The sequence below is a fragment of the Schistocerca piceifrons genome, chromosome 1, assembly GCF_021461385.2.
Source record: "Schistocerca piceifrons isolate TAMUIC-IGC-003096 chromosome 1, iqSchPice1.1, whole genome shotgun sequence".
Classification (NCBI taxonomy): domain Eukaryota; kingdom Metazoa; phylum Arthropoda; class Insecta; order Orthoptera; family Acrididae; genus Schistocerca; species Schistocerca piceifrons.
This window is the reverse complement of record NC_060138.1, coordinates 127460275-127532363: the sequence shown is the minus strand read 5'-3', so window position 1 is coordinate 127532363 and position 72089 is coordinate 127460275. Positions and strand designations below refer to the sequence as shown.

At 40.2% G+C, this 72089-nt stretch overlaps 1 protein-coding gene and 1 pseudogene across 1 annotated transcript; one reads left to right on the top strand and one right to left on the bottom strand.

Annotated features, from left to right (window-relative positions):
- Positions 1-4004: 4004 nt before the first annotated feature.
- On the top strand, positions 4005-4121 carry LOC124729019 (annotated as a pseudogene).
- A 10653-nt stretch (positions 4122-14774) lies between these two features.
- On the bottom strand, positions 14775-58130 carry LOC124789375 (protein deltex). The gene is made up of 8 exons (XM_047256712.1): positions 57721-58130; positions 54539-54687; positions 49105-49279; positions 35932-36126; positions 34526-34737; positions 24916-25227; positions 19039-19181; positions 14775-15191 (listed from the first exon to the last, which is right to left on the bottom strand). Exons 1-8 carry the CDS (start codon positions 57917-57919, stop codon positions 14852-14854), a joined length of 1725 nt encoding a protein of 574 aa, XP_047112668.1. The 5' UTR covers positions 57920-58130; the 3' UTR covers positions 14775-14851.
- Positions 58131-72089: the final 13959 nt, after the last annotated feature.

Here is a 72089-nt window from a genome sequence, read left to right as displayed (position 1 = left end):
AAGTGAGACTTAACATAATGAACCAAATGAAATGCATTATCAAGTACAGCATTTCTCTGGTTTTCTGTAATCCTTATAAGTTACCACTTTCGCTGTGGCTGGTTCCTATTAACATCAACAGGAGCCACTAGTCCTATCTGGCTAACATTTTTAAGCATTTGACAATATTATGAAAAGGATAGGTAGCTGCTCAGCATATAGTGGAGATGCTGAGTCGCAGACAGGCACAACAAATAGACTCATAAAAACATAAGCTTCTGGCCAGAAGGTCTCTCTCTCTCTCTCTCTCTCTCTCTCTCTCTCTCTCTCTCTCTCTCTCTCACACACACACACACACACACACACACACACACGAGACCCCTGCCTGTGGCTGCCAGACTGTGCAGTCTGGTCTCAGCAGCAGAGACAGTTGCAGTGAGTGTGTATGATTTGTCTATTTCAGAAGGCGGCCTTGTGGCCAGCATCATACATGTTTAGTAGTGTTTTTGTTGTGTCTGTCTGCAACTCAACACCTCTGTTATATACTTAAAGAATGCGAAAATGAGTTAATTGAGGTCATTGTTCGGACGGACCCTGGGCCTGATGGTATGGTACGAGTTGTTTCAGCGTGCACAGCAATGGGAACTTATAAACGACCACTGTCGAAGATCTGTGTTGTTCCACAGAAAACATAGACTCTAGTGCACGTAACTACCAAATTACTAACTGAAGTGCTTCTTTTGTTTACACTGGTCGCAATTTCTTCAATCATTTTATTTCCCTGTTTGTTTGGTGTAACTTGTGCTGCATATGATTATTTGTATTTGCGTAATTTATATAAATTAGGTGGGCAGAATGTTCTGTATTGGTGTAATGTGCCACAGTGGCGCAGCAGCGACCGGATGCCTGCTGCAAGTAAGAATTTTTTTCTGCCCGCCCGTCCACACAATGCACAGCAGAACTCGCCGAGGCCCAAGAGATGGGCCGTGACCGCCAAGCAGCGCACACGCATACGTAACTGTGTCCTGCAATGTAATGTCCAAATACAGTCCACTTTTATCACTCATGTACTTTCAGTTTCAACCGTCTTTCTTTTGCAACGAGTGATATGCATTCGTTAGGACTGTGGAAAGAGCGAGGCAGTGCAGAATTTACTGCGCATTTTGTGGCTGCCTACACTGTGAATATATTCGTAAGCAAAAATATAAGGGATGGGGGATGCTGTAAATGTAGAAAAAATTCTTGTCTTCTTTACAATGTCATTAAATATAGATAATGGGAAATCCTTCTGATTCCATCACTACTTGGAGAAAGGACCACTGTTTGAAAATAGAGAATCAGCAGAGTCAGATTTATGATCATCTTTGGCTCATTATATTTTTATAAAAATCCACAGACACAACATCTGAAACCAGATGAGCAATTGTACAGTTTAGTTTAGTTTAGTTTAGTTATGTCATGTTCCATAGATCATTTTTATGATTCTTTTATCGATATGATGTCGAACAAGTCAGATTACAAGATAGAATAGTGCTAATATTAATATTACTGAAATTTTTAGTTCTACACATGCAACTACATTTAGAGGTACAAATTTTCTTTTTCTTTTCTTTCTTTTACCAGTTCTGAAACAGAAACTCGTCCATAGAATAGGAGGAGTTGGTCATCCAAAAGAAATGATTTTAAGCTAGATTTAAAACTTAATCTGCTACCTGCCATACACTTTTTGTTGTTGGGCAAATGATCAAATATTTTTTGTTGCTGAATAATGTACTCCTTTTTGAGCAACCGACAGCTTCAATAATGGATAAGAAAGGTCATTTTTTTTCCTCTAGTGTCGTACGTATGAACATCACTGTTCTTCACAAATTGAGATGGATTATTTATACTGAATTTCATTAGCGAATATATGTACTCTGATGGTGCAGTTAAAATACCTAACTCCTTAAATAGATGCCTACATGATGTCCTTGGATGACCACCACTAATTATTCTCACTGCTCTCTTTTGCACAATCAATACTTTATGTCTAAGTGGTGAGTTACCCCAGAAAACTATTCCATAAGACATTATTGAGTGGAAATATGCAATGTACATTAGGAGGCTGATCTGTTTATTACGAAGACTAGCGATTATACGAACAGCAAAAGAAGCTGAACTTAATTGTTTGAGAAGCTCAGTCATATGCTTCTTCCAGTTCAAGTTGTCATCAATGTCAACACCCAAAAATTTGGAGAAATCTACCCTGTTAACTGAGCCCTGTTCATATGCCACATCAATTGTTGGTATGACACTATTCACTGTACAGAACTGGATACAGTGATTTTTTTTTTTTAAATTAAGGGAGAGTCCATTTTCTGAGAACCACTTAATAATTCTTTGAAAGACATCCTTAACAATATCTTCAGCTGCTTTTTCTGGAATGGGATTTATTATAACACTTGTGTCATCTGCAAAAAGTACTAGTTCTGCTTGCTGAACATTAAGTGAGAGGTCATTCACATGAATAAGGAACAGCAGAGGACCCAAAATTGAACCCTGTGGGACTCCCTTTGTGACAACACCCCATTCACTAGAATTTACCACCTTTCCAACATTATTTGTGTTATTCAGCACAACTTTTTGCTTTCTGTTGGTTAAGTGTGTGTATAGCCTTCAATTCCATAAAACCCGAGTTTTTCTAAGTGTGTGACCTGATCCACAAAATCAAATGCCTTGGAAAGATCACAAAAGAATACCAACTGGCAATAATTTGTAATTTAGGGCTTGTGCTATTTGATGGGTCAATGTGTAGATAGCATTCTCAGTCAAGTAATCCTTCTGGACTCCGAACTGTGACGTGCTGAGTAAATTATTTTCACTTAAATGTGAGACTACTCTTGAATACATAACTTTCTCAAACATTTTAGAAAATTAAGTCAGCAATGAGATTGGTCTATAATTATTTAAGTCACTCTTGTCCCCTTTCTTATGAAGATGTTTGACAACTGTGCATTTCAATCTGTCTGGAAAACTTCCCTGTGCCAGTGAAGCAATACATATATCACTAAGGACTCCCCTTACTGAATTAGAACTACACTTCAAAATTCTGCTATTACATTTATCACTAAGGACTCCGCTTACTGAATTAGAACAACACTTCAAAATTCTGTTAGAGACTCCATCAACACCACATGAGCTCTTGTTTTTCAGTATATTTATAATTCCCTTAATTTCAGTTATTTCTTAAGGCCTTAAGTCCTGGGGAATGACATTTTTAACAATTTTTATGCTTCTTCAACTGAACCCTTTAACCCTATTTTTGCTGCTACATTCAGAAAGCGATTGTTAAAAATACTTGCAACTTGTGAATTATCACTCACAACATCATCATTTAGCTTTATTGCTGTGGTATGCTGTGCACTTTCGGGCTGCTCGTCTCCCATTCGACAATATTCCATATAGGTTTAATCTTATTGTCCGCATTATTAATTTTTGTCAGAACACATAAGCTTCTCGACTTCTTAATGACTCTCCTTAAAATATTACAGTATCTTTTGTAGTAAGCAAATAACGTTGGATCCCGACTTATTCTGGCTTGTCCATATATTTCCCTCTTCCTCTTACATGATATCTTAATTCCCTTAGTAATCAATGGCTTACTTGACTTTGTAACGGCTTTTTTGAAAAACGTTTCAGGAGAGATACTCTCAAATATTGAGACAAATTTATGGTGGAATAAATTGAATTTAGCATCAGCATCATTTTCTGTGTACACTTCATTCCATTCTGCCTCTTCCAGGCTGCTCTTAAAACTGTTCGCATCAATAAGCCTCCCTGTCTTGTATGAACCTGCCTGAAACCTCTAAGGTGCTATATGTGTTATTTCCATTAACTGTGTATCATGATCAGATAGCCCATTAGCAGCTGGGTACACAATAATTGTTTCTGTGTGAGCACTGTCTATGAAAAAGTTATCGATAAGTGACCTACTATCCTGCTGCACACGAAGTGGAAAATTTACAACAGATACTAGATTGAAACAAGGCAACGGCCTTGCCGCAGTGGATACACCGGTTCCCGTGAGATCACTGAAGTTAAGCGCTGTTGGGCATGGCCAGCACTTGGATGGGTGACCATCCAGCCGCCATGAGCTGTTGCCATTTTTCTGGGTGCACTCAGCCTCGTGATGCCAATTGAGGAGCTACTCGACCGAATAGTAGCGGCTTCGGTCAAGAATATCATCATAACGACCGGGGGAGCAGTGTACTGACCCCATGCCCCTCCCATCCGCGCATCCTCCTCTGAGGATGAGCCGGTGGTCGGATGGTCCCGGTAGGCCACTCATGGCCTAAGACACAGTGCTTTACTAGATTGAAACAACCAAACAAAGATCCTAGCTCATTTTTCCTATCTGTGTCTTTTAAGAAATCTACATTAAAATCACCACAAACCACTGACTGCTTCTTTTTGTCTGACAGGTGGCTCAATAATTCCTCTAATTTTTCATGAATAGCTGAAAGTACCATGAGGGGATCTGTAGATTGTTACAATTACAATAGAAGTATATTTCAGTAGCAACTCACAAGCACATGCTTCAAGGATCTGATCTACACAAAAACTATTTGTTTCAATATTTTTGACTTTGAGTCCAGTTTTTATATAAGTAGCAACTCCTTTTTCCATGTTGACTCTACATGAATAAAATGCTAATCTGTAATCTCTTAAATTTAACTTCTCCAATCCCTGTGGTTACATGGTGTTCAGAGAGACACAAAACATATATACCTTCAGGCATACAAGAAGCTCATCTATCTTGTTTTTCAGATCTCTAATGTTCTGATGAAACACACAAATTTTGTTTCTTTGGATACTGCTACAGACATTATGGCACTGTTCTGTTTTAATCTCTTTCAATAATCTTTGTCTGTAACCTGGTACGTATTTACTACATAATTTTAACTGCAGGTTGTATCAAGTGTTTTACCCAGGAAGAGACTATCTTTTGATGAATTAGTGATTTTAGGAAGGGGGAGATTGTCATTTAGACAATATTTACAAAGCAAAAAACAAATATGGCAGCAAGATGTACATGCTAAACAATGTGGATAATTTTATGAATAAGTGGGCTGTGTGTATGGGAATGCTTGACAATAAGGATAGAAAAACCATGCTGAAAAGGTCACTTTACAGTTGTTGGAGGAGAAATTGTTTGTTTGCCAGCATATTTGTGTGGACAATTCTATTACAATAGCTCTATGTTAGCTATAAGCTCTTTGAATCTGAAAAGTAATTGTACTTGGATATTAAGGGGCGCAGGGCCAGATGTTAACATATTACTTATGCGAATAGGAAACGATCTATTTGCCTAAAAAGCTATATTTCATGTACCTGACATGCTACTTTTTAATTTGCATTACTTGTATGGCAAATTCTCATGGAAGCCTGTTGACAGCATATGTAGAAACTGTTTCAGCGGTCCTGGAGTCCGTACAATTAAACACAATTAGCAAACATTTTGTATAAAAATGACAATGGTCAGTATTTCTGAATCTCTTCTTTCATGTGTATGATATTTGAATGTTATTTTCTAAATGTGAGGGGTGTTCACAATAAGTAATGCAACACATTCTTTTTCTGAAATCAGGTTTGTTTTATTCAGGGTTCAATACACAACATTATTCCCCACTAGTTTTGCTACAAAACCATATTTTTCAATGTAATATTCATTCAATGCAATGGCCCTATGCCACCTTACCGGGATGGCCAGTATGCCTGCGAGGTACCACTTTACTGGTTGAAGTCAAGAGTCAACATCTTGCTGCATCAATAATCTGCCCGTCATCATCATACTGCTTCCTGTGGACTGAATCCTTCACTGGATCAGGCAGATGGAAGTCAGAAGGTGCGAGATCTGGGCTGTAGGGTGGATAAAGAAGAAAAGTCCAATGGCGTTTTGTGAGCTCCTCTTGGGTGCAGTGAGGAAATTGTGATCTGTCGCTCACCTCTGATGAATGTGTTCACATGTTCCAACATTGCAGGAGGCATAACTGTGTGGGTCCGTCACATGGGAGGTGGGACAGGTTTGTACGGCCTTGTAGAGACGATGACAGATGCCTCAAACAATGACTTCTTATGCTTTTGTTCACTGGCACCTATGAATATCTGTGATGCTCTGGTTTTCTGCAGAAAGAAACCTGACAGTTCTCTGCTTGGAATGCCCCTCCATAGCAGATGCCATTTTGAAGACTACGTACAGCACCACCACCTATTAGGACTTCATGAAACTATAAGGGCTGAAGGGGCAATATTCCACAATATCCCACAACAAATTCTGCATTTTTTAAACCAAAATTGGCCAAGGAAAAAAAAATTATTTTGCATTACTTATTGAATACCCCTCATATTTCACAGCTGTTCTGTGACACACACACTAACACGCAACAGAATACTATATTTACACTAGCTCTTGCTCTTTTGTCTTTCAAAAGTTCACACCTTCACATAAACACAAAACCACACAGATAACTAAACACTCACAAATGCAGGTGCATTAAGACTGTATACCAATTATTGATTATCGGGGCAGCTGCCTGGGTAGATAGAGGTGGCGAGGGTTATGGAAGGATGCACGAGGGGATAGTGAGGTAGGTCTTCAGAGAGATGTATCAGTGACTGCACAAGATGACGAAAGGGGTTCAGAGGTTAGATCATATAAGAGGTAGATGGGGGAGGAAAGGAAATGGCTTGTGAGGCCTACAGCAGTGATTATTTGAAGCCTCTGTCATTAATTATAGTGCCATTAGGTTCTTAGATTAATGCCCTACTTAGTATGTTCAGTGATGTGTTTGGAGACTTTCAGCTAAACAGTGTATTTAAACAATGACACATATGATCTGCCGGGCTAAACATCTGACCACTATTGCTAAAATCATGTAGCATGGACCAACGAACATGGGAAAATCGTCTTTGTCCATATTCACCTTGGTTTATATCAGGTAGATAGTAAAGATAAAGCAGAAAAGTGATGATGATGAGATAGTAAACAAAGCTTAAGAGCTACTTTGTCTGCTTCTCATTGTTCAGCATACAGATGGCTTTGTAATGGTTGCTGTTGTTGTTGTGGTCTTCAGTCCTGAGACTGGTTTGATGCAGCTCCCCATGCTACTCTATCCTGTGCAAGCTTCTTCATCTCCCAGTACCTACAGCAGCCTACATCTTTCTGAATCTGCTTAGTGTATTCATCTCTTGGTTTCCCTCTACGATTTTTACCCTCCATGCTGCCCTCCAGTACCAAATTGGTGATCCCTTGATGCCTCAGAATATGTCCTACCAACCGATCCCTTCTTCTAGTCAAGTTGTGCCACAAACTCCTCTTCTCCCCAATTCTATTCAATACTTCCTCATTAGTTATGTGATCTACCCATCTAATCTTCAGCATTCTTCTGTAGCACCACATTTCAAAAGCTTCTATTCTCTTCTTGTCTAAACTATTTATCGTCCATGTTTCACTTCCATACATGGCTACACTCCATACAAATACTTTCAGAAACGTCTTCCTGACACTTAAATCCATACTCGATGTTAAACAAATTTCTCTTCTTCAGAAAGGCTTTCCTTGCGATTGCCAGTCTACATTTTATATCCTCTCTACTTCGACCATCATCAGTTATTTTGCTCCCCAAATAGCAAAACTCGTTTACTACTTTAAGTGTCTCATTTCCTAACCTAATTCCCTCAGCATCACCCGATTTAATTCGACTACATTCCATTATCCTCGTTTTGCTTTTGTTGATTTTCGTCTTATACCCTCCTTTCAAGACACTTTCCATTCCGTTCAACTGCTCTTCCAAGTCCTTTGCTGTCTCTGACAGAATTACAATGTCATCGGCAAACGTCAAAGTTTTTATTTCTTCTCCATGGATTTTAATACCTACTCCGAATTTTTCTTTTGTTTCCTTTACTGTTTGCTCAATATACAGATTGTAATGGTGAGAGGGATAATTTCATGGTAGTCTGTCTGTCTCGTATTACCACCTACAGGTTAATAACAACCAAGAATTATATGGACGTTGAAGGTGAATAAGTATATCCTAACAAAGATGCAGTCTCCTGCCCGTACTGCTTGCTATTGAGGCATGGTTTGATTGACATACAGGTGAACATCTGCACAAGCTAGCCTAGTTATCTAACTCTTAACATTCTGAGCATTTTGATCTGTTTTAAATTATGGAAAACTGCTGCAGACTGCTGATAGAATTAATGCAGAAGTGTATGAAAAAATACAAACTTCCTGCAGAAGCAATTGACAAGTTTTCACTGATTATGATAATGGCCTGCACCGACCATTTAAAAAAAAAGCACCAAGATTCCTCACGCTCATGCATTTACCACTATCGAACACTACCTCTCTCAGCGCCCTTCAGGTGCCAAACCCACTACCTCATTCTTCACACACCTCAACTTACCAACTATATATTGGCACACAACCACTTTTCCTTTGAGTGGACGGTATACAGGGTGATTCTTATTAATGTTTAAAAATTCCATAGCAACGTAGATGGTGCTAATACGAATAATTTAATATAAGACACATGGGGCCACAAATGTCAGGAAACAGCCCAAAAGTTGATGACAAATGCTGAACATGTGACATCACAATCAAAATATGGAGGGTATTCCTGAGTGTGTGCATGAAGGGACGACTGGGCAAAGCAATACTTGCATTCAAACAGATGGTGGAAATTTCAAACACCTTTTGTAAATGTGATCTGTTGTAAATGTAAAGTTACAAAACTATTTCTCTCACTGTAACCAAGCAAAAGCTGTTCTTATTTTGTGTTTCTTTTTCTTTTCCTAGTTTTTTTTTTCTTTACAGACATTATATGGTAAAGAAAACATAGGTCATTTACTGGTAATGATGCAATTTGGAAGCTTATACTCGTTTACTTGTGATGCAGTATGGGAGGTTTTTGTTGTACTGTACTTTTACAATAAACCAGTGGAGACTGCAAAATCTGTAAATAAATTAATACCTCAATGTAAATATATAATTGCCTCATGCAATGAAGAAGAAAAATAAATAAATAAACCTGCTTGTTAGATGCATGACTTGAAATCTGAGCCCCATGAGCTATTCACCAACGTGAATACTTGAGTTAGGTGGGGATGTATCAGGTGCAACAAACCGATAGGCTCAACTGCTGCACATGCGACAAAGTATGTCATCTCATGACGTCACACATTCAACATTTGTCATCCACTTTTGGGATATTTCCGCATGTGTCTTGCGAGATCTGTTCAAAAAATTCCGGGACTTTGTCTATAAAATTTTTCTGCACTTACCTTTTACTTAGTGTGCACTGTCTCCGAAATGCTCTTCTCCACAATTGATACACCGTTCCCAATGCCATTCCACATCCTCTAGCAGTCTTGGTATGCCTCTTGCTGGATTGTGTGAAGTGTCATCTGTGAATTTTCTTTTATCTCTTCTATCATTGCAAATCTTCATCTTTTCGACTTTGAAAAAGCCCGCAGGGGCCAGGGATGGAGAGTACGGAGGATGAGGCAGCACAGTGATTTCATTTTCTGTCCAATAGCCACACACCAACGGGCACGAAAGTGCAAGTGTGTTATTGTGATGCAAGAGCCATGAATTGTCTCGCCACATTTCAGGCTGTTTCCTTCTCACATTTTCTTGCAGGTATTGCAACACATTCTGACAGTACCACCAATTAACATTTTGTCACTGTGGCATGAATTCATGATGAATTAATCCTTCAAAGTTAAAGAAAACTACCAGCATGACTTTGACATTTGACCTGAAGAATCTTTCCCGATCCATTGTGAAGACTGAACCTTGGTCTCATAACTACAGACCCATGTCTCACCACTAGTTATGATTCTTCTAAGGAACATTTCATTCTCATCTGCGTATCCCAAAAGCTCTTCACAGATTGCAAGCGAAATGTCTTTTTCTGAAATCTCAAAATTCGCAAACTGTGCGACACAATGTTCTTATCAATAGAGTGCTGAACAATAACTAACATACATCCAACAATTAAACTTCAGGCAATTACACATTAAACACAGGCATGTGCAGGGATGCCAACCACATTTTGCTCCATCACACCATTGGCAGAAATTACGAAAGTTACAGAATTTTTTTTTAATATACCTCGTACATTAAATTACTTCTCTCAGCGTCATCTACTCCACCTCAGAGGTTTTTAAATGTTGATAAAAATCACCCTGTATAAACAAATCTGCAGCACAGCCATGGGCACACACATGGCATGCTTCTATGCCAACCTCCTTAGAGGGCATACAGAGGAAACCTTCCTAGTCTCCCAAAACCTCAAACCCCTTGTCTGGTTCAGGATCAATGATGATGATGATGATGATGATGATGATGATGATGATGATCTGGACTCTGGGCCAAGACACCCTACCCTTATTCCTCCACAACCTCAACACCTTCTTTGCCATCTGCATGACCCAGTCCTCCTCAACCCAATGTGTCACATACCTCAACGTTCATCATCGCCTTTCTGATGGCTTCCTCCACACCTCTGTCCATCTTAAATAGACTAACCACTAACAGTGCCCGCATTTCAACAGCTGTCACCCTTTCTACACCATAAGGTCACTCCCATATAGCCTAGCCACTGATGGACAATATATCTGCAGTGATGAGAACTCCTTTGCCCACTCATTATGCTGAATGTCTCACTAAGGTGTTTACCGACAGGCACTAACCCCTAAACCTAGTACACAACAGACTTCCTGTGCCATATTCTCTCTCAAATCCTTAATTCCCCCACCATCCACAAAAATCAGCTACAAAAGAGCATCCCCCCCCCCCCCTCCCCCAATATCACTCTGGCCTGGAACAACTGAACAATATCCTTCACCAGGGCTCTGACTACCTATCTAGCCTCGAAATGAAGAACATGCTTACCCAAGATCTTTCCCACTCCCTCCTATAGTGGTCTTCCGTCCCCCACCCAACCTACACAACATTCCAGCTCAACCACTTGCCACAGGGATGACATGAATGGCCTCCTTTACTCCTAAATTATTTATATTCTACCAGAACCATCCACTATATTTCTTCAAAAAACAATGTAAGATTGATGTGTTGTTACCATCAAAAATATTCCTTCATCATAGTCAATGGTCTTAGAAAAAATTTACTTCCAAAGACTGGCCAATTCTCTCACCAGTACAGCCTGACATTAGCAAAATGATGTGGTACTAAGACATGAATAAAGTATCTCAGTACCATACTCCACTAGAATCTAGTAATCAGGTGATATACTGATGGCGTAATTCCTTCAGTCATATCCTGAAATACGATAATATTACAGGAAAAAAAAAATTGTTGAAACTACTATGATATCCTTCTTCCACCCAAAAAAGTTGTTTTATATTTTTGTCCAATCCTATAAAAGTCTTATTCATGATTGCTTACACATACATCCTGAAAATGTAGTACATCTCATCCATATTACTGGTTACACACACAAAATGGATGGAAATGTGAACTATGAGAGCAGATTATGATCAGTTATTTGACCTGCAAGTTATGTCTATTTGCTATCAATATAGAATCAACAGGCCTAGGTAAAATATCTACTCCAACAATGCCTGTTGTTCTGTTGCTACACATACTACGGAACATCATGAACATTGCTTTTTAGCACCTGGGTCAGTTGTTTCCCCCTTAAAACAACACTGCTTCGTAATTCCAGATAAGGAAACTAACTGACACATATTTGACTCACATCATCCACCTATTCTTAATTTATGTTCTCACCTCTCCAGCGAATTATTCTCCCATTTCCAGTTTGAACTTTCTAGTTACCTTCATCTATATTTTATTTCAAATGGTACCCAGTAAATACTTCAGCATGTAGCTATTATTTTTGAACCAACAATGACAACTCATTATTATTAACTGGTTTTAGTACCTGAATGTTGGCTATTCCATTGTCACTTCCAAATCCAATCCTGCATCATACATCTCACCAGATTCAGTTTTTAAAACAAAGTTCCCATTCCTCCAATAATTGCAAATATTACTTACATTCTCTCTCTCTCTCTCTCTCTCTCTCTCTCTCTCTCTCTCTCTTTTTTTTTTTTTTTTTTTTTTTTTTAATGAATGAGTTTTTAAAAGTTATAAAAGCAAGACAAGCAACCATATAACTTGAGTCAGTGAACTGCCGACAAACTGTTCCTGTATTAGTTGATGGTAAAAAGCTGTTTCTCTCCTGTATTAAATATTGAAAAAAATTTTGGTTTAGCTTTTCTTATCCTAGAAAATGGGCAGTAAAGAAAGAGTATGTCACTAGACGAAAATGAAATGAGCTCCAGCTGATTGTTTATCCAGGATAAAGAGAACTGTGAATAATCATTAGTGAAATTACATTAGTTCAACCAATGAATATGAAATATTATAAAATGTAAACAATTTATTATATTCAATAAAATATAAATTCTACACAACAGCATGATAATTTTAGTGTAAATTTTTGTATCTAATTTTGTTTTCTATTTCACAATAAAATTTGTACATCTCAAAATATATGGCAATTCTCCATTAATCTCATTCTGCAACCATAAATGTCACAGAAAACTTAGGTAAATATATAGTAATACACTGATACATAGAATCTTATTAAAAAAAAAAGTGCAAGCACACATACATGCACACTCTCTCTCTCTCTCTCTCTCTCTCTCTCACACACACACACACACACACACACACGCACACACACCTTCACAGGATACATGTTTGTTTTTAATGCAGACACACACACAATATATTACACAAGTAATATGAACTAGTTAAAATGCTTACAAAGGATTAATGAGGTAGTCTGCAGGCATAATACTATTATTCATTGCAATATAAAGGCCACAAAACACTTATATAAACTTATTTGAATGATCAGCACAGTAGTTTAATTACCTGCATAAATATCACAGATACAAGGGGGGGAAACTGAAACTGTATGCTACATGTTTCACACTAATATTTTTAGTTTTTGTTCATTATATTTAATTTGTTACAACAGGACAGTTGCAAGGGAGGATAAGCTGTAAATCAGATTCAATATCTATTTCAGAGATGAATGGTTATTTTCTTTGTCTTTTTTTGTAACACTAATACTTTCATATCATGAGAGCAGTAAATATTTAAAGATTAAGATTTTTTCTAAAAAATGTGTCATTCTTATAATCTGATCCTTCAGATATCTAATTTGAACATTATCATTTATGGAAATGAATATTACAAAAGGAAACTATATTCCATAATACTGTACAACACAAAATACAAACAATGTACATACACAGACAGCTGCCACAGAATAATTTGAACTGCATTAATACTACTTGTGATGAAACTAAAGACAACAAGCTTCAAGGTTTGAGAACTTCCGATAGACACTTTTTTTTCCATTTCTTTTTATATAGGTGCCATGAATTAAGTTTGAACAGAGTGACAGTTGCAGAACTGATGAACCTGTAATTTTAAATCTGACCAAAGCACTAAAGCAGTGTAATGATGAGAAGGTTTAACTGAAAAGTATTCACACTGTGCTGAGAGTTACATAAAAGACATAACCGTAATCAACTTTAATTTGTTTCTAATTAACCATTGGCTGTCTGAACAATAGCCTACTACTCAGAAGAGGGGTCTGATTTGAAATGGAATTAAACCATTTAAAATATTTTTGTAAATAACCTATTTTATGACTTGCAGAAAAATAGTAAACAATACTGGTTTCAAGATTAGTGTACCACAAGATAATATAAGGTCAAGTGGTAAGAAACCGGCACACAAATATATTTTTGCTTTGTGCTTAAAATGTATATGACTTAGGCCAATTTTTGACCAATGTGCCTACTTACTTCACTTACTAAATGGAACAACATCCTACAATACTGAGGGCTAGTTAACTTGAGAACCTCTACACCAGTATTTTATTCATTTTCTCAATCACAACTGTTACTCTTAGTCATATTTTGAAGCACTATTCACAAGCCAAACTTTTGGTAACATACATCTGGCTCCATGATAGTCAGGGACTTCATAGCTACTGAAGAAAATTATTACAATATGTCTTTTGACACTCATACAAAACTCTTAAGAATCTTACTGTATAGACAATTAAAAGCATAATCCAAAAATTGTTCTGGCAGTTTACTTGTTATACAGACAGAGAGATGTGCTTCACAGACCCTATGTAAGTTTTCAGGAATCTAATTAAGAGAAGTCCTTATCTGCCAAATAAACACTGTTCAACCTTTCTGCAGCTTCTCCATTAACTTTTAAATAAGTATTTTTTTATTTTGTTTCTACTTCATATTGCACACTTCTTCTATAGTATTGTCTTAATCTCAGTTCCATGTTCTATGAAAGTCTTAAGATACATCCACATATACTTCAGAATTATGAAAGATCTTATAACCATCTGTTGAAGCTATCGGCAGCTTTTAGAGCCACAGAAAATATTATACGGTATGACAAATACTTAACTTTGTTTCAAAAACACAATAAGCACATTACTTCTACAAACAAAAAGTGAATTTTTTTTAAAGAGCATACTCCATTAAACAATGCTTCAAAAATTGTGAGACAGAGCTACTACCACAACTTGGAGAATTTACAAGGAAACAGTATTTCTCATTTCATTAAATGAAATGATTTTACATACATAAAAATCTTTTACTCAATGTCCAATGTATTATACATATTAACTTGCAATTTGGCACTTAAGATATTTGCATAAAATTTTAAATGAGACGAGTTTTTGAAAAAATGATCACAGAGCACACAATGCACTGTTATATTTACATCAGACAGAGAACACATTACAGGAACATTTTACAGTTCTTGATACAAACTCTCATCTGTAACTCCATGAGCAGCCAGTTCTCTTAAACAGTTGTCCAGATACCCTGGATCTGGATAACCATGTCCCATATTTGATAATCCTGGCTCAGTCTTATGATGTATCTCATTCCACGTTACCACATCTTCCCTGCCAGTAGTAACTGATCGCCCTATTGTAAATATAAGTCTCCGTTCAAATGCAACTGACAACAGTTTCAGCACTTTCCTCCCTTTCTCGCAATCAGGAAGATAGCATATTCTTGGAAATCCAACAGCATAGTACGGTCGTCCTGGGTTTGGATGCTCTGGGCCCTGGATTCCAGAAGCTATACTGAATTGGAAAAAAAGAAAAGATTGGTGCTTTGTCAAATACCAAGTGCAGAATGCGTTAGATATAACATTCAATAGGTCTATAATTGCTTAGTCGTCTTTTTTTAAAGTTGTATACAGGACTCATTAAGTTTTTGGAAGTATTACTTTTTAACTGCATAAATTCACTGCATAGACATGAAGTTCTTAGTAAAAAAATTCTATCTAGTCACTTGTTCCTCTTTAGACTTCTGCAGGCAGCATATATCAAATAATCAGTTTGCCTTCTAAAGATTCAGGATTCCTTCTACATCCATTTTATTTCTTTAAGACAACGAGGTTTTGAATGCAAACTAAATTCAGCTTACGTAATATCTTTGACAGTTTGCTGCATATAAAAATCTTACAGCGTCAAAGAAGATTATGATATATCGGAAGTTATAACAACACCACCTTGTGTACATCACTTTCAGCATGATACATTCATAACTTTTTTAAAAATGACATGTTTCTAAATTATGTTAGAAGTAAGCCATTTCTTACTAAGTATATAATTTGACCATTTTATATTAATTTACATGATTTTACTCTTATTAGGTAAAGCTTTTATAAACGCTTATAAATCAATAAGAGATTAGTAGGAGAAAAACTTGTCTCTATATTGAAATGCTGACTGAAAGCTGTCCATTCTTAATTATCAGAGTTGCAAAGTCAGTAATACCAATTTTCCAAATTATTTTAGTGCTATATAAAATACAAACTGTGCTCACCAAATTTTACATTCAGTTGTAGTCTAAGAGAAAATATATAAATCAACAGGCTTCCAAAAAGCCAAAAATGCACCCAGATGATGGCATTTAAAAGTGCTGATATCTCGACAGGTGAACACCTAGTCATATTCAAGCCACAAGTGTGAAAAGAGAGTGCTGAAGAAGAAAATTTAAACTCTCAATTGATCAGACTACACTGACCAAGAACCATAATATGAATATGTGGAAAGACAATACATGCATCATAAACCACTAGCACCACCACACAACCAAAGACGACCAACGTCAGAAGTTATTGATGCTGGACATTAACTACCAACTGTTGGGCAAGTAACATCATCTTTGTGCCCATGTTGTCTGACCAAGGAAAGAGTAAGATTCCAAGCAGAATTTAGCCAAAAACTTCCTCCTCTATTTATAAGGTCACTTGTTGAGTTTCTCCTGCTGTGTAAGAGGTTCAAACAACTTATTCTGGATGCAGATGGGTGACGCCTTTGACGACTGTCAATATTTTGACGAGAACACCCTGACATTTCACCTTCTAAATAGAGATAGAAGTTTCTGCTTAAATTCTGCTTCGAGACGTGCTCCCTCCCTGGTAAAATAAAGAGCCAAAGTTAATGCTACGAGCCTCATTCAGAAAGTAAGTATATTAGATTTTTGTTTCTTTTAGAAGCATATTTGGAAAAAAAGAGGATATTGTTGATACACTGTTAACCATTTCTCTAATAATCACCATGCTGTTCAATGCATGTGGTGTGCAGTAGCACAAACTTCTTTATGTCCTTCTTGAAGAACTCTCCTGCCAGCTCTTTCCCCCACTTCAGAACCTCTTTCTGCAACCCATCAGCCAAAAAGATAATTCCATAACTCATGCTCACCTTCAGGGAGATTAAAAGAGAATAATCTGAAGGCACCACGTCAGGCGTAAGTGGAGGGTGGTTCAAAACATCCCAACCATATGATTCAAAGAGCGCCTTCAAGGCTAAGGTTGCGAGAGAGTGGACACTGTCATCCGACAAAGCACACTCTTCTCGTCAGCATTTCCCTCCTCCTGTTCTGAATTCTCGTTTTGAGTTTTTTTAGAGTCTCACTATATTGTTGAGTTTTGGCAGTCTCAATCCCCCCCAGGCACAAATTTGACAAAATGATGCCTTTTCAGTCTCAAAACACTGAGGCCATGATATTTTTGCCTAACATTGTGGTTCTGAGTTTTTTGGCAAATGGGGAATTGGTGTGATGCCACTGTGATGAGTGTATCTTTGTTTCAGTTATGTAATGTTCCATTTCTAATCAAAACAGAATTTAGAAAATCCTCACCTTCCAATTCAAGTCGCTCAAGAAACACACAGGTCTACTATCCTGAATTTTTCTTGCACTGCTCTGTCAGCTATTTTGGGACCCATCTTGTGTACAGTTTCCAGTATCCCAGTGTTTCTATGTCTTGTATAAAAGAATTCTGGAGAGTTGTTGAAACATCACAGAAATTTCATCCACTATCAATTGGCGACCTTCACAAACAGTTTCCTCGATTTTTTGCACCAACTCAGTCAAAATAGTAGATCTCCAATTCATCTCTTCACTATGAATATTTGTTCTGCTTCCACTAAATTCCCTATAGCACTTAAATGTACTAATTCTGATCATAACATTGGTTGTGAACTGTTACGATTCACAAAAAAATTTCGATAAGTATCACTCCTTCTGCAAGAAGGAAGCAAATCACAGCACATGGCCTGCGCTTGGTGGGATTTCTTACTGATATTTTTCACACAACTGGACACTATGATGTGAGTTTATGTACTATCGTGTTCCTGCAAAGCTTGCTCTGCTCAGGGGATCCCCGTCTACAACTCGGTGTTGACAACCCTAAAAAAAAAACAAAAGATCCCAACCCATTACAGCCACAGTACACTTACTATTTTAACATGCCTTGCATCTCTCAGGCCACTGGCAATTAATAATCACTATTGATGATGCATGTGTTGTCTTCTTGCATGTGCTATATTATATTGCTCAGTAGGCAAAGCCCTGCCTGCCGAGGATTTAAATTTCCTTGCACAGCACTCTGTCATTGCATTTGTGGCTTGAAAATAAGAGGTGTTCATCTGTTCAAATACTGGCACTTATGGAAGACGTCACCTGTATGTGTTCCCATAAGTTGTTTGGACACTTTATGCACTGGAAGAAACTCAAGTTTCACTTCTGAAATTCCTCACTGCATTAAAACTTTATGCCAATATAAGAATGATTTAATATTAAAAGTACAGGATTGTCAATGGCTTAAATTCATGGTAATGACACAAACTCACTTCACTTCACATTTAAATTTCAAATTTAATATATGTCTTATCCCTTTCCAACAAAAATGGAAGGAAAAAATAGCTAAATTTCTTAAGTGCAGGAGGCTGGTATTTAGCCCCTGCTAGGTTTTGAGAACCTGTTACCAGTGAGGTGATTGCATACTGACTTACAGCTCAGTAAGATGAGCATGGGGAAATGAATCAATAGCCTTGCTGATGGAGGAGTGACACTTACTGCCTTCTAAAGTTATTTTGCAAAAATTGTGGCAAAGCCAGATCTGGATAATTACAACTAGTGCTTGAACATGGCTCTTGCATGTCACTTCAGTGATTTATTTGACACTCTCTCAATTTGTAATAACATTCAGAATACAAAAATCTTTGGAAAGTTGAAAGCAAAGTGGATACACATTGGTATAAATATGCTGTTCTGCACTGCAGGAGCAGGGAGCAGGAAAAAAGGTATGCAATGAACCTTCCTTTTATAGGAAAAAATGATGGCACACATGTAATGGTATATTTCTTAAAGGCCTTAGTACTTCCCTGCTTTGCATTCAGAGACACTTCTTCCTTTTCCAGTCTTTGATAAATTTTCAAGGATTCCTCTTCTTTTCTGAATTTCATGCTCATATATGAGAGGTCATCAATTATCTACTTCTTTGATTGAAACTTTACATAATAGGCTGTCACCAAGCATTTTCACTTTATCTACATGTTGCAGTCTGTAGCTTTCATTTTTTGAGTTTGATATCACCTGCCTAGCACAGAAAAGTACTCAGTGTGATAAAATACTTACTTATATGTTATCTGTATAGTTCTAACTCCTTGATGTCCAGGCAGAGAATAATTCAAAACTGTCCAGTCCATGCTGCCTTCTGGTTGGTTTCCAAATTTCTCACCATATATTGTCATACATACAGGACACTGGATGAAGAGATTCTGCAATGCAATGAAGCAACATGTTCATATGCAGCACAAAACACACACCTCATAGTACATGACTACAGACATTGTTAGAATAACACTTTGCAAGGACAAAAAAAGTTGGTGAAAGGGTTTTTTGCATCTGACTTTATGTGATGTTGCCTAGGAAATTTGTTGAAGATTAATTAAGTGAGAAAAAAAAACACACACACACACACACACACACACACACACACACACACACACACACAATTGTGTTAGTCTTTAACATTTCTACCATCAGCTTTCTTCAAAAATTGTCCACGAACTTTCCATGGATGCCACATTTTGGGAATATTTCACAACAAACAGGACTAAATATCTACTATGTAGTCAAGAAAGAAGAATTCTGCTTGTATTACTACGGAATTATTTGATATGGCATATTAGAACATGACTTTTCTAACTGTGTCCTTATGCTGTAACAAGTTTCATTAAAATATACCAGTTCACTGGACCAGGAGTTTACTTCAAAAATTTAATGTGCAAGGAAGGTGTGGCAAAAGAATTGAGGGTGGTGCTGCAAAACTGTGCACTTTAGCAAATATGTTCTATCAGTAGTAATCACTTTCGAGATGGAACCCACTTAACCCTTGATTTTCATTCGTTCCTTTCACAGCTTAAAACATTTCTGCATATTGTTTTCAATGAGCAGGGACATTCACATTTTGTGATAAATGGGAAATAAATGCAAATTATGCCTCAAAATGCAAAAGCGTAAAATTATTTAATAGATAGTATTTTATAGTGATTTGTATCCATATAACCTATTTTATCAGAGGTAGTTTGAAATAGCTTTATTTTCTGCATATAAATATTGAAAATGTAACTAATTTTCAGTTACTGATACTGTACATCGTCTAGCGAAGCCTAATTTGGGAAGATAATGGTGTAGAACCTGTTTGCAAAACAAAAAGTGTACGAACGCAACGATGTATCAATAGGCACAATGATCTGAAGCCATGCCAACTGTGGATGGTTGAATGGTCTACTGAAGATGCATATCATGTAATGCAACGCAGTAGTACTTAGCCATGGCACCTAGCATTTTACAACAAAGAAACGCATATGTTTGTTAGCCAAATCTCGAAACATTACATAATGCGGAAACTTTTAATGTGGCAAATTAGGTGGCAGATGTTTTGAACTGTGGTCGCATCAAATACTGCTAGAGGTCGGGCCTGAACTACATTGTTAACAATACACTGCTAACCTCAACAAGCAATTGCATGTAGCCGTCCCCAAATGCCTTGTGTCATACTTTGCTTGTGGTTTCCTTTTCTTATTTTGAAAAAATTGAAGCGATTAATACTGGTCTATCACAGATTTCGATTATCATCCGTACAAAACCAGGTGAGCTTGGTGACATCTGTAACAATGTGTCAGTCCTGCTGTAGACTCCTGCCCTGCTAAAGGAAGGCAGGGCTTGTTTCCCTGCACCTTTCCCCTCTCGTCTGGCTGTCAAAATTCTAGTTTGTCTACACAATTACCATATGTTCGGCTCTACTTCTATGCAGAATACCTAGTCAGTTCAATATGTAGTGTAGACAAGTATGGATTGCACAGCTATGAATGCCCAAGAAAATTCGAAATTAATAGTCTGCCAATTTTGTAATCATCGAATTGGGTGGGAAAAGACAAGTAATGTCCAGAACTCCTTAATTTGACAATGTATTCAGGTCACTGGTGGTAAAATGCTGCTGCTCTTCAACAGAACAATCATTCCTGAAAGCTTAAATACTGCCAAACCAAGAAAACAAAGGCATTTCGAAACAAAAAGGTGTTGAAGTTTTTTGCAGAAGCAAACAATGCAGTCAAAAAGTTCCCAATCGGCACTTTTTTAACAGTAAATTTCAAAGAACTGCGGCTTCGTTCATCTTCACCAATGTAACGTGACAACTTGTTATATTAGTGCAGAAAAAAATGCGAATTTTGTCCCAAATAGATGCAAATTTGCCACAAATAGATGCGAATTTTCCGGTCCCTATCAATGAGGTTGTACAAGAGCTCAGTTGCTTCTACACTGCAACAGAGCGCAAAATCATGTTAACAGTAAACTGCTCTTCCTCTGCCACCAAGATGACCGATTTTGATGAAACATGAAACTTACCACAGAGTAGGCAATTCTGTAAAAGATTACCATCAGAACCTGTCTTACTACAAATCTTTCATTTCAGTTCTGGCTTTCAAGTTTGTATATATCACCACAAAAACTGCTAAATGTGAGTTGGTGTAATTGGATCAAAGGTTTTCTTGTCACCACTGGATCACCATTCAACACTAAGTTACCACATTGTCAAGATAGGTCAAACACTTATGTATCTCTCTGATAGGCTCACATTCCAAGTGCTACACCGTGTTTGAAGGACACTTCGAAAGTTGTTAGGAGGACTGAGTTCTGCTCATTTGTTCTGCCTTCACAGAATTATGATATTTCAAGAAATAATGATTTGGATTGGTGACCTAGTGGTTAAGTGTTGGACTACAGTGAAAAGGTCTCCTGTGTGATCCCTCGTCAGCCCTGGGGTTTTTATCTGTCACTTATCACTTCTTTCCCTCTGATAATGTTTGTTAAAGTGAAAAATACCGAGTTGCACTGTGGTTTTTAATCCCTGTGTAACGTAGGTCCTCCTATTTCTTACCTAGTACTCTGGGGATTCTTTCACTAGTGTGGCCTGCCTTAGTGGCTTGCTGAATTTAGACAGGAAACAACTATTCTTTCTGACGAAAGTTAGTTCATGTTTCCAGCATAAAAAAAACCTTGTTTCCAGAAGGAATTTTTCTCACTGCAGCAGAGTGTGCACTGATATGAAACTTCCTGGAAGATTAAAACTATGAGCTAGAACTTGACTCAAACCTGTGGACTTTTGCCTTTTGCAGGACTGTGCTCTACCAAGCAAGTGCTTCTCAAATAAGACTCACAACCTGCCCTCACATCTTTGTTTTCGTCAGTGCTTCATCTCTTTATTCTGTGAAGTTTGGATTGTAAGGGATGAGGTACTGGCAGAAGTAAATCTACAAGGGTAGGTTGTGAGTTGTGCTTGGGTAACTTAGATGGTAGAGCACTTGCATGTGAAAGGTATGGGTCCTGGGATTGAGTGAAGGTCCAGCACACAGTTTGATTGTGCGAGGAAGTTTCAAAACATCTTTGTGTTCAGAAAATTATTAAAGAGGATACACAATGCACCTATTCACACATTCAGTCATTCAAAACAACCCAGACTAATCAACCAAATCATCTTAAAATAAAGTTAGAATAACCCTCCTAAAGGACAGCCAAAAGTCAAGCATTTCTTGAAGAAAGGAAGAGGGGTCAGATTTTAACGTCTAAATCTACGTCCATTCTCTGCATGTCAGAGGGTACCTTCCATTGCACCTCATATTAGATTTCTCTCCATTTTATTCACTTATGTGGATGGGAAGAATGTCTGCTTAAATGACTGTGTGTGTACTGTAATTAGTGTAATAGAGACTGATATGTAGGTGGCTAATTTCCCCAAGTAATAAGGTTCTTTAAACTTTGTAATTAGGCTTTCACAACTTAGTTGAAGGCTATTCCCAAGTTTCTGCAAGTTCAGGTTTTGCAGTATTTCTATGCTGCTCCCCCACAAATCTAACAAACCTGTGACCATTCATGGTACCCATATTTTTATATGTTCAATATTCACTGTTAGCTCTGTTTGGTATGGGCTCCACACATCTGAACAATATTCTAGGAAGGGTTGCATAAGTATTTTGACACCAATATGCTTTGTATAATGACTGCATTTTCTCCTTACAGTTCCACATTACTTAAGTCTGCCAACTGCTTTGTCAATGACTGAGCCTATATGAGCATTACATTTCATATCCCCACAAATCGTTTCACCAGAATCTTCGTATGATTTGACAGATTCCACCGGTAACTCACTGACATTGCTGTCATAGAATGTACATTTCTCCATTTTGTGAAGCGTACAATTTTTAATTTTTGAAATTTCAATCAAGTTGTCAATCCCTGAAGTCTTATGAAGACTTGACTGCATGTTTGTGCAGATTTTTCAGTCTGGTGTTGTGGTCATTAAAGACAGAAAACAAGCTCTCGTTGGACAAGGATGGGAAAGGAAAGTGGCTTAGCATTCATCTCACGTAGTTTATGGAAACTGTGGAAAACAATCAGGACTGTTGAATGGAGATTTGCTCTTCACTCCTCCTGAAAACATGTCATACCTTAACCACTGTGTCATATTTCTCACTAGCATTTCCTGAGAAGCCCTAAATACACACTCTTCTGTTTGCATGTTACACTAGAGATCCAGCCCAATATGGCTTCTTTGCCCTTCTCCATTCTAACAGAATAAATAGCTTTCTCATGATGATTACCTAGTAGTGTCTGTATGATAACGGAGTATAACTGTTCAACCGTTCTAAGAACACATACCAAGGAGCTGATAGTAAGTGGTTTCAGAGGTTACACCAGTAGAATCAACTTCATGAAGAGCACTTAGGAAATATGTGAAGGTAATTTTTTGCACATTAGGAACTGGTAATACTGTATCAAATTTCTAAAATGAACCTTATATGTAACACAATCTACATCGATGAAAAATTGTTTAAATGTATGGTGCAGCATCTTCTTCTTCTTCTTCTTCTTCTTCTTCCTCCTCCTCCTCCTCCTCCTCGGTGTCACAACATGAAGGAAGAAAATACTACATTTCATAAAAAAATTAATAAAATAAGATGAAAAACCCTAACTCTTGACTGTCTTCTTGTAAAGTTCATTTCTTACCAATCATTTGGTTTTTGACACTCCAACAGAAACCATGTTTGCAGACAAAAATTACTGGATTTCATACCCACCTCTATGCAAACAGCAGTTCTTTCTAAATGAGAATGCAGACTGTACATTTCAAAACTAATTGTAACTAATCACAGAATATAGTTGCAACATATTTTTACATGAAAAAGTTTCATTTCATAGATAAAGTGATATGCTAACTCACCAACCAAACTCACAGTAACATCACTTAGTTGCAGATGACAAGCAAGCAGTATACAGAGAGGTAAAGAACATCATACAGAACCCAACAATGCAAAAAAAATAAGGTAATAATTACAACTGGCAAACTGTTTTGGGACTAATTTCATTACAATAATTATTACATAAATCATGTTTACATTGTACATAACTGAATAAAAATACCCACTGATGAAACAATGGAAAATCCAGGATGGAATGTAACAATATTGTGAAAAGGAAAGTTGCTACTCACCATATAGCGGACATGTTGAGTCACAGATAGGCACAAAAAAGGACTGTAACACAAATAATAGCTTTTGGTAAGTAAGGCCTTGGTCAGAATTAGAAGGCAAACACACACACATAGACAATCACGCAAAAGCACGTTTGCATGAGTGTGTATAAGTGTGTTTGCTGTCTAATTATGATGAAGGCCTTACTGGACAAAAGCTATTATTTGTGACAGTCTTTTTGTTGTGCCTATCTGCGACTCAGCATCGCCGCTGTATGGTGAGTAGCACCTTTCCTTTCCACAGTACCCACTGATGATAACACAAAAGTGCTGAAACATGTTAGGGCCTTTATAAACAACAGCTATTTGTGTAATAGGCAGACCTGAAGTCGGTAATTTCAATAGTTACTTTTATTGAGAACTATACATCTAGCATATAGCTATATAGTGGGCACATATCTCACTCTGCCCAGTAATACCTTGCCTCCCGGTATCTGCCTGGTGAGCATAGAGTTGAGACAATCCAGATGAAGTTGATGGCAGCATCTTGTCAATGCCACAACCACACTACCCGAGTCGACCAGTCCTATCAAGCAAATGGGACACCGAGCATCAGTCCAACAACCGTCTTCTACTACTCGGACGTACTGGGATATAACATTGCTTGCTGGGTCAACACCGACTATTGTGCCACTCTCTGTAGGATATTTCTTCTGTTTATAAGCAACATTAGTTTTATGTCCACTTTCAAATACATCTTCACTTCCAGCACTGCAATCCAACAAATCCCTCTGTAAACAAACAAACAAACAAGAAAAAGCTAATGGTGAATGAAATAACAGAAAATTAATCAATTAAGGTTACATATAAAGGTTCCATGATGTACATCACATAGTTTATCAAGCACACTGCATCTTCAAAAGAATTAATTAAGAAATTATCAGGTCTGTTTGCATATTTTAACATCAAAAACTTTTATTACAGTCTTAAAGGAGGGAAGAGACTAAATTTCTAATTGGCAAAGGCTCTCTTTCTTTCTGCAGAGTTGATGGTATTAATACATTGCACTACATTCAAAATTACAAAATGAATGTAAGAATCAAATTAATATTTACTGCATCTGATATTATGATAATGGCATCTTCAGAATGGAAATAACACAGAGAGTGTGTGTGTGTGTGTGTGTGTGTGTGTGTGTGTGTGTGTGTGTGTGTGTGTGTGTACAGACGTATATCTGTCTTTACATCTACATTCTCTGCTTGCCACTGTTCAGAGTGTGGCAGAGTTGCCATCCCTGTTCTGCTGTTCTGTTCCCATTCAGATATGGGTGGTTATTTAATCTAAACAACTTCTGAAGAGGTAAGAAAGAATTTATTCTGCCCAAACTATAGATCAGAATAAAAAATAAAAAAAAGAGCAACATTTCAACAATACCTGTACTGTTTCACTGAAGGTTATGATATCTGTGACAATGAATGAACTAAATATTTTATGGAAAGGTCCATATTTTCTAAAATTTTACCCTCAAAGCGAAGATCTTACAGCTAATCTAGATGCCTAGAGTTTGTAATTATATAACAGTAAAATCCCATTCTCCTTAGCATCGATTATTGTTGCCAAATTCTGTTATACATTTGTGCTCAGAACATCTTACAGATACCCCAGCATCTCATAGCTACTAACCATCAAGGGCACAAAATGGTTCAAATGGCTCTGAGCACTATGGGACTTAACTTCTGAGGTCATCAGTCCCCTAGAACTTAGAACTACTTAAACCTAACTAACCTAAGGACATCACACACATCCTTGCCCGAGGCAGGATTCGAACCTATGACTGTAGCGGTCGCACGGTTCCAGATCATAGCAATGCACTCAGCTTATTAACTAAACAGAGATCAAAGTACTGAATCTGCCATTCCTGAAGGCAACAACATCGTCATTTTTTGTTTGAAAATGGGTTGGCCTAGTGACGCAGTATTGGTAGTTTTGAAGTGGTAGCACGATGTACCTGTAATATGGAGTTCATCTTTACTGATTACAAAAATTCGAGCATCATTTATGATGCTTGGGAAAGACTTAAGATATGTCATAAATATGATGTCACTAAACTGTAAAATAAGGATTTATTAATGGAATAGTTTAGGATCTGCTTAAATACAGTAAAGTTTGAGAACACTATCTTCTCCTTGATTTCTTCTTCTCTCTTAACATACTGTCACACACCAGCACTACAAAAGCAGCAGCACTAACTATAAGTTTCGAATTGTTTCCCTTTCTGTAGAGCTACTGAACAATGAATATCTGTTGCTCCCAGAGTGACACAATGTATGGCAATGTGCACATGTCTAATTCAACGTGATCATCATCTGGTGACTACTCCTTGACAGCTCAGTGAGCAGTTTGCCTATTCAACATTCGGTGCGCACTAACTTGGTGCATGCCGAATACCGTACGTCTGGTGCTGCCTCCTTGATTAGCTTTGGCTAACTTTTTCCTTGCCTTCACAACCTGTAATATCTAACATTTTAGTTTTTGAGTTCCCTATCTTTCATTTCTTCCCAAAAAATGGAAATTCAGTGGTTTTCTCTTGTTGTGTGAGCCTTTCCCAATTATGAAAGAAAAGAAGAATGACAAGTAAATGTTTTCTACAAAATGTAACATTATACAGCTTTCTGGGTACACTCTTGCTTAAACTTTCCCAGGATATTGCACCTGCACTACTATAGTTAGGTACAATGTCAGGTGAATTTCAACATTGTACTTTCCTTTAATCATAGTTCACATCATAACGATATTGGACATTTCCCATTAGGCATTGCCCTTATTACTTAAAACTATTTATTTATTTATCTTTATAGAAGTGTACAAGATATAAAAAACTAGGATATTTGTGTTTAGAATAAGTCACAAAAATGAAATGAAATTATATGTGTAGTTGACCTGTATTTGTAGCATTTTCAGAGTATATGTTTCTTACAATTAAAATTGTATTGTGGAGAGAATGAGGTCATGTAGTTAATGCAAGTTTATTTACAGGTACAGAATCAAAGGTAAGTTTTATTAGCATTTCCTTTACATTATTCCTTGAAGTAATGGTTTTATTTACAGTGTATAGGGGTAGTTTGCTGAAGTTTATGCTGCCCATAATTCTTACCACATCGTAATTTCTGTTAATGTTTGGCTCACCAAATGAATATTTACCTTGTTTCATAAGTCACGCCTGTGTGTTTCTTCTACTGAGGCAAACAAATCAAGTTTTTTCTTGCCCTTTTTCAAAAGAAACTGCTTCTAGAATATAAGTACAGAACACAGGTAACATATTCACTTCTCTGAATATAAGTCTGTTGGTTGATCACATTGTTACTCCCTCTATTATTTTTACTGTTCTTTTATGCAAATGGAAAATAGTTCTGTGAGAAGCTCCCCCTCCCCCTACAGAAGGATGCCATATACTGAGTGTGTTTTCATATCACATGACTGACTGGAAATTCTGAATATGTAGCATAGGCTGCCCAACTTTTTTAGCAGTTGATCTCTTATAGTACTACCACTGAAATGTACTAACAATGCAAACTCTCGAAAATTTTGCCTCTGCTACATGTTCAGTTGGTTTGTCATGACTCTTTAAGGTTTCTTGTCAGATTATATGAGTTGCCTTGCTTGTGTTTAGCAACATTTATTCTTCTGCAATCATGACAGTAGCCTTTAGATGTGTCATTAATCTTGGACTTCAGTTATAGAACAAGATAGGAATATCAAATTTGCCACACCTGCAAATGACACAGGAGAAGCACTTGAGAGGGTTAACGAAGGCCACCGATAAAAAGTAGAAAAAGGTCAGAGTATACCGCTGAGCCTTATGAGACTCCACAGTTTATCAGAGCTTTGTCTGAGAAATTTTTTTTCGGGTTCTGGGCTTATCATTTCTACCAACAGTTGGTGAAACAAAATGGAAATCTCACAGCTGGTATTCTTTTGAAGCCAAAGAATTCTAGCTTCTGAAGTAACAGTAAATTATTAATAAGATAAAAAGCCTTCCTTAGATCAAAGAAAGGTGCTCAGGAAAATTCCTCCTGATTCAAGCATTGGAGAATCTGGTCAGTGAAACTGAAAAGTGCACCATTAACATTGATGTTCTTAGGAAATTTAAAGTGGTGTTTGGTCAATGATTCTATTTTACTGAGAAATGCTGTTATTTGATTGTACACAATTTGTTTCGTTCACCTTTGATATAGCTGAGAGTATGGAAATAGGATGATCACTGCTTAAATCAAGGCTGCCCTGCTTTTCATAACTGGAATTACTTGGAGTCCATTAACACATATATTACATCCCTTAGGTGAAACAAATGGAAAATTGATTTAAATAATTTAGGAGTAAAAGAGAGCACTTCCCAAACAACAGAAGGTTGAGCCATCAACAGGAACACACATTGCCAGGATTGCATTTTGGCAGGTGGACTAGGGCAGGATGAGGGTTGTGTCAGGTGGAGTGGCTAAAGGGAGAAAGAGGTGCGAAGCAGAACAAGGGAATGGGGATGGGTAACTGGCAGCTAGGAGGGCAGTAGCAGATGTGCTGGCTATGAATGTAAGAGGGAGGGGTAGCAGGAGAGGGGCTAGGCATGCAATACATGAGTACCAGAGCCTGTGAGGTGTGGCGCACAATGAAGATATCATTGAGGATTGGGAATAGTGAGGCATGACACAGGAAGGGGAAACTGTTGGGTACACGATGTTGGGACAGTGGGTTAATGCAGACTGACACTAAGAGGATTATGGGAGGGAAGGATGTTTTGTAATAACAACTTTCATCCACACAGTTCAGAAAAGCTGGTACTGGAGGGAAGGGCCTGGATGGCATGGGCTGTGAAGCAGCCATTTGAATTGAGCATGTCGTGCTCAGCTGTGTGTTGTGCCACTGGGCCATCAGCTTTGTTCTTGGCCACAGTTTGAAGGTGGCCAATAATTCTGGTGGGCAGCCAGCTAGTTGCCATGCCACCACTAAAAGCTATGCAGCGACTTTAGCAGAGTTGGTATATGACATGGCTGCTTTCAATGGTAGCCCTGCCTCTGATGAGATAAGATAAGCCTGTGACTGGACTGGAGTAGGAAGTACTGGGTGGGGAAATCAGGCAGGTCTTGTACCTGGGTCACCTATAGTGATATGGTCCCTTAGGCAAGGGGTTGGGAATGGAAGTAGCACAGAATTGGATCAGGATGTTATGTAGGTTGGGAAGATAGTGATGGAATGCCACTTTAGGAGGGCTGGGAAGAATCTTGGGTAGCATGTCCCTCATTTCCGGGCATGACTGTACATAATCAAAGCCCTGAAGAAGTATATAATTCAACTAATCCAGTTAAGAGGTAGTCCTTTGCAGCTGATTCTTGGAGGTGATGGTTCGATTTGGGGTGTGTGAGGATATGGCATGGGAATCTGTTTTCAGACTAGGTTTGCGGGAAAAGGGGGGGGGGGTTAGTGCCTGTCTTTGGCCATGCAATACCTTCTGCATACTGGGCAAGGGAATTCTTGTCACTGCAGATGTGCTGTTATGTACTGGCTACGCTGTGTGGAAGTGATTTTTTAGTATGAAAGGGGTGACAGTTGTCAAAATGTAGGTTCTGTTGATAGTTAGTGGATTTAATATGAACAAAGGTGTGGATAGGGTCATCAGAGAGGAGGTGGTCAAAGTGCAGGGAGGTGGCATGTTGGATTGAGGAGGACCAGTTGAAGCAGATGGGAGAGAAGATGTTGATGTTGTCGAGAAATGAGGATAGGGTGTCTTGGCCCTGAGTACTGACCACAAAGACATCACAATGAAACTGAACCAGATCAAAGTTGAAACCATTACCCTCCAAGCCCATGGGAGAGCACTCCAGACACCACCTCCATGAATTATGCAACCCACTGACACCGTACAGGGTCATACCTCTGTGTAAAACCCAGCTGCATGAGCTGTCTGATTCACTCACTTGTGCAAATCCTACTCCAGTCGTGTCAAAGGCTTATACTGTTCCATCAGAGGCAGGGCCACCTGTGAAAGCAGCCATGTCATGAACCCACTCCTCTGCAATCCCTCCACAGCTTTTTGTGCACATCATCACACTGAGCACTACATGCTTAAGTTCAATGGCTGCTTCACAAATCCTGTCATCTGGATCCTTTCCTCTAGTACCAGCTTTTCTGAACTACGTGGAAGGGAATCATTCTAGCAAGATATCCTTTGCTCCCATAATCCTGTTGGTCTCAAAGTAAACTAACCCACTGTCCCCACATCCTCCACCCAACAGTTTCACCTTCCTGTGTGATGTCACTCCCTCCCAATCCAAGCCTCTGCATCACCTTCATTGTGCGTCACACCTTACTACACTCCTGGAAATGGAAAAAAGAACACATTGACACCGGTGTGTCAGACCCACCATACTTGCTCCAGACACTGCGAGAGGGCTGTACAAGCAATGATCACACGCACGGCACAGCGGACACACCAGGAACCGCGGTGTTGGCCGTCGAATGGCGCTAGCTGCGCAGCATTTGTGCACCGCCGCCGTCAGTGTCAGCCAGTTTGCCGTGGCATACGGAGCTCCATCGCAGTCTTTAACACTGGTAGCATGCCGCGACAGCGTGGACGTGAACTGTATGTGCAGTTGACGGACTTTGAGCGAGGGCGTATAGTGGGCATGCGGGAGGCCGGGTGGACGTACCGCCGAATTGCTCAACACGTGGGGCGTCAGGTCTCCACAGTACATCGATGTTGTCGCCAGTGGTCGGCGGAAGGTGCACGTGCCCGTCGACCTGGGACCGGACCGCAGCGACGCACGGATGCACGCCAAGACCGTAGGATCCTACGCAGTGCCGTAGGGGACCGCACCGCCACTTCCCAGCAAATTAGGGACACTGTTGCTCCTGGGGTATCGGCGAGGACCATTCACAACCGTCTCCATGAAGCTGGGCTACGGTCCTGCACACCGTTAGGCCATCTTCCGCTCACGCCCCAACATCGTGCAGCCCGCCTCCAGTGGTGTCGCGACAGGCGTGAATGGAGGGACGAATGGAGACGTGTCGTCTTCAGCAATGAGAGTCGCTTCTGCCTTGGTGCCAATGATGGTCGTATGTGTGTTTGGCGCCGTGCAGGTGAGCGCTACAATCAGGACTGCATACGACCGAGGCACACAGGGCCAACACCCGGCATCATGATGTGGGGAGCGATCTCCTACACTGGCCGTACACCACTGGTGATCGTCGAGGGGACACTGAATAGTGCATGGTACATCCAAACCGTCATCGAACCCATCGTTCTACCATTCCTAGACCGGCAAGGGAACTTGCTGTTCCAACAGGACAATGCACGTCCGCATGTATCCCGTGCCACCCAACGTGCTCTAGAAGGTGTAAGTCAACTACCCTGGCCAGCAAGATCTCCGGATCTGTCCCCCATTGAGCATGTTTGGGACTGGATGAAGCGTCGTCTCACGCGGTCTGCACGTCCAGCACGAACGCTGGTCCAACTGAGGCGCCAGGTGGAAATGGCATGGCAAGCCGTTCCACAGGACTACATCCAGCATCTCTACGATCGTCTCCATGGGAGAATAGCAGCCTGCATTGCTGCGAAAGGTGGATATACACTGTACTAGTGCCGACATTGTGCATGCTCTGTTGCCTGTGTCTATGTGCCTGTGGTTCTGTCAGTGTGATCATGTGATGTATCTGACCCCAGGAATGTGTCAATAAAGTTTCCCCTTCCTGGGACAATGAATTCACGGTGTTCTTATTTCAATTTCCAGGAGTGTAGTTCCCGATATGTGCATTCGTGTATCACAGGCCTAGCACATCCACCTGCCATCCCTCCCTCTTGCATTCTTAGCCAGCACATGTGCTGCCTTCCTCTGAGCCATTAGCTACACATTCCCAACCCTTCTTCCTGCTTCTCACCTCTTTCTTCTTGTCCCCTCCTAGACCATCTGCTGAACTGCGAAACTGGCACAGTGTGTCTAGCTGGCATAATGTACAGGCACAGGTGTGTGTGTGTGTGTGTGTGTGTGTGTGTGTGTGTGTGTGTGTGTGTGTGTGTGTGTTTTCCGAAGATGGCTTTGGCTGAAATCTCAATGTGTAACAGTCTTTTCGTTGTGATCTGCAACTCAAAATGATTTCTTTGCAAAGCTAGTAAGTTTTCATTCTCTTTTGTGTGTGGGTGTAGACAACTCAACACTTCCGCTTTCGATGAGTCGTCTCCTTTACTCCTAAATTATTTACATTCTGCCAGAAGTTTCCTCACTGTGTGTAAGCTGATTTAAATGTCAACCTAGTTCTACACGCACTGACAATTTTAGTAATATTGCATAAAAACCTTTGCCATTGTTCAACTTTGGTTAACAATTTTGAACCATATATCTTAGTTTTCCATTAGAATGACTATTTCATTAATATGAAGGTTCGATGCACTCTCTGTCTCCTCTAAAGATAATGCTCTCTCCTCTTAACAACCAAAAAGAATTTTTAAAAAATAATGTATGTTTTTCTGTTGTGTTAATTCAATATTAATGTAGTTAATGAGGACTGGTAAAAAAGATTCCATGATAGAGTATAACTTTCAATTTGAGTATTTTATTGTTAAGTAAAATTATTTAATTGGATAGAGGAAAAAATCTACTCACCAAGTGGCAGCAGAACACACACATAAAAGACTGTTGTGATTTGAACAACAGTCTTATGTGTGTGTTCTGCCGCCACTTGGTGAGTAGATTTTCTCTCTATCCAATTAAATAATTTTATCAATAATTGATTGTTTTCATTGTTATTGGTAAGTAACACTGTACTGCAAATCACTATCAGCCAAGGGCAAAAGAAAAACATGAAACATTAAGATGTGCATAATGTGGGAGTTTTATCCCAAATGGTGTTTTTTTCCATACGAAACAGAAGAATAATGACAAAAATAGAAACAAAAACTGCACAAACAACAAACATGTAGCATTCAAATGACACCAACATACAAAATTCTGTTAAAGCTCTCAAAATGCTATGTACAATATCACAGTTCATAAACTAAGGGTTGAACTACTATTAATAAAGGAACTTAAGGGGGGAAAGGAGAAAATTTTGACACAAAACGTCAATCCTGACAATTGGTCTAACATTTAGGTTTACATACAGAGTTAGTTTGTAAAGTAATAATGAGACTGGCTACCAAGCAACACTCCAGTCGACAAGTAGCACACTCCCCATCAGGAAAAATAGTGCATTCACTGGAGCAGTGTTGCACGATTAAATTTTGCTGTCACCTGGGCAAAACCACTTCCGAGACACTTGCCTTGGTTAAGAAGGCTTACAAAGACAATGTCCTGTCAAGGGCCCACATTCTCCATTAGTTCAGCGAGTTCAAGAACGGACAGGAGACTGCTGAAGACATGGAGCGATCTGGATGCTGGTCAACAAGTGTTTTGCACAGAAATGTGGCAAAAAAATTGTAGCCTTGGTATGAACTGTCAATGCTGTGTTCTCCAAGGAAGTCCCTGCATGCTGCACAAAGCTGTCACATGATGGAAACCACTGGAGATTATCGATTGCTGGAAGCTCCCTCTTGACAACACTCCAGCCCATACTGCCTCCATTGTGACTGCCTACAAGGCCCGGATAAGAATTGGAATCTTGCCGAGAATTCTTCCGAGTTGTATGACCGTGGTCCATGGAACTCTTCTACGGATAGAAGAGTTCCATGGACCACGGCCGTACTAATCTTACTGCAGCCACCATAAGGCCTCAGTATGAGCCCATTAGGCTTTTTTCTGTTCCCAGAGCTAAAGAGAAGCTTGAAAGGTCACAGTTTCAACAAGTTCCCACCATCCTGTGGGCTGTTACAGAGTTTGCAGTGATGTATCAATGCCCAAGGAGACAATTTTGAAGAATTTTAACAATGTGTATTGATCAGACCAATAAATTCTTTAGACCAGACCCAGTCTTATTACTTTGCAGACAAACTCTGTATTAAATTTCAGTTTTCAACATAAACAGATGGCTGCAACAATCTTCTCTCACTCTCTCAAACACACACACACACACACACACACACACACACACACACAAAATTAGTACCTGTGAAACTCTAAGCTCCCCATCCTTTGACTCATGGCTAAGATAGGTGGAGACTGTGTCAACACTAGGACGTCGCCCACTTTTTGTGCTGCTGGAATCTGCATCTAATACTGATTCACTACCACTGCTTCCACGAACAGGAACTGCCTTAGTGGAATTTGTGACAGTCACTGTAGGTGGAAGTGGAAGAGAGTTGTTACTTGCTTTATTACCTGTAAACGATTAACTTAAGTCATTTTATGACACCATGATTTAAACTGTAATTGTGAATTTTAAGATTATTCCATAGGAATTGAGTAAGGGGTTACAGGACACAGAAAATCACAAATACAAAAGGAAAAACAATAGAGTAGGAAAAAAACCATTTTAAATTTCAACATACTTTACGCCATCCAGTAGCGAATTGCACGAATTAAATGTGGCCTCAGCCGTTACATACTATCTTCCCTGATTAAAAAAAACAGTTAATTTTGTTTTTACTGCTAACAGGAAAAAGGCCACAAACCCATACATGTAACAATCATACTGAAAGTAAATGGTCTCAGATGAGGATTACCATTCATATTCCACCTGTCTCGCTCTTTTCTCTGATATAGTAGGGATTATATTTTTTTAAAGGCTGAAGGAAATTGTGGGCCTACTTGAGTCCTACTGTTCTGATGCAGGCAATGTACTTTTCCATCAGAGGATGAGGAAACATGATACAAACATCTTCCCACACAGATAATTTTTGTTGCTGAGAATCGTGCACAGGGTGTGGGGAAAGGGGGGGAGGGACAGATGGAGAAAAGGTAAATGACTTAGCAAATAGATTAATAGGTAATTGTAATAAGGCACAGTGAATACAGCTTTATATTTTGACAATAGGGTTGTACTTTATAGCTTGTGAAAAAAATAAAATAATGCCTGGTTGATTAAATGTGCATGTTTTTGAGACTGTGTATTTGTCACATTTAATTAATGTCTCTCAGTGACTGAAAATTAATAGTTTACATGAGCATTTTGTGGAATTAGTGCTAAATAATTTTGTACAGTTAATATATTTATTCACATGTTGAGTGCTCATTCTGGAGTTTATTGGACAATTTTATGTTCTAAAGTACACGGGAGTGTCTTCTTCTTCACACTTTTTCCCCTTTCAAGTTAAGATGGAAAGAAGTTATTCTCAATAACATATATTCAAGATTAGATCGTGAACATGATGTACAGAACATACAAATAACTATCATGGCCTTTCAAAACCAAGGAAACTTCAATTTTCAGTCTCACTGCCAGACACAGCACCAAAGCTGTTCATAGCTATTAAAAAAAAAAAAACTGAATAGCAGCCTGAACTAAATTTTAAACTTCCTTGGTAAGGAAATGGCATTTATTCGTATTACAACAAAAATAAGTTTCTTACTCACCAAATATATTCAAGTTATTCAATATACGTGCAATGTTACCAGCACCTTCATTAGACGTTTTCCCTTTCTTCACATTCTTTTTAATCCCAGAAAATGTCTGTTTTTTACTTGTGCCAACATTATCCTTTGACAGCCCTGCTGTTGTTTTCTGGGTAACAACTTTATTGCTGCTGGTGTTGTTACTGACCTTCCTTCCTGTGAAAACATTACATAAGTGATTACTGGAAAGTTATCTTTTACGATTTACTGTACCAGTTCACAGGAGCAGGAAAGCGAGCTTAATGTCTTGACAACAGCAACATCATTAGATATGGAAAGGAGTGAGGGAAAGAAGAGAATCCATTCTGATGAGTGATTTAAGAGATCTGAGAGCACTTCAGCGCACTTAAATCCCAGACGGCAGTTGATACTGGACTAACAGAAGCTATACATAGCTTGCTAGGCCAGAAATATGTAAGCTAATACTGTGGCATGCATTTAACAGCATTCAGAACAAGACATCAGTATACACAGAGTCCCTAACTTTCTTCATGCTGCCTTCATTGCTTCCAACATGGTTGAAATGCATGCAGCTGTGTTGATTTTCAGATCCAACCCTTTATTCAGTTCTGCAAGCTAACATTTCTCATAGATCTTTCAGACCCGATTTTTTTCTGGGGGGAACAAAAATTTTTCTTTCTACTCTTAGGTGATTTTTTATGATTTTAGATGCAAGATTTATATAAATTTATCCATTTTCGAAATATACTTTGTAAACTTGGCTTCTTTCTGTAGACTAAAGTAACTAATTTTGATATATTTACTGTTGTAATGAATAAACTGATCAGTCAATAATTACCATGAAAAATAACAATACTAATATTCAATTATACAGTGGAATGTAGCTAACCAACTACTTCCGTTTCTTCTGGCGATCACAAGCTGCTGCACACTGCTACAATGACTTGCATATATTTTTATAGTAAACCCCCAACAGTTGGCAGCACTCGTACATGACAAAATAGACTGAACATTCACGAATGTGTACATGAGGTTTCCTGTGGAAAAATATTTCTGTTGCAATTAAGAGACAGTAAAAGTTACTGTACACAACTGTAGCCAGTGTTTCTAAAAGGGATAGTGTATTCATACTGTCTGCTATGAGAAAGATTTAATAGTGCACACAGTATATGTATATGCAGACAAAGAAATACATAGCTGGCTGGCATCAGTGGAGGAAACCACACTATTTAATTCCTATAATTGTAATTATGAATAGGTTAGTGCTACTCATAATCAATTGTTAGCATACTTTACAGAAATAGCCTCCAGAGCCTCCTTTGGAGCTATTTTAACAAAACAATAGTGACAACACTAGACTTCAAGTGGATCCCTGCATGCAAGATATCAGCCACCATGTGGATAGTCATCTACACAGACCAATAGACCGAGAAATTACTGTTTCTCCTTGATAATGTACAACTTGTTTCTTTCCACATTCCTGGAGGCTCTCCTTCACTACCGGATTTACAGAACATGAAGTCTGAATGACTCAATGAATGATGAAGACTGTAGGAAACGTGGTGGGGCAGTTTACTGCATACGCTGAAGATGTACAGCTGAGATCTAGGTACACACCAGCGAGGGGTGTGTGAAGTGATCTGATGGATACAGTGAAGTGGAGGAAGGAAAAGATCTCTGTGGAGGATTTACAACTGAATTTCAGTTTAGAGTCCTGCCCTACATTGGGCGACAGTGTTAGAGTTGTTAGGGAGAAATATGTGACACTGAGGTCCAGGTTGCCCACAACCGGGGCCAAGGGAGGGCTGCACCCCCTCCCAACTATAGTATAGTCGGGAGATCTTCTTCCAAAGAAATGATTAAAAAGTTGGTATTACCTAGGTTTTTAACAGGGTTGGAAATGGAACTTTTTTTACAGCTTCTTACAACCAGCCATTCATCTTTCAAAATGTTAAAAATACTTGATACCACCATGTTTAGCCCCCCCCCCCCTTCCCCTGCACAAGCTATTGTATGGGCACCTTTGGCTGAGGTAGTTGGAGAATTAGTGGATAGTGGAGGCACAGTTAAGTAGTAATTGACAACGCTGAAATTGCAAAGGTAGGATCCCAGACTACACCAAAAAACTCAACTTGTTCAGAAAACCATGGTGGCAAGTCTTACCCCATAATGGCAAACTAGGTCTAGAAGTCACACTGCCTGATGCCTCTGAACCACATTCCTGGTATCCACACTCCAGCTGTGATAAAACTAAGAGCCCTGCAGTACTGTTATAGATGCCAAGAAATATGACAGAGAGCGGAGTGCATTTAGTTTCCACATCTACTTTTATCTGACCTGATGGATGTGGAGCAGCTACAACTGTGTGACATCAGAGGTAGACCACGAAAGCAGGATTGTACACTACTTTGAGACACTGGGTCCCTTAGAAAAGTTCCAGGTCCAGGTGGATCAGTGTATGAAATGAAAGAACATATCTGTGTTTTGGCAGGGTAGAATTACTGAAAGCCATGGTAACAGGTTCAAAGCAAGGCCCTTTGTATAGCTCCTTGGACTAGATACTTCAAATGGGATGCTACCTAAGAGCTGTACCAAATGCAAAAGTCATCTACATAAATTGTAGAAGTATCTGTTCATTCTGGGGAGTTCACGGGTCCACTGACAGCTTCAAGGAAATAGGTGATACTGAGGATGGAGCCCTGGACTATACCATTCCCCCACAACTGAGGAGAACTGAAGAATGTTCCAATCATGAACAATCAGTGGGATGAGAAGCTGTACATAAATGTCAGTGAAGTGCAACAAAAGTTGCAGCTGTGGAGTGTAATTAAAACATGATAGTGTCATATGTTTCAAGTAAGTTGACGAAAACCTAACAAGATGGTGGTGTTAAATAACTTACTAAAGTTGGAAAAAATTACATGACAGTTGACCCTTCACGAGTTGGAACTGGCTTTCCCTCATCAGTGCACTCAATGTCACACCCGAATTGCTCATTGTTGCCAAACTGCCAAAACAATTGGTCAATTCACTTATAATTCCTAGTCCAGCTTTCTTTCTTGATGTTTTTGGGTACCGAATCCTGGATCTGGCCCTTCTATTTCACACTGCATCACACGTGGTACCCCCCCCCCCCCCACACACACAGCCACCCACCACACACACACACACACACACACACACACACACACACACACACACACGCACACACACACACAAACACACAAACACTCAAGCGTGTGTACGTACACATTTCATTTCATGCACAGCCTTAACCAGACACTACTGGATCCTTCCACACAAGACACAATTCAGTGTCACATGTACAGTTATTATAATTACAGAGATTAGCTTACATTAGAAAGCTTTGCAAGATGCTGCATACAGACGAATTTTAAAAGGCTGCAATTCATTGTTGCAACTGGTCCCCAGAGTCATAAATATAGCAACCTCACAAAGTTTAGTGGCGTAGCTCAGTGGTTAGCATGTTAATGCAATGTGTACAAGGTCGCACATTCGGATCACATGAAATACACCAATTTTTATTTTTCCAATCAATCAATATACTTTATTATTTTTATTCAATTACTTGGTTTAAAGATTTTTGTGTGTATGATACTTCATGATGATTTGCATCATCATACTGACTTTTATTTGCTCTCATTTCACTTCCTATCAGTATATTTTCATTTGGAATCTGCCTGTGTTACCCATTACCTGCAACCACGTGCCAACCAGAACTGCCCATTGGTTGGTAACGCGATAGCTCATGTAGCCACTGTGATGAATGTTCAGGTACCACTAACCTATGATAGCAAGAAATTATGGTTAGCTTTTAGCACTGAAACTGAAATTTTTCTATCTCGTATTTGCTCATAGAGGTTAGCTTCAATCGCCCTGAAGAAAGTGATCATGATTTTAGTTCTGCTGCAGATTGCTGACCACTGTTTTCTCAGATACGTTGCACATACAAGCTTGTGGCTGAGTTAGCACGTGAGTTTAAATTCACGGCTACACAACATGTCATCCGCCAGTTCAGTCACTGATCATTTAAAATCAGCTGTTAACAGAGCATCACACATTTTTGTCATACCTTGTGAAGGCTGCTTCCAACATTGCTCTGCATTGCACATTAATAGCATTTGTAAAGTGACCTGCTGTGTTTGTGTGTAGCCTACAACCGAGTGGCAGCCGGCAGCCGATGTGGAAACACTGTAGCAGCAAGTGACAGACGTCAATTATCAAATGATTTTAATTGGACTGTAGTCTTATTGCTGTATCTAACCTGGCTGGGAGGTCTCTTGTTTACTGAACCTCCCAGAAACCAGACTGGCAGGTAGATAAAAGTCCACACAATTTGAGGGCCCAGATGCAATTAAAAGTTCTGAGAAGTTAATTTTACCAGTCTACATTTATCTGTTGGATCATTTGATAATGGAACAAGTCAGGGCTTGAGGCCATGTCATGGGACAAGTTGAGGCCACAAAGCAGTTCCCATCCTTTAAATGTTTGTTATGTGACCTGAACAGTATACAGTAAAGGTTGGGAAGATCTTTCCATCCTTTGTTTATATGCCTGGAAGGTGGGAGGGCAAGTGAGTCAATGATGTCACCACCATGAAACCAACAGCTGAGAACAGTCCTTGGTCATCAAAGGCCAAGTAACCCACAATGTCTGACCTACAACTGGGAGGGAATATGTATTCCCAGGAAAGAGATATATCAAACCAGGCATCCTTTTTCATTTAATTAAAAACTGAGCTCTTGTGTTGATTTTCATAGTGTGCATCTTCAAGTTTGCTCTCTGGAATACCTGACAGGCTGGTCAGTCTGGAATGGGAGGTGACAAGACCACCAGGAAGAGGTCACTGTCACAGAGTGTGATATATACAGCCCCTTGTAATAAAATAACTAAGTTCAGTGAATAAAGAATAAGATCTATGGGCAAGAACAAGCTGTGTGCTGTCCTAAATTGGGTAAGGGACCAACCATTGTGATAAAATTCAAACTTGTCAAGGAACTATTCAATGAAGAGGCCTCACTGGATGGTCTGGAACTGCTCCACAAAGGACTATGAGCATTAAAATCCCCAAGGAGGAAGGGGGTGTCACTATATCATATCCAGCAACTCACAGTACGGATTTCCCTCTCTAGCGGCAGGTAAATATTGCAAACAGTGATATCAATGATCATTCGAATCCACACAGTCACCACACACTATTGTGTTTGGAAGATATTAAATACTTGTGTTGATCCACTGTGCCATCCAGAATGATAAGATTACCCAGAGAAAGCCATAAAAACATTCCCCAGATCACAATGCTCCCTCCTCCAGCCTGGACTCTTCCAAAGATTGTTGAAGAATGTTTGCTATCAGACACTTCATGCCCTATACGACAACAGTCATCTGTCTGATGGAGCATAAAACATGATACATCTGCAAAGGCAACCTGTTGCCACTAGTGGACATCCAGTTGCAGCTGCGGTATTGGCATGCAAATTCCAGCCTCCGTTGCTGATGAAAAGCAGTCAGCATGGGTACATGGTAGCCCCTTGGTTAATATAAATGGTCAGTTGCTCTGCATTTGCACATATATCCCACGTACACATCTCTGCTGCCACTGTTCACCCGTCATTTAAGGCTCGTGGTGCACCACAGTTGTCTCAGTGCTGGTTTTGGATAGCGTCATGCACCATATATTTTTAACCACAGCAGCATGCAAACAGTTTACAAAATTAAGTATTTGGGAACTACTTTCATCCTTGGCCTTAAAGCCAATGATCATGCCCTTTTGGACATCGGATAAATCACTCTGTTTCTGACAATGACTGCACTGTGTTCCGTGTACCCCAACACACTTTATATTCCTCCACTGCTAGTGCTGCCACCTGCCGACTGCGAGTGGTCACTGCACATTGAGTCTAACATAGGTGGTGATCACAATACTGTGACTGGACCATGTACTATCAATGTATGTACTCTACAAGTCACCATCATATGAAACGTGGTGACCTGGAAAGATAGTGTACCAAAATCAATCCTCCTCCTGCTCTTAAGCTCATTCCGATATATCGATTTGCCCCCTGCCCTTCTTATGGCTAAACATACATGATCATTTCACCTTAAATTGTTCATGTTGCATTTAGTGACACTATGGTTTAACTTCTCAATGAATTCACTGCTATTTTTATCATTCAAAGAACATCTGCTTCTAAGCTGGTTTGGAATTACGTATGTGACTCATATAACAAGTTAAACTGTGTGCCCGAGTCAGACAAATACCTAGATACTCTATTCTTACAAGTGATATTTTCCAATGATCCCCCAAAACACACTTCACATCCTGCGGCTTACAATTAGTGCTTAATCTCTAGAGAAAAGAAAAGTTGCAAGCATTATGACCACATTAATCAAAACATGTCTGTACCATCACTAATGTTACAAGAGTTCAATTGTGTATTGAGAAAAGAATGAAGAAGAGTGGAAGACACAGCATCTGAACAATTATGTTGTCTTCCAAAGAATGAATGAATCTATAGCTAATTAATCAGCCTGATAAATGACATATTCAGTCAATAGCAGTTGCAACTAAGTATGAGGACTAGAGTTGTGGTATTGGTGTGCAAATTCCAACCTTGCCACTTCCCCTCGTTCATGACTCTTTTTTTTAGATTGGGAAAAGAAGAGAACAGATTTCCAAATCCACAGCAATGATTCTGGAAAGCTTTACAGTGGCTTTGTGGCTACCTTTGAACCTCTTCTCCTGATCACAGGACAGCAAACACCCTTAGTTACTTCAGACCACAATACACACTTTTGAATGCTATCACAGACACACAAACCACACTCCAACGGCGTAACACTGGAGGTGGTGATGGACTAGCAGTCTCTATTCCTTTGCTGGAATTCTCCAGAATAAGTTCATTTTGCTAAATAACTTTCAAAATGTAAGTTACACAAAATATCCAGAGTGATGAATTTGAGTTCAGTTCAACAATTGTGCTATCTCACTGAGTTACCTGAGAAGAAATACAGATAAAAAAAGAGAAGTAGGGGAGGGAGGGAGGGAGGGAGGGAGGGAGGGAGAGAGAGGGGGATGGAGGGAGGGAGGGAGAGAGAGAGGGGGGGGAGAGAGAGAGAGAGAGAGAGAGAGAGAGAGAGAGAGAGAGAGAGAGAGAGAGAGAGAGAGAGGGAGAGGAGAGAGAGAGAGAGAGAGAGAGAGAGAGAGAGAGAGAGGGAGAGGGAGGGAGAGAGAGAGAGAGAGAATTTTTTTTCCAGGGTGCAAAAAAACTGGCATCATTTACGCACCCATGTCAGAACTGAAGAACACAAAGACAAATAGGAGTTATAAAAAACTACACATTCATCCCAATCGACGGAAGAGAAGACAGCTAAAAACAGAGATGTGGAGAAAGATCTATAAAATACGCTATAGAGAAATGGAGGTCCAAAATTAAAAATTAAATGACTTCAGCCATACTGATAGAAAGTAAAATGCAGTCAACAGCCCGCGCGTCATTCCCTAAAACAGCCTCTAAATCAGACACAAAACACAAACGGGAACGTAAACGGTTAAAAAAAGGGCACTCCATCAGGAAATGGCAGGCAATTAAAAGTCGAGTGCAATGTGGAGAAAGGGGTGGGGGAGCACCACTTAACATGACCACCTCGCAGCAGAAGGGCCGAGAGGAGGTCATCCAAGCTGCTGGGGGAGGCTTAATAACCCAAGGCTTATTCCCATGAAGGGAGGATCAGAGGCAATGCCAAAGTAATACCACCTCCTGACAGACGGCAACACAGTGATCATTGGAGGGAATGTAAGAACTAGTGGGCTGAGGTATGAGGACTGCAGCCTTGGTAGCAGCCTCAGTTCCTGTCAAACAGACATGACCAGGAACCCACATAAACATCAAAGTGGCTCCATCAAGAGTGAGCAAGTGACTGTTTTCCTGGACCGGTTGCACTAAGGGATGGATGGCGTCCAGCACACAGAGGCTTTGAAAGGCGCTGAGAGAGTCTGAGCAGAAGACACAATTGAAAAGCCTGTGTCGCCGGATGTACTCAGTGGCCTGATACAGGGCAAAGAGCTCTGCTGTAAGTACTGAGCAGTGTGCCAGAAGCCGATACTGAAAAAAGTCAGTGCCAATGACAAAGGCACACCCAACACCACGGTCAGTCTGAGAGCAATCAGTGTACACGAAGGTACTATCGTGAAGTTCCAAGTGAAGGTCGTGAAACTGAAGGTGATAGAGCGAGGCTGCAGTAATGTCCTTAGGAAGAGAATGAAGTCCAATGTGAACACGGGCCACCGCACGAAGGTGGTGAAGGGTTCACACCCGACGGAAAAGTTGCAGGAAGTGTGAAATTAATCTGTTGGAGCAAGAGGCAAAAGCAAACTCCAGGAGGTAACAGAGAAGACGGACATGCCCTATACTGGTGATCAAAGGAGTCATCAAGGAAGGAGGTATAGGATGGATGGCCACACATGGCAGACAAACAGCATGCATATCCGCTGAGTTGAAAGTCACGGCAGTAGGACAGTAGTAGTTTGGTAGCTTCTGCACACAAACTCTCAACCAGGCTAGTGTAAAAGGCATCAGTGGCCAAACAGATGCCACAATGGTGGATAGTATTCAGACGGTGTAAGAGGGACAGACATACAGATGCATCAACAAAGCACCCATAATCTAGTTCTGAACGACAAGGGACCGGTACAAATGGGGAAGGGTGGTTCGATCTGCACCCCAAGAAGTACCATTGAGGACACATTGGACATTGAGGGACCAGATACAGTTGGCTGCCAGGTAAGACATGTGGGAGGCTTAGGAGAGTTTCCTATCGAGCATGAGCCCAGGAATTTCGTAGTTTCAATGAAAGGAAGAACAACAGGCCCAAGATGTAAAGATGGTGGGAGAAACCAATCGTACCGCTGGTGAAGAAGCGAAACATACTGTCGATGCTCCACGACTAAAGACGATCGAGACGTTGCTGAAGACACTGCTCAATGAGACAGGTCTGTGGAAAACTTAATTGGATGGCAAAATTGTAAACAAAAAGGGAGCTGGAGATGCTCGGCAGGAGACAGGTCATTATAGGGTTAATGGCGATAGCAAAGAGGACGATGCTCAGGACGGACACCCGAGGCGCACATTTTTGCTAGATAAAGATGCCGACAAGGCAGAACCCAAATGCACCTTGAAAACTTGGTCTTTTAAAGATTTGTGAAGGAAATGGGGCAGGTGGCCACAGAAATCCCAAGTGTAGAAAGTACGGATGATACCAGTCTCCAGCAGGTGTCGTAGGCTTTCTCTAAATTGAAAAATACAGCCACACTCTGGGATTTCTAAGGAAAACCATCCATGACATGGGTGGACAAAGTGACAAGATGGTCAACTGCAGAACGACGCGTTCAAAATCCACACTGTGCAGTGGTTAGTAAATTGTGAGACTTGAGTCACCAGACCAGCTGGGCATGAATCATACGTTCCATAACATTGCAAACACAGCTAGTGACAGAAATGGGGCGGTAGCTACAAGGAAGGTGTTTGTCCTTACCGGACTTAGGTATGGGTATGACAGTGACTTCACGTGAGTGTCTGGGAAACGTGCCCTCTGCCCAGATACGGTTGAATGTATTAAGCAGAAAGTGCAAGAGAAAGGTGCCGCAACATCTGAATGTGAACAGTGTCTGGCCCTGGGACAGAGGATCAAGTTGAAGTGAGAGCATGATCTAGCTCCCTCATAGTAAAGGCAGCATTGTAACACGATTCTGAGAAGAGAAGGGTATCATCCGAGCCTCCTGTTTCAGATGGAGGAAGGCAGGAGGTTAGTGGGGAGAGCTGGATATCTCCAAAAAATGGCAGTCCAAGGTGTTTGAGATAGAAATAGCATCCACGATGGCTTTGTCTGCTACTGTCAGGCCAGAAATTGGGGAATGGATCTTGGCTCCAGAGAGCTGTCAGAGGTTGGCCCACATGACAGAAAAGGTAGTGGAATTGTTAAAAGAACTAGTGAATGAAATCCAGCTAGCTTTTTTGCTTTCCTGAAGAACGCGACGACACTATGTGCCCATCTGTTTATAACAAATGCAGTTTTCCATTGAGGGGCGATGGTTAAAACCACAGAGAGCACGTCTCCGCAAATGAATAGTGTCACGGCATACCTCAGTTCACCAATGGACCAGGACAAGGTGTGGTACAGAGGAAGTGCAAGGAATGGGACATTCTGCAGCAGTAAGGATAATGGTTGTTAGATATTCCATCTGGACATCACAACTTGTGAAATCTTGTTCGTCGAAGGTCACCAGGAGGAGTAAAGTCTCCAGTCAGCCTTAGTAATCTGCCATTTGGATGGGCACACAGGTGGGGTAGGAGTCAGCAAACGGATAGCACATAGGAAATGGTCGCTTGAGTATGTGTCAAAAAGAACGGACCACTCGAAACGATGGGCAAGCTGGGCAGTGCAGGATGTTAGGTCCAGATGGGAATAGGTGTGCGAGGAGTCTGAAAGGAATGTGGATGCTCCTGTGTTAAAGCAGAAGAGGTTAAGTTGATTAAGAAGGTCAGCCAAGAAGGCACCTCTCGGACAGGTTCCGAGAGAACCCCAAAGGGGATGGTGCACATTAAAGTTACCGAGCAGCAGAAATGGGTGAGGTAGCTGCCCAATAAACTACAGGAAGTCTGCCCTGGTGACCAAATGACGGACGGATGTGAACAGTACAAATGGAAAAGGTCAAGTGAGCAAGGAAAAGGCGAACTGCAACAGCTTGAAGATGGGTAGTCAGGGAGATGAGTTGACTATGAATGTTATCCTGTATGAGCAGCATGAAGTCCCCATGAGACGGAATGCCGACCTCAGGGGAAGGTCAAAATGGACTGAGGAGAAATGTGAAAGCTCAAAGCAGTCGTGAGGATGCACTGTTGTTTCCTGAAGGCAAAGTACAAGTACGCACTGTGATTCTGAAAGCAGATGTAGATCCTTGCTGTTGGATCATAGGCCATGAACATTCCATTGGAGAGTCATGATGAGACAAAATGAAGGGGTGTCACCTCGGCAGCTGGTGAGTGTCAGCCTGTGAAGACTCGCTGGCACAGGGGACAGAGGCAAGGGGATCCTGCTCCCCGAGGTCCACAGAAGCGTCGGTTTCCTTCTGAAGTCCAACACAGAAAAATAGTAGGTGGTGCGCACCAGCGACACGAAGCCGGCCTGGTGAGGGAATCACGTGGCGACGTAGTTGAAGAGGATATTCGAGTCATCGAAGGAGAAGACCTTTTACCTTTGTTGGTCTTCTTCAAGCATTTCCCAGTTAGCAGAGGGAGACTCAGCTGTTGGTTGGCTGGAGGGACATAGGAAGTCTTCATGGGAGTACTCCTCCTTTCTGGCCTGCCGGTTCTGTAGCTGGTGACTTTGCCCCATGAGGCAAGAGTTTGATGGCTCGTTGCACAGCTGGACGAAGGGACAGTGATGCTTCCATGATACTGGGTGATTTCACAACCTCAGAGAGCTCTGAATTTGAGGTCACATGTCTGCATAGCCATCCCTTCATGGAGCTAGATGTAAGAAGAATGGTACGATAAGGGCTAGACAGTGGAATGCAGGGTTTTCTGCTAGCCGATAACTTGCAAGCGACTGGGTAAGGTACTTTTTCCTTTATCCGGATCTCCTGGAGAGCCCGCTTATCAACATACATGGGATAATCTCGAGAGGTGGCACAGTCGCCATTGCAGTTAATACAGTGGGGAGAAAGAGGCAGACAGTCGCCCTTGTGCGCGTCCCTACCAAAGGTTACATATTTGGCCGGGAGTCGACAAGACATTCGAGTGTAGTTGAAATGGTGACAATGGTAGCAGTGCATCAGGTTCGGACTGTGGTAACCTCATAGCACCACTCTATCAAAGGTGAGAAAAAGAGTGTGTGTGGGCACTAAAGAGACATCTACCTTTTTCATCAACTGATGGACGACAATGAAACCCTGATCAGAGAGGTACATTTGAATTTCGGCCTCAGTCACACTGTCAAGCAACCTAGTGTAAATAACACCATGGGAAGAGTTCACAGAGTTCTACGACATGAATAGGATAGCCGTGGAGAAGCAAAGCGGCAAGCAGTTGTTGTGCTTGAGAATCAGAAGTAGTATTCAAAAGCAAACTGCCATTCCGTAAACGTTAGCAGAATTTCACTGGGCCAGTAATTGCATCAACATCTTTCTGTATCATCAACGGATTTACCGATGTGAAAGACTGACCGTCTTCACTACGTGAAAAGATGAGGAAGGGTGGTGCAGCTCGGAGGGTCTTTGAATCGGATGCTTCATTCCATTTATGTTCAGTAGATGTGGACCGCAAAGACGATAATTGGCTCATTGCGAGGAAATACCCCACGATTGCCAGTGTCTCTGATGGTATACTCCTTCCAACTGGGGGCCCCCTTCACAAGGAGATGCACCCGCCTTAGGTGATTGTTCACACCTCAGGTCACACCTCCCGAATACCTGACAGAGGGATAAATTGTTAATCTGGAAAGATAGAAGCTCAGGCAATCACCCCTCCCAGTGCCTGGCCTGCACCAAGGGCTATGTGCAAACTGCACCTGCCATCTGGGGCTGGGAATTACGCGTTACCCAGTCACCTGTTACGCAACAGATGCATAAGCTGGCTTCAGGAGCAGATAGGGAGGAAGAAGAAAAAAGGGGAGCCTCAAACACCAAAGCAGAGGAAGGATAGGAGAAGGTGAACTAAGAAAGGAAAAAGGAATGAAAAATAGTGGTTGAGACTGTTCTTATGTCAGCTACGAATAGTGTGGAACATTCCACAAAAACACCCCAGACATGTTCCCCAAGGGAGGGGAAAAGGATAGCAAGGGGATAGACATGCAGCATGGAATGGAAAGGATGCTGCAAAGGCCAGGGCCCTGTGGTAGCCTAGCACAGACCTGACCTACCAGAGTGGCAAGTTCCCCGTGTGTGTGTGTGTGTGTGTGTGTGTGTGTGGAGGGGGGGGGGAGATGTGAGTGAGAGGGGGAGGAGGCGCGAGAGAGAGAGAGAGAGAGAGAGAGAGAGAGAGAGAGAGAGAGAGAGAGAGAGAGAGAGGGAGAGAGAGGGAGGGAGAAAGGGGGGGGGGGGGAGAACAAGTATTTTCTCTTATGTAACTATATTTACTGAACAGGAAATATTACCTGCCACACTACCAATCTCTTCTGGCTGTACTTTCACCAATGGATAAGGAGCTTGTTGAACTCTTCTGATATTACGCACATAACCAGTGTTATTCCGTACTTGGGTCAGGTTACAAAAATTAATAATGTAGGGAAAACCACCATGGGTCTTGCTGATGTCAGTCGTCTGGTCTCCCTGAAAAATTAGAAACATTCAGAATCAAACATGGTAGCATACAAATAAATCTGTTTGTCCAGATGAACACATATAACAACAATATACAGTGTACAATAACCTGATTAAACAACACAGAGACTTCTGGATTTTAAACAAGTCACCACATAGTCAGTTTTTTTCTTATAACTTGTTTAAATATGCTGCACATGTGTCAAGCAATACAATATCGCTACCTGAGAGAGAGAGAGAGAGAGAGAGAGAGAGAGACATATATATATTCACTGCTTATACTTATAACAAGGTATAACAAATATTCATACACAAAAAAAGGATAAAAAATGTATTATTGCTACATAACCCAGCATCACACAAGATGTCATTAAAGACAATGAAACGATAAGAAGATGGGAGTAACTACCCATAACTGACCTTACCACTTACCAGAACAAGTAATGACAGTATTATGAAAAGGAGAGATTGCTACTCACCATACAGTGGAAATGTTAAGTTGCAAAGAGGCACGATAAAGATACTGTCAAGCAACTTGTTTGAGTCTTTGTTGTGGTTATCTGTGACTCAATATCTCTGCTATAAGGTGAGTAGCAATCTATCCTTTTCATAATACACCATTCCATTCTGGATTTTCCATTGTCTGATCTTATCAATAAACAAGGAATATATATTACAAGTATTTTTATATTACTAAATGAATAAGAACAGATGTCTACAAATCACATCGAGAAGCCTTTAAGGAGCACACAGGCACATTTAATAAGTTATCAGATCAACTCATTCACAAAATGTAGAAAACACACACACACATATTCAGCTCATACATTGTCACTGTAGTCTCTGAGCATTGAGATGTGACTGAGATGAGTAGCGATTTCAGCTGGGGTGGGTGGTGGGGGTACAAAAGAGGTATGTGGCATGAAGGAGGAGGGGTAGTATGATAGGGGTGGGTGAAGATGGTGTACTATGCCTGTGGGAATGTGCAGCGACATGACGGAGAGAGGATGGTGTGCTGCATAGAACAGCACTAGGTTGTTGTTGGGGGAAAAAGGGAGAGAAGGACACACAGCTATGCAGATGTGCTGGAGAGATTACAGATGTCTGGGAGATGCAGGAGGTTGGTAGGGGTCAGAGGCAGATGGAGGACAGGGACTAGTGAAGGTTGAGGAGAGTGGAGATTACGGGAGCAAAGGAGATACTGTAGGGAGAGTTCCCATGTGTGCAACTCAGAAAAGCTGGTGTTGTTGGGAAGATTCCAGATGGCATGGACTGTGAAGCATATTGTGTTGTGCTGCATGCTCAACAATTGTGTGGTTCAGCTGTCTCTTTGGCACCTGAAAACAAATCTGTTGTGTGTCCAACAGCACACAAGCAACACCATGGTATGCCAAACTACTCATGGACAACCTAGATGAATCCTTTTTGGTCACCGAGAATCCCACAACCCTCACCTGGTTGAGAAATTCTGGTGACATCTTCATGATCTGGATCAAGGATGAGGATACGTGATCCACATTTCTTCAGAACCTCAACACCTCATTCGCTTACCTGGTTTCCCTTAGCCCAATAACCCACTTACGTTGATGTCAACCTCCACCTCACAGAAACCTACCAGCCACAAACAATACCTCCATTTCGACAGGTGCAATCCATTTCACACAAAGAAATCCCATCCATATAGCCAAGCCCCCATGATTGTCACATCTGCAGTGATGAGGAGTTCCTCTCTAGATATGATGAGGGTCTTGCTGAGGCCTTTATAAATTGAAATTATAATAACCACCTTGCTCAGAAAACATATCTGCACCTTGTCTCAGGCATCACCCACCATCATCTACATACCTACTGATCTGTCACAAAGGAGTAATCCCTTCATGACTCAGTGCCATGTAGCAATAAAGCATTACGATATTCTCCACTATGGTTTCCTATCTCTTGTTGCCCCTCCCTCCCACAGAGGCATTCTGCTATCTACCCAATCTACACAGCATCCTTGTTCATATCTATTCCACTCTTGCCCCATGACTCATATCCCTGGAAAAGACTTTGATGAAGAACTTGGTCCACACATCCTCTCACTACCACCTACTCCATTCCTGCCACAGGCATTTCCTAACCCACCAAAGACAGGGCCAAAAGTGAAAGTAGCCATGTGGTCCATCACCTTAGCTGCAAGTACTGTACAGCAATCTATAAGGGCATAACCATTAACAAGTTCTCTGTCCACATGAATGGCTACTGCCAAACTGTGGCTGGATAATCCAGCTGATGAGCGTGCAGCGCAAAACAGTGTGCTTTGACTTCAGCAACTACTTCGCAGCCTGGGCCACCTGAATTCTTTCAATCAACTCCAGTTTCTCTGAATTGTTTGGGTAGGAACATTCCCTGCAAAATACACTTTGTTCCCATAACATCCCTTGTCTCTTTACTACCTGTCCTTCACATGCCTTAATCCCCTTCCTGTTCCCACTCCTGCCTGACACACATCTTGCATGCTTCCAGGGATTCGGTATAGCACCTTTCCCTACTCTGCTTCTATCATCTGGTGTTCCCCCGCCCACCACAGCCTCCTGATGCTGCACCTAACAGCCCAGCATCCTGTTCCTGCCACATCTGTGTACAGTCCCACAGGCAGCACTACAGTATCTTATTCCACCTCTACCATGCTATCCCTCTCGGTATAGTGGTTCACTACTCACTTCAGTCAGTCCTCAGCATCCCAAAATGTGAGAGAGAGAGAGAGAGAGAGAGAGAGAGAGAGATATCTGCTACTCACCAGGTAGTGGAGATGGAGTTGTTGAGTCACAGACAGGCACAACAGGAGAACTACTAAACACATGAACTTCTGACCACAACACCTTCTTCTAAAGTAGGCAACATAGACATATTCATGCAAGCACAACTCGCACACGACCCCTGTCTCTGGTCACCTTGGCTTCAGTGGCCAGAGACATTGGTCTTGGGTGAGTGAGTTGTACTTTCATGAATGTGTGTGTGTGTGTGTGTGTGTGTGTGTGTGTGTGTGTGTGTGTGTGTGTGTGTGTGTGTTCTACTTTACAAGAAGAGCTTTTTGGCCAAAAGTTCACATGTTTACAGTCTTTTTCTTGTGGCTGTTTGCGACTCAACACCCTCACTAATGGTGAGGAGCACTCTATGCTTTTTATAATATTGTCGTTATTCCATTCAAGATTTTCCATTGTTTGACGGTCTTACTCCAATAACTTGTCCAACAGCCTACTTTTAAATGTATGTGTCTGCTGCTCAATGCCCCCTCTATGTGGTGAGTGGCAATCTACTTTTAACTTTTACTGTTACTCAGATTTTCCCCTATATGACACAACTACACTCCTGGAAATGGAAAAAAGAACACATTGACACCGGTGTGTCAGACCCACCATACTTGCTCCTGACACTGCGAGAGGGCTGTACAAGCAATGATCACACGCACGGCACAGCGGACACACCAGGAACCGCGGTGTTGGCCGTCGAATGGCGCTAGCTGCGCAGCATTTGTGCACCGTCGCCGTCAGTGTCAGCCAGTTTACCGTGGCATACGGACCTCCATCGCAGTCTTTAACACTGGTAGCATGCCGCGACAGCGTGGACGTGAACCGTATGTGCAGTTGACGGACTTCGAGCGAGGGCGCATGGTGGGCATGCGGGAGGCCGGGTGGACGTACCGCCGAATTGCTCAACACGTGGGGCGTCAGGTCTCCACAGTACATCGATGTTGTCGCCAGTGGTCGGCGGAAGGTGCACGTGCCCGTCGACCTGGGACCGGACCGCAGCGACGCACGGATGCACGCCAAGACCGTAGGATCCTACGCAGTGCCGTAGGGGACCGCACCGCCACTTCCCAGCAAATTAGGAACACTGTTGCTCCTGGGGTATCGGCGAGGACCATTCGCAACCGTCTCCATGAAGCTGGGCTACGGTCCCGCACACCGTTAGGCCGTCTTCCGCTCACGCCCCAACATCGTGCAGCCCGCCTCCAGTGGTGTCGTGACAGGCGTGAATGGAGGGACGAATGGAGACGTGTCGTCTTCAGCAATGAGAGTCGCTTCTGCCTTGGTGCCAATGATGGTAGTATGCGTGCTTGGCGCCGTGCAGGTGAGCGCCACAATCAGGACTGCATACGACCAAGGCACACAGGGCCAACACCCGGCATCATGGTGTGGGGAGCGATCTCCTACACTGGCCGTACACCACTGATGATCGTCGAGGGGACACTGAATAGTGCACGGTACATCCAAACCGTCATCGAACCCATCGTTCTACCATTCCTAGACCGGCAAGGGAACTTGCTGTTCCAACAGGACAATGCACGTCCGCATGTATCCCGTGCCACCCAACGTGCTCCAGAAGGTGTAAGTCAACTACCCTGGCCAGCAAGATCTCCGGATCTGTCCCCCATTGAGCATGTTTGGGACTGGATGAAGCGTCGTCTCACGCGGTCTGCACGTCCAGCACGAACGCTGGTCCAACTGAGGCGCCAGGTGGAAATGGCATGGCAAGCCGTTCCACAGGACTACATCCAGCATCTCTACGATCGTCTCCATGGGAGAATAGCAGCCTGCATTGCTGCGAAAGGTGGATATACACTGTACTAGTGCCGACATTGTGCATGCTCTGTTGCCTGTGTCTATGTGCCTGTGGTTCTGTCAGTGTGATCATGTGATGTATCTGACCCCAGGAATGTGTCAATAAAGTTTCCCCTTCCTGGGACAATGAATTCACGGTGTTCTTATTTCAATTTCCAGGAGTGTATAACTGATATGAATCCGGCTAACTAACAGTAATGAACATCTGCTTAGTACCTGTTGATTAATTTACCAATTTATCCTAAAAAGGGGGGCAACTACTGATCACCAGGCATGAAAGATATTTCTAAGCTTCTGATTAATGGCACTGCCAATTTTTGATTAGTATTCTACTAAAAAATGTCTTGTTACCCAGTGACATGTAACCAGCTAACACAATTGCATAGCTTGGTAACTCTCATACCTTCAAAAACATTCAAATGGTTCAAATGGCTCTGAGCACTATGCGACTTAACTTCTGAGGTCATCAGTCGCCTAGAACTTAGAACTAATTAAACCTAAGGACATCACACACATCCATGCCCGAGGCACGATTCGAACCTGCGACCATAGAGGTTGCTCGGTTTCAGACTGCAGCGCCTAGAACCGCACGGCCACGCTGGCCGGTCTTCAAAGATGTTCTAATCATATATAGCTAATACGAAAATAACTTCATATGTCTTACCCTTGCCCATGCTGTTTCTATAAGGCACTGGATATCCATATCGTAAGTATGCCAGTCTCCCGGGCTGTCACCAGCCCATTCCCACTTTGCTCCTTTTGCTGCAGGCGAATCCAGGGAATAACATTTCCTCCTAACATTGTGGGGAACACCTGTAAAGTAGATATCATTCTGTCAGTATAATTATAAATGAGAAAATATGAACCATGTAAAGCACAGAAAGTGAACAGGCATATATACAACTAGAGCATTCGTAGACTGAACTTGACTTAAAGTATGCCACTGGAATCACAAGTTACATCCTTTCAGATCACAGCACGGAGAAATTATATTGAAATTTTATACATAAAATACAAGTTGGATCTCAATACTACAGAATAGTGGCAATGAAGCAAACAGTTAGCATTACCTTTAATGACAGATCTACACTGACAGCAAGCACTGTGGGAAACAATGAATACATCTAAGATCACAAAATATGAAAATAAGGTTACAAGAGACACAGGATACTGCAACGAACGTAATTAAAATAGCCAGCCATTGGAAAAGAAAGCAACACCACATCAACTGGACAACAGTGTCATCAAAGTTGATCTCCATCTCAGTTGCGGCTGTTTCTAACTTGAAGTAAACATTAACAGAACATGCAGTAACTGTATCAGTCAAAAGTGTTTGTTTTTTCCCTTAGCCTTGATGTCAATAAAAGGTCATGCAAAAATCTGATTGGGTCCAGATTTGTTAAATGAACACATGTGATCCTTAGTCCTCACACTTACCCCTGTCACATAATACTACACTCACTGCTGTGCACCAACAAGTGTTCTCACTGGGTTGCAATGAGACTACTTTAAAAAGAGAACTCCTGTAAAGTGTTGCGACTAATACATTAGTGGCACTGTAATAATTTTAGTTTTTTATGTGAAGATGACACCCACATCATCTTTTACAGTTTCCAAATCATGGCTGAGTCTGCTTGGAACAGAAGCCTCACCATCTTTTCCAATCCTTCCGACATTCTTCCCCTTTTACCCCAGTCCAGTGTTGTTCTCTCTTCTTCGTAAACTCCTTCACTCCAATGATCCATCTGTCTGTTAGTGTCTCTCTAGGTCTTTGGCCTTCTACTCTCATTTTGTGGGCCTGTCTTTGGTATCTTGACCACTCCCATTCTTTTAACATGCCCATACCACCTTAATCTTGTCTTTTCTATGGTTTCTTGCGTGGGTTTCTCTTTCACAATTTCACTCACCATCTCATTCCTTGCTCTATCCATTCTTGTTAGTCCTGTCTTATTTCTTTAAAATTTAATCTCGCAAGCCTGTACCCTGTGCCCTGCCTTTTCTTCACTATACATGTTTTTGAAGTACATGTATGTATTACAGTATAATATGCTCAGTACAACACTGTTTTCATTTTATGGTACATTCCTGCTTCAGGCCAGGAATCCACACAAAGTGTAGACAAATCAAATTTATACAAAGGAAATGGTACATTCCTGCTTCAGGCCAGGAATCCACACAAAGTGTAAGCAAATCAAATTTATACAAAGGAAATGAAAATATAGAGTTTAACATTTTGTTGAGGATTAGCCATTACAGAAACACTACTTTGGATATACAAGCTTGACAAAGGAAATCGTCCATATTCTCCTCACAGAAACAACTCTCAGAATCAACTGGTTTTACACACACCACAGGAAACCTTAACCTCAGCGTTCCTCCTAAAAGCATATCTAGGGCTTCAACAGGTTTGTCATCCTACTAGAAACAAAGAACCCCTACTTGTCACACGGACTTTGGTAGTATCTTCACCACATCTGTGATTTGATTCTTATTGCTTTGCAACTTGTCAGATGGGTAACTGCTATACAGAAAGTGTTTACTACTCAACATGTGCTTTGTCTCAAGTAAGTAAACTGTTCCTTCTGATAACATCTGCCTTCTTGTGGAACACTCCACTGTTCCACACTTCTTGGCAATTTTACATTTTCTTACTTTTCCATCCCTTAACCACTTCTTATGGATTTTTGCCCTTTTTTAATTTAACCCCCCCCCCCCTCCCCATTTCTTGTTTTTGGATATATCATATCAAGACCTTGTTAAGTTAAAAGTTAGAGCCAACACCCATTAATGAAAACTAAAGCTAACCCTAAATCTTAGCATCAGATTTCAGAGCCCCAAGCTGAATCCTAAATCACAATTCAGTTCATAGTGATTTTTATCATTAACAGCAAATATTATTCAGTAATAAATTATACTAGTAAGTGAGAGTAATAACTGAATAATCTATACAGATGCCTCTGCATGATCCACAATAGGGCCTACACAATATTCTTATTGCTCACTTTTTGTAAATAATTAGACTGTGACCATTAATTCCTATTTTTGGCACTAGATCATATTTTCTTGTTGGAGTTGCATATAAAATTCTTTAAGACATTAAGACAAACTGTAAGTTGTGAAGCAGTTACATCTCTGCTTAGGTGGCACCTCAGGCGTGTCTGGCATGGTTTAGTTTATACTTATGTCATCAGCAAACATTACAGTTTTCAAACAGTCCTTTAGAATAATTAAAAGATAATTTTACAGGGGTCAGGTAGCTTGTGGTAAATGAGGTGAATATTTCCTAGTCCATTGCAAGCAATATCTACATGTTCTTCTTGGGAAAGAACTTTATCTAGGCCTACCTACAGTGAGGATATGCTTAGTGCATCATTTTGCATCAGGTTTATGGGACCTGTTACACCAACACAGCTCCTCTCCCCTGTGTACACCCTGCACTGAGCAGAACTTACTTCCTCCATTCCCAAATAGTAAGAATCAAGAAAAATCGTCACACAAGCAAAAATTAGTCACCCACTGAACAAAACATTTATAAAATTGAAATTCCTAGTTTATTACACATTTACTGGTGAAATGGTAAGAAAGTGTTAAGCCAAAAAAGAAAGGAAACTTTCTGGACAAAATTGAAGAACGCTAGTTCTATACATTCCACGAAATATATGAGTGTTTTTAGGATTATAGAACAGTGACTAGAAGACAGTTGTTTCTCGATGAAAGACTCACTGAGATACTTAACCAGCACACTGAGAATGAAGACTGGGGATCCAAAAAGTGAAAGAAAAATGAAATGTAGGTCGCCTGCAATAGTTATTTGTTGCAATTCATATAATTCATGTTATTCCTTACCTGCATCTTCGGAACACTGGGTTTTCGTTTTCAGATCTATGTAGTACTTCTCTAACGATGGGTCGGCGTCACTCAGGAAGACCCTTGTCAGTTTCTTGCAGTTAGCTCTTTCAAGATGCTGTGAAACCTCTGGGCTATACGGTCGCCAACGTCCGTGTCTATTTTCCCATTCCCACACAACAACAGCGTGTCCCGACATGATTAATTAGAACACTAATAGGAATACAGCAACCCCACAGTACCAGCATTTCGTTTATCAGCAGTCCTTATACTAGCCATGGCGCTATTTTTGTATACAATCAATTCTTGTTATAACTGTAACAATTAACATCTGTGAAACAAAAACGTTAAATACCTATCACATACTTCACACGACACTTATATCATACTTTCAAACAAGTGTCAATGCACCAAACATACAACAACAGTAGCTTCAAAGATTATCAATGGTAAACACAAAACAGAGATTATGATTGTGTGACCCACAAATTGAGGCATCGTACGAGCACCGTACCGTCCCGTTCGATTCCGTTTGCCGTGGAAAGACCTCCAAGAAATGAACAGAATGTTGACTATGACAAATAGAAATGGATATCATTGGCAAGTAAACTAATACTTCACCTACGACGTATATAGATACAAATACAGGGACTGACCAAAAAGATGCAAACACTGCGAGAAATGCATACTTGAACATGAAAGCAAATGCAAGCCGAAGCTGCATGTTGTGATGTGTCTCAGCACGAGTGGAACCTGTGCAATGTCCTAAATACGTTGCAACTATCAATAGTGGGCAGAACGATGTTCTGTGCAGTTGTAACTGCATTATGTCGGAGCTAAGTAAATTCGAATGTGGGAAAATTGCTGGTGCTCGGGTGGTGGGTGCTTCTGACCCAAGATAGCCAAAGTGCTTGGTGTTTCAAGCGACACCATGTCGTAGATTTATACCGCATGCACAGTTGGTTTGTTGATTCGGGCAGGGGGCCAGTCAGCGAGGACATCGGCCCAATCAGATTAGGAAAGGAAGTTGGCCATGCCCTTTCACAGGAACCATCACGGCATTTACCTGAAGCGATTTAGGGAAATCACAGAAAACCTGAATCAGCATGGCTGTACGCGGGGTTGAACGGCCGCCCTCCCGCGTGCAGGGATAGCGAAAAAACATCATCCGCTAATCCACAACACGGACGAAAGTATGTGTTGAATGACAGTTAAGGGTGGTCGTTCAGTAGGATTGTGACGAAAAATAAGGCAACGACAGCTGCTGTAGCTATTGTATAACTGAATGTCGTATTCCAAATTCACTCATCAGTGATGCAAATGCCCATAACCAGAAAACGTGATGCCGAAGCCATAAAACCTGACAGTTATACAACCAATTAATGCCAAGAATCAACCATAATTTTAAGTATCCAATATTTGACTAAAACGAGTTAATAAATAAACACCGGCGGTAACAAGAGTAGAGGAATGAACAACAGGAGAAACAGGAGTAGGAGCAACCATGGCTAAAGGAAGTCAAGAAGAAAAAGGAATCAGAGCTCTTTTAGTTAGTTTCTTGTAGTCATTGAGAAATGGAAGAATGTCATTTTATCAGACGACTCCTGCTTCATATTGTTTGCAACTTCTGGCAGAGTTTACAGTAAAATAGGGTAAAAGAGAACAGTGGGGTAACATGAGCAACTTGGACATTCACCGTGTTAAGTGCACGTTGTGGCTTCACTGTTGGTCTAGTGATATTGTCTATGTTATTAAGCCCGGTCCACACGCAACGATCTGTCTGCGCAGACATCGGCGCAGATGTCTGTACATGCAAAAGATCGCTGCAAATGTGGTGTGTTCACACGACACAAACCCCAATCTAGTACTCGCCCGCCATCTGTCGGTGTAGAAAAGAAATCAGTGGCAAGCGACTACGCTCCCCGTAAACGTCAAAAATTTAATTCAGTTATTCTGAAATATAGAAATGGAGGAAGTTCTGTTGTGGTCTGTGGTCGCAACTTGTGTTGCAAAAAACATTCAGACCAACCGCAGGAAACAGTGAAAGCGGTCAAAATGGTGTAGACAGTGGCTGCTAAAGCGAAAGCAGTTTTCTCACATAAATTTACTGCGAGATTTGCAAGGCGAACCTTAAGAAAGCCAAGCAGATCAAAATACTATAACGTTGGCTGGTATACTTGATCTACTCCTACACCAGATCTTCTAGATTTCTGAACTTTGGATAACTCTTTTCGGTAAACAGTTCGCAACGAAAATTTTTTTTTATTACTGTTTCTCTGTTTGCCGAGGCGTCAACTGCCCGCAATTTTTCAATTAGAGCATTGTATGGTGCTGTCTTTTTGTCTCGGTCACTATATTCTGTACTTTAATCTTCCACAAACATGGGTGGTTTCTACATATTTCAATGAATTCACTAACAAGCTCTCGAGAACACTGACGAGTTATCAGCCATTTTAATGCCCTGTGCGCACAAATTCAAACACTAGACTGAGCAAACAGCTGTTTCGCGCCAGATTTGCCGCAATCTCCTTTCCACACGCTCCAACTCGTCTGCGCAGATGTGGTTTGAACCCACAAATTTGAGAGGTTTCGCTCAAACCTCCAACTCCAACTTCCAGGTTTGCACACACCTCAGTTTGGTGCAAATCTTCAGTCCACACGCAACGGTCTGTCTGCGCAGATGTGATATGCGCAGACATTTGCGCAGACAGATCGTTGCGTGAGGACGGGCCTTTAGGATGTGGTCAAAGAAGTGCTAGTTTATTTTGAAAGAAAAAGTTGTTGAATTTGTTAAAGGGGAGTATGAACATTCTTTTTAATGTCAAGTGTTTAAATTACTGTTAAAATATGCCTCAATGAACTTTCATTGTCCTGAAATGACCTTCGTTATTGAGTCAGTTTTAATGCTTTCGTAACATAACCTCAAATACTAATGACAGTCTTGAAAGTTCAGTGCTGCCAACACAAGTAATGCAGCTTGCGAAAGTTCTTTGAGGGAACAATGATGGGGTTAGATGTGATTTAGTTTTCGTTCCGTAGACGCAAAAATGAGGTGATTCTTGTGGGTGTGGAACATGTCAGAAAGTATAACAAAAAGTGGAACATTTGAATATAATACTCACTTTCCTGATCATGTGTCAGGAGATTGTCAAGACATCTGAGTACATTACAGAAAACTGGAACTGCTAATAATTGCAGAATTATTACACTCTCATAAGGAATCATAGTTCTGCTCTTTAAATAAATTTATCATACGCAAAATACCGAATTTTGACTGTTGTGACCCAGTGTCTCACAACTGAAATCTAACAGACATTTTTACTTAAGCTGGTCTAACAGTCCCTGTTAAGTTATTTATCAATAGAGTAGATGGAGTTTGCCTACCAAAAAGTCTTTCAAGCTCTGTCTAAACGGTACTTTATCTGAAACAAATCTTTTTAATGGTTGTTAGCAATTTACTGAGAATGTGTGTTCCTGAATATTGGATCCCTTTTTGAACAAAGGTAAGTGATTTTAGGTCCTCATGTATACTGTTCTTATTTCTAGTACTGCTAATATTTATTGAGCTATTGGTTGGAAATAGTGACATATTCTTTGCAACAAATTTAACTAAGGAATAAATATACTGAGAAGCAGTGGTTAGTGTGCCCAGTTCCTTGAGCAGGTTTCTACATGTTGTTCTTTAATTTACACTGCAAGTGCGACTTGTTACACACTTTTGTTATCTAAACCTATTGCTTGATTTGACAAGTTACCCAAGAATATGATCACATATGACATAATAGAATGTAAGTAAGCAAAGTATGCACATTTTTTATACTTATAGCTCTTATATGTGTCATAATTCGCATTGCAAATACAGACTTAGGCGCTTTAGCAATTCTGTGGGCTGCCCTTCCCAAGTGAATTTATTATAACTGTAATCCCAGAAATTTAACATTGTTAACCTCTTCTGCCTGCATGTCTTCATATGTTATACGCATGCTGGAAAAGAATCTCTTACAGGTCCTGAACTGCATATAGCAGGTCTTTCTAAATTTTAATAACAGTGAATTACCTTTATACTGTCTACTAATATCAGTGAAAATTTGATTAGCAGCCACTTCTAAATCTGTACTTAACTTGCTGTTTTTGCAATGTTTGTATGATCTGCAAAAATGGTTCAAATGGCTCTGAGCACTATGGGACTTAACTGCTGTGGTCATCAGTCCCCTAGAACTTAGGACTACTTAAACCTAACTAACCTAAGGACATGACACACATCCATGCCCGAGGCAGGTTTCGAACCTGTGACCGTAGCGGTCACGCAGTACCAGACTGTAGCGCCTAGAACCACACGGCCACTCCGGCCGGCATAATCTGCAAAAAAACTTAGCTTCTCACAATGTAACAGATGAGAGTTCATTAATGAACACAAAAAAAATGGACCCAAGATGGAACCTTGAGGAACACCACATGTAATTAAGTCCCAATTGAATGAAGACTGTTTGCTTACTCCACAGGCATTTTACAACAACATCCTTTGTTTCTTGATAATTAGGTGAGACCTGAACCATTTTGCAGCATTGCCAGTGAACTACAATGTTCTACTTTCCTCAATAGAATGCTGTCTTCATGCAGACAAAGGCGTTTGACAGGTCACAGAAAATGCCAGTAACCTCTAATTTGTTATTTAATGAATTAAGTACATTCTCAATGTACATGTTAATAGCTTTCCCTATATTGGAACCCTTAAGGAATCCAAACCGTGATTTGGACAACATATTATTAGCAGACAGATGCTTAACAAGACACTTGAACACACCCTTTCCAAACTATTTTGAAAGGGTTGTGAAATTGATCGATAGTTTGATAGTATCTCTTTATCCCTGTTCTTGTAAAGAAGCCTAACTTCAGCAGATTTTAGCCAGTGTGAAAATGTTTTGCTGATAAGAGATTTATTACACAAATAACTTAGGATAGAACTAAAATGACGTGAACACCATTGAATTAACTTTGTTGCTATTTTATCATAACCACTAGAGCATTTTGATCTTAAGGTTTTATGATGGGTGTAACTTCTTTGGCAGGAGTGAACGTCATTTCATTTCCATTTTACTGAAGTTATTTCAAAGACTGTTCCCAGATATTCCAATGCGCTGTTTACTGAACCCAATAACCCTAAGCTGTGAGTAACAGAAACAAAGTACTTGTTAAAGACATTTGCAACACTTTATGCGCTTGTTACCAATGCCACATTTATTTTTGGAGCTAACTGTTTGTCTTTCTTTTTCGCCCCACCTGTCTCTGCCTTCACCATATCCTATATAGTTTGTCTCTTCTTGCCCGATGTGATTTTCTTTTTCTCACAATAAAGCTGCTTAAATTTCTGGATCACTTGCTTAAGTACTTTGCAGTAGCCTTTGGAATGCATAAAATGTTAACATCAGAGCTTGTTCCTAGACAGTAGATAAATTAACATGGGATATTGTCCTACGTTACCCCCTTTGTATTTCAGTGTCCTATTTTACCTCCCTTGTTATTTATAAGCACAGTTTCAACATGTTCATAGTATCTTTTTTCTGTTTAAGGGGAATCATTATGCCTAAAAATAAAAAAGAAGCCTGTGTCATGTAAACATCGCGATTTCAATCATGAACAACTACAGAAAGCGCTTGATGCATTAAAAAATCAATGCACATCTCTAAAAAGAGCCGCTGAATTACACGGGGTCACCAGATACACTTTAGACCATGACATATGTGCTGTAAAGACTGGAAAAACATCGAGAGAGGTGGCGTAATGGTTAGTACAATGAACTCACATTCAGAAGGATGATGGTTCAAACCTGTGCCCAGCCATCCTAATTTAGGTTTTCTGCGATTCCCCTAAATCACTTCAGGCAAATGATGGGATGGTTCCTTTGCAAAGGCGTGGCCAACTTCCTTCTCCACCCATCCCTAATCTGATGGGATCGATGACATCGCTGTTTAGTCCCCTCCCCCCAAATCAACCAACCAACTGGAAAACAGGGCAACCTTTACACAATTTCTGAAGATGATCATTGATATTGTTGTTTTGTGTAGCTTCTGCTGGAGACTGGGGATTCCCTGTGATTTCTTTAGACATTCGTTTAATTGTAACATCATTCCCCAATCAGAAAGGGATTATTGAGAGAACATTCAACAATAATTTACCAGGCCAGGATTTGGTTTTATTCTTTTATCTCATCACAAGCAAAAACTCTCACAAAGATTGTCTCAGAATGTACAAAGATAAAGGGCACAAGTCACTTCTGAGATAATAAGTCAATATCTTAATGAATTAGATCAATCTCTTGAAGTTGTGGAACCACATCTTATTGTAAAATATGATGAGACCAATAGCACTGATGAATTAGGAAAAGAAGTCACTCACTGTCAGATGTTGTTGCGGACATCCCAAAAGAATTGTCAACTCAACTATATGTTATGTTTCACTCATGTTTTTGGGAACAGCTAGTAAGGTAGTGCTGCCTCGCTATGTGGCACATAAAGTTGGAAATCTGTACAACAGTTAAACAGAAGGTGCCCCAAGCAACAGTTTACAATAAAAGCAAAAGTGATTGGTTCACAATGGACATTTATGACATGAATTTTAAATGGTAGCTTGGCCTTATTTCAGCCCCAAAAATTTAATTGGAGACAATCTAAGCAGCAATGTATAAGAAAAGGTAATACTTGAATGTTAGAATAACAACATCAGATTTGTATTACTTCTTCCCAATAACGAAGCCTTATGGCAAACATTTGATGTTTTGTTTTTCACGACTTCAAAAATTAAACGGAGAGATGTGATTTATGACTGGAAACAGTAGAACAGGGGAAGTTTTCGAAAGTACAGGTTCCCTGGACTGCTAAAGAAATGTCTTGATGAGCTTGGCGACAGCTGTGGAAAGAATCTGAAATCAAGGTTTAGAAGCACAGGAATTTTTCCTATAGACAAGGAACAACTGCTGAGAAAATTGCCTGGATCCAAAGCCACCAGTCTCAATCTTGATGGGAATGAAGCAGAATGGGTTCAAATCTTAGAAAATTTTTTTGAGGAAACCAGAGAAAAAGAAAGACAACAAGAAATTGGAAAAGTTATATCACTGAGGGATTGTGCTACACTCACAGGTCCTGTGACTTCAACGACTTTAAGGAAACATGTCAACAGCAATGAAGATAAGAAACCAAACACATCATGCAGCGATGAATGTGACAAGCATTCACTTCCTGATTCTAATTCGAATGGAAATATATCGCTTCTTGAAACGACTGTAGAGTAGTCAGCAGGAGAAAATGAAGAAGGCCAACTTCCATCTAAGAATAAAAGTTTCCTCCAAGCTATGTACTAGTAGGTGCATTTGTAGTCATAATACTTATGCATGACAATGGCACTAAGAACGAACATGAAAAGAATTTTGTGCATCTATGCTTTTCACAATGAATGGTCAGGGAAAGCTTCAGACTAAGTTCACTAAGATGTAAAAAATCACATGTTACCAGATTTTGATGATTTAATGAAAGCCAAAATGACATTGATAATGGTATTAGTGACACTGCTAAGTGCATAACAAGGATGCTACCAATTTGAACTATGATCTGTTCAATTTTTTATCAATGTAAATTTGAAAGTGTGACTAGTTTTTCATACTTAAATAAAATAAGATTCTTTTGTGTCGCAAATTACTCAATTCTGAATAACTTTCATTACCCTTCCGTTGCAAAAACCAGGTTTTTGTGAAATAAAACGTAAGTTTCCTATGTTACCCTGTTCTGTGAGGTAACATAGGACACCTGAATTTTTTTTAGGAAGGCTTTCAGATGTGAAACTAAATTGAAAACATTCACAAAATGTACAGACTACAAGGTCACTAGGATTCTGGACATAAAGTTATATGTATACTTGGGTTAAATTGGAGAAACCAGTAGATGGAAGAAGGTGTCCTATTGGCTCCATTTTATGGTATATTCCAAGAATGAAACATGGCAGAGGTTCAGTGATGATTTGGCCAGTGATATCATGGTATTCTGTGGGTCTACATGGTCACATTATTGCCAAAGATTACATTTTGGGTGATCAGATCCATCCCATAGCACAATGTTTGTTTCCCTGTGGTGATGTTGATGCTGTGTACATAGCTGACGGAGCCCAAGAAAAGCAAATTTTGAAATTTGAAGAATCTGATGGAGTCTTTATTGCTACCTGTCTCCTAGTCCTATCTCCTAGTCCTACTTGGAACGATTGTACAAAGGAAAACATTATGAACAGTGATTATTATATTGACTTTTCTGAAGGGATAAATATATCTTGTGCATGAATGATAACATTTAAAAATACCATTGTAATGAAAAGTTAAGTTCTATATTCCAGAAGGAATATTTCATTTCACTCAGCTTATTGTGTGTTCAGCCTGATACATAGCCATTGGTAAAACTCACTTGAGACAACTATCTGAATGTAGGAGAAGTTGCCTGCATTTTATAATTACACACAATTGAAATTTAAACTAAAGCTCCCATTTTTTCTTCTTCATTGTAACTACAGGTTATGCTGATTTTCTTTCTGAATTGTTATAATCAGTCAAAATTTCATTGCAGCTACCTGGTATGCTCTTTGACAGATGATTAAATAATGATAATGCTGACGTCACCCTCACTTTTTTTTTTTAGAACTCTTGGAGAACGAGAAACTACATTTTCTGCCAGCCTGAAATTAGTTCATGAGCCAATTGTGTATGAAAGATTTTGTTACCATTACTTTTCGTGCTTATTATTTATTTGTAAGACTATTGTCACTTCCAAATACTCTGTTAGTAGTAGGTATACTGTCAGTATCTACTTTTATATGATAACAATGACTTGTTCTGGAGATTATTGACAATGGACACTTACACAATATCATTCTCCTAAATGTGACAACAAAGAGGGATGTGATTTTTCCTGCATATTCTTGTTCGACAATTATAATCATTGATATCTATTTTAACTGTGGTGTTATTTTCATGTGACAGAAGTAAGCCAGAACCATAATGTGAGCAGTTTCCTTTTGCAATAAACCTTCACTCATTCAACAATATTACCAAATATTCACTCATTCAGCAATATTTCCAACTACTGATAGTCTATGAGAACCAGAGTAGCTCCTAAAAGTCCATTCAAATAAAGATTTTATGATTACAACAATGCAAAACAACAAATTAAAATCGTTAAATTTGGTTTTTCTCTGACACGAAAGCTAATGCGCCTCTCAATAAGCTCTACATATTCTGCATTGTCATTTAGAGTTGAACATTAGGACTGTCAGTATGCCGCTTTTTCTGTAATTGTCTATAAATAACTGGGAATATAGGCCCATGTTAACTGAAGGTCCCAGTTCCTGGCAATCCCTAGTAATATTCTGAGTTTATAAACAGTTGTCTGCAATTAGTTTTCCATGTTGCACCAGCCAACAGTTTTGTTATAACATTAATCTTGTTTATTGTTTTTATTTATTTATTCTTCACAATTATAGCCTGGGAAGCTAACATAGGCCAATAACTTGCATCTTTGTAAAATAAAAAATGTACAGGATTCTCAAAAGGTACATTACAACTTTACTGTGTTATAGCACCTAAATTAATGAAGATGTTCACACCATGTTTGGCTTATCTGACACACTAATTCACAAAGTCTTTATGCCATTCAATCAGTTTCAACATGTGCACCTTTGGGGCATACACAACATCCAGCCAGTACTCAAGCTCTGTCTACAGTTGGTGCAACATATCTGCATCAAATGTGACAATGGCAGCAACGATTCAGTTCCTTAAATTATTGATGTGGTTGATAGGTGTTTGGTAAACTCTGTCCTCCATAGTGTTTTGATTAAATGCAGCTAATATTTACACTGAGAACTCTAGTTATTAGCAAAGACAGTAAATGCTTACAGAGAGACACCCTGATTGAATTTCGTCCTTAATATGTTTTTGGTGACTTTCATTCAATTTCTTCATCTCTCAGCAACATCTGATTAGGCACCTTTGATTAACTAGCTCGCTCAATAGTATTAGTACACTGAATATACCAATATATTGTCAGAACGGGTGGCACAGGCTGATGTAAAGTGCTATTTTGAAAGGAAATAATAATAGTAATGCAAACAAATTATTCACCACTTCAGTGTACTAATTTCTCAGTTGTAGTAATCTTGATCATTATTTCATTATTTAAGTACTCACCCATGTTTCATTCTTGTGTAATGTTCTTTAAGATATGATATGTAGCACCATGTAGACATACTGAGGCAGAGAACATCTATTAAGAAAGCACACCTCTCAGCAAAGGTACTATCATTTAGATATTGTTCAAGAGGACTTGCAGTTAGTTTTTACACTCGCACTGAGCCGGGCTGGCATGACATGTACAAGCCCAGCCCACACCTAGCCAGGTCAAGTTGCCGTCCTGGGTGTTCACATTTCACTTTGGACGGGAGGATGAAAAAGGGGAAAATCCACTTGCCGATTTTGCCAAAACTCTTTGTGATGTATAAGACTATGTGACAACATTTTCTGAACTTATTTATTCTTTAAAAGCTTTACTTTATTCGTGAAGAAAGAGAACTACTACTTTTCTTTTAGTGTGATTATTTTAGTTGTGGAATGGTTCTCAATCGATTTTGAAAAAAAATGTACCATTTAAAAATACGATTTTTGTACATTTGGTAGTGTAGCATCTTGGCTTCTTAATAAACCATTTACCTTTCAATAACTTGTAACAGTCATTGTGAAATGATGCTATTTGTCAAACTCTTGCACTTCATTTGCAAATCTTATAGTGAAAACGTTTGGTAGCAGGTAACTTACTGCTAGATGCGTTTTAGACCATACACAGTTCCGATTGAAATATAGCTAAAAGTACAGAAAAGTTTTGTATTGGTAGTGACGCCGATATCTGTCTCTGTTCACAAGTAAATGCGAGTTACTGACTGGTGTCAATGCCACGGTCGCAAGTCGAGTGAGTTCACACAGCTTTAGCTTGGTTTAGCGTAGTGTCAAAGACTGTAGGATAGAAAAAATAAATTACTAGCGATCAGTGCAAGCGTAGTGTCGGTCCTTGATGTTATTTCAATGATCCATGTCCAGAAAAATCCAAATATATACTAATTTTTCCCTCAGCAACATCCGATTATATTGAACAATCATCAGCTATGATTTTACAATGGGCTATACTTTATAAAAGGCAAACAATTATTGTTTTCTACATACTACAATAAGTAAAACGCATATTACGTACTTGGAGGTAGAAGAGAAGAACAAATTAATTTAACAAGGAACCACTTGACTGCAAGGTTGCGTAAGGCCAATGATGTTTATGGCATTCGATGCCTTTCACGATAATAGGTGCTAATGGCAAGAGGGAGTGGGACTGGAGGTATCCAATGGTGAACACAGCATGGGGCTATGGAGCATAGATGAACTGTTTGGTCAATGGGTAACTCACAGCAGTGCTACAATGTTAGTGATGGCAATGATAAACAAGGCAAACATTGCATTATACGAGGTGTGTTCAAAAAGTAAGGTGACTTTATATTTTTGTGAAAAAATATTTATTTATTGTGCAAGATCCATGTTGTCCACTTCAAGGTAACCCCCTCAGATACAATACGCTTGTGCCAATGCTTCTTCCTATCTTCAAAGCACTTATCATAAGCAATTTTTGGTACAGCCCTGAATACTTCCAGCCATGTAGTTTTTATTTCCTCAGTCGTTGAAAACCTTCGTCCTTTCATGGGTCTCTTTAGTTTTGGGAACAGGAAAAAGTCGCAGGGGTCCAAATCCGGTGAATATGGGAACTGAGGAATGATTGTCATGCTGTTTTTAGCCAAAAAATCTCACAAGCAACGATGAATGAGCAGGTGCATTGTCATGATGAAAAAGCTATGAAATTTTTCCACAGTTCCGGACGTTTACGTACTGCTTCTCGCACATGGCACATAACTTCAAGGCAATACTCCTTATTGACAGTACGATCTTGAGGCAAAAATTCATGATGCACCACGCCACGGTAATTGAAAAAAAAGACAGTGACCAAAGTTTGACATTTGATTGAACTTGGCTCTCTGGGATGCTTTCACTGGGACGATTGGGCTATGGTTTCGATGTCATAACCATAAACACATGTTTCGTCACCAGTTATGATCCGTTTGAGCAAATCAGGATCATCACTGACGTCATTGAAGAGCTCCTGAGTGATACTCATGCGACGGTTGTTCTGATCAAAATTGAGAAGTTTTGGAACAAACTTCGCTGACACATGTCTGATGCCCAAAACATCCGAAAAAATTGCATGACACGATCCGACCGATATGCCAACTTCCTCAGCAATTTCTCTAACGGTAATTCGACAGTTTGCCAAAACAATTTTCTTCATAGGTTCCACGTTATCATCTCCTGTTGATGCGCTGGAGCGTCCAGAGCGACGTTCGTCATTGGCATCTTCTCAGTCTTCTTGGAAGAGCTTGTACCATTTGCAAACATTTTTTTTTCCTTAGAGCAGACTCACCAACATTTTAAGTGTTTTAGAGCACTTGATTCCAATTTTCACTCAAAATTTGATGCAATTCTTTGCTCCATTTTTTAGAATAATCGAAAATAGCTGAGCACACTAAAACACATCTAACCTTCCTATCTGTCAAAAACAAACGAAGTATGCTTTACACTTCAAACTGTGAACATATCTTCGGGACATGTGTACCAACTTAACAATAACAAAGATAGATAATCATATTACATTGCCCGCGCAATTTGAAAAGCCTCATTGCTTTTTGAACAGCCCTCGTATCTACAGAAACAATTGCCGAAGTTGACATTTCGTCAGAAAGGAACCCAAGGAATTCCACAAAGTGAGGAAAAAGTGGCAGATGAAATATTAGCGCTTTTTCGAGATGAGTCAGTGGAATACGAGATGTCGTATATGCTTGACTTTGCACACAATGTAGATGAGTAGTACAATGATGACGATACATGTTGAACAAGTGAGAGTGAAACTGAAGCAATTGCGAGCAATGCAGTTTGTCATCCTTGTCAGACAGAGAGCCACAAATCTTGTCACCAGTGAATCGTAGTAAAGGGCAATAATTGTCCAAGGAGTGGGTGCTAAACATAATTACATACATGGAAGAACAGCTGCAGCATCGTGTAAAAACAATTATGAATAGACTTCGAATAAGTCTGCAGTAATAAGACCGTGGAGTGCATAACAAAAACTATGGATATTTGAGGGAGCAAGAGGTACACTTGTTAGAAAAACCGATGTTTGCGTGTTTCAAGGATGCTCGATAAGATTTACAGGGTGTGCATGATAGTGACCTATGCGTTATGTACATCACACTATGTGCAACATAGATTACAGTGATTTCAAAGGGAGCAGTGAATGGTTGCATAACTTCAAAAAGTGCTATAGAACTGGAAGATGTTAGATAACGAAACTTCAAACAAAGCATTAATTTTGACGACGCACATCAAACTGTGGAATCAGGCTTAAAATTTATACATGTGGTAAACGAACTTATCTCGTCGTTCAGTAAGGAATTTGTTTTTAACACTGACTAATCGGAATTTGAAGAAGAAATGCATATGAAAGAAACCCTGGGAATTAGAAGTACCAGGAGAGTTGTATCAAGAACAAATAACATCGACACCTTGATGCATTCGCACATAATTTTGCCGACTGTTAATCTGGATAGTAAATTGGTTGATAAATTATTTATTGTGCTGTGAGAAGTTGGAGGTCCTCTGCCTCCTACGATTTTTTTTTTTTGTGTGTGTGCGTGATCTTGTAATGGCGGCAAGGAATATTTACACCACAGCAAGCAAGAGAAGGAAACTGGGCGTAAAAAACTGCAACTATGGTATGAGCACTGCTTTTGGCCAATAACTGGTCAAAATAGTTTACTTTTACTTGATTCCTAGTCTGTGAATAAAAATCATACTCATTTAGAGCAAACCATTCCTCCTGATAAGTGCGTGACACTGCAATTCATACCACATGGAACCACTGGACAAATTCAGCTTCTGGATGTTTGCCTTTTTCTGTGCGTATAAAACATATCATCGCACTATCTGCTACAACTAAAAGCATAGTCAGTTTCATGAGAAGCTCTATGAGGGACTGCTTCACATTTAGTTGCATACCATCGCATTCCATTGGTTCTCATCACCGCATTACACCAGTATGATTGTATATGCATTCTTTAAGAGCAGATACTTAGCTGAATCTCGTGCACGGTTTGCAGCTTGCAAGGAGTTCGCCTTCGATCTTGATGGTGTGAACCTTTGTGGTCACTCTGGTGTTCATGGTGCAAGGTAATGGTTTGTTGGAAAATAT

Excerpts from the sequence above, each read along its gene's own strand:
- LOC124789375 (XM_047256712.1), bottom strand. The coding sequence starts at position 57,919 with ATGTCGGGACACGCTGTTGTTGTGTGGGAATGGGAAAATAGACACGGA. Across the intron at positions 36,127-49,104 it reads AGAGATTGGTAGTGTGGCAG|GAAGGAAGGTCAGTAACAAC; the intron begins GTAATATTTCCT and ends ATGTTTTCACAG. Across the intron at positions 25,228-34,525 it reads GGGAGCTTAGAGTTTCACAG|AGGGATTTGTTGGATTGCAG; the intron begins GTACTAATTTTG and ends GTTTGTTTACAG.